General features: G+C 43.7%; 2 protein-coding genes across 4 annotated transcripts in view; both read left to right on the top strand.

The window, feature by feature from the left end:
- The first annotated feature begins 17441 nt into the window (after positions 1 to 17441).
- Positions 17442 to 52273, top strand: SLAMF1 (signaling lymphocytic activation molecule family member 1). 2 transcript variants are annotated; one of them, XM_072814490.1, is made up of 7 exons: positions 17442 to 17967; positions 25506 to 25844; positions 27869 to 28153; positions 35831 to 35929; positions 40347 to 40420; positions 47712 to 47816; positions 49187 to 52273. In XM_072814490.1, exons 1-7 carry the CDS (start codon positions 17892 to 17894, stop codon positions 49235 to 49237), a joined length of 1029 nt encoding a protein of 342 aa, XP_072670591.1. In that variant the 5' UTR covers positions 17442 to 17891; the 3' UTR covers positions 49238 to 52273. The 2 variants fall into 2 exon arrangements, with proteins under 2 accessions (XP_072670591.1, XP_072670590.1); XM_072814489.1 differs by having other exon boundaries at positions 17451 to 17967; positions 35831 to 35970; positions 49187 to 52271.
- A 14453-nt stretch (positions 52274 to 66726) lies between these two features.
- Positions 66727 to 72089, top strand: part of CD84 (CD84 molecule) — a 23918-nt gene continuing 18555 nt past the window's right edge. For both annotated transcript variants that reach the window (XM_072814943.1, XM_072814944.1), the window contains exon 1: positions 66727 to 66874. In XM_072814943.1, the coding sequence (XP_072671044.1) occupies positions 66829 to 66874 (46 nt within the window). In that variant the 5' untranslated portion in view covers positions 66727 to 66828. The remainder of the gene's footprint in view (positions 66875 to 72089) is intronic.

Here is a 72089-nt window from a genome sequence, read left to right as displayed (position 1 = left end):
TTCATTTTCCTGATAGGACTGAGTCTGTTTATTTCCTAAGAAGACTAGCGAGAAAATTAGCTGCATAATTTCACTGGTGTGGAGGCTTGAAATGGAGAGGATCTATTCTCTTCCTCATCCTTTAGACTACAGTTTACCTTTCCCCACTCCAAAACCAACTCTGATTGAGCAAAAAGGGGGATTTCAATCGCATCAGGCCAAAGCCAGAACATTTGTACTCACAAAAGACAACAAAGGGTTGCAAAGGCAGAAACTGCGCCTCCTCTATCAGCTGGTTGTATGCCAGATACTCAAACAAAAGAGGTGGGGGAGTTTTCCTGAAGGGTTTGGGGGTAAGTAAGAGAACCAAGGGAAAGCTAAACTCTGATGTTGAGGTAGCAAGATTGAATGGGCAAGTTTTTAGGGTTCCCCATCAAGATGAATCAGTCCTAATTATTTTCCAGACTTGTGACACTGCTTTGCGGGCAAATTCCTGTAAGTAACCACTGTTTCTTCTAAAGTTCCCTGGGCTTTTGAGATCCATTGGGCAATTTAATACAGAACTTTATTTTCATCCATGGTACGGTGGGGTGTTATTTTTCTGAGAAAAACAGGAAATATAGGAGTCACTCTGGAAAAGGCCAGTAATCCCTTTCCGTTTCTTGTGAGGGAACTTAGGGAGGTAAGTTTGGAGGAGAATCAGCTCCGCCCTCTTGTGACTCTCCAAGTAGTCAACAAAGATTGTTATTGGTAGCATCGGGCAGATCCACGAACCTACAGAGATGCCCTAATTCTCTCCTCCAGCCTCTCCTGCTTTGCGCCAGCACCAAAGATACAAAACTGAATTCAGGAAAGCCTAACTCAGGAAAAGGAGGAAAGCTTTGCCATTCCCGAGATACAGGCTGAGATCAGTGGGTCTGGGAAGGCCGGAGAAAGCAAGGCAGGAGATGAGACTGCTGGGGTACAGGGCCCATTTCCTTTTTCCTTTTTTTTTTTTTTTAGGGCCCATTTCCTATAGGGTCTTGGGAATTTTGTCCTAAGAACATTGGCCAATGATAGGCTTTCAGCAGGGAGGGTGCATGGCCAGATTTGTGTTTTGAAGATGGCTTTCACTGATGCAGGGAATCTTTCAAGAATGTTACAGATTCTATTGATTCTTTAACCAATTCTAAGTGATTCTATATGAACTTTCTGCAAGATGAGGAGGTAAATCAGCAAATTTGAAATATCTCATTGAAAAACTCCAGATATCACTTTGGTTTTATGTGCTTATGTATTTATTTATTTATTTATTTATTTATTTATTTATTTATTTATTTTAGAGAGAGCACGCATGGGGTGGGGAGGGGCAGAGGAAGAGGGAGGGGGGAATCTGAAGCAGGCTCCATGCTGAGTGTGGACCCTCTTACATGATCAAACCATTCTCTGGGTGGCAGAGACTCCTAATTGCTCATTAAACAAATATTTATCTCCTCTTTTTTCTCAAATCAACAAACCTGATATCTAGTTGGACATGTTGCCATTCATCTAAAGATTCCATTTCTCAATTCTTTTACATGTAGATACATTTTAGCCATTACTCCATAAGCAAAAATTTTGTGGGATTTCTGGGAATGGATAGGTAGATATTTTCCATTTCTTCTTTCATCTTGCTATCCGGGACAAAAATGCACGGACCGAGTTTCAATAGCCATTTTGAACCATGAGGATAAAGCCATGATAGAACCACCTGGAGATCTCCCAGATATCCTAGAAATATCCAAAAAATCATTATGCCAAACTAAACTGCCGACCTCTTTTTTTTAGTTGAGAGAATAATAAACGTGTACCTTGTTTAAAGCACTCTTTTTTTCAGTTTTCTTAAACTCATCTCATCTTAATCCTAACTGATTTTTAGTATATGTGCTGCCGAAGCGAGCACCTAACTGATTTTTGTGTGTAGCTTCGAATAGATTTATCTAGTCCCCAATAGGAAACAACTAAAAGTTATAGCTAACTCTTGCACTTAGAAGTCATGCCATAGATACAGTCTTCTCTGAGTTCAGTCAACTAAATAATGGCTATTTTTCCTTTAGTCCTCTTTATTACAGGCCGCTCTTACTTGTGAATAGAAATTCTAAATAAAATATTACCAAATTGAATTCATCAACATAATAAGATATGCTGTAGGACTTATCCCAGGAAAGCTAAGATGGTTTAACTTCCAAAAACCTATTTATGTAATTAGGCACCTTGACTAACTGAAGGGAGGAAAGCATAAATCACTTCAAAAAAATGAAGAAAAATGCAAAATATTTCTGACAATTAAAAAAATCAACATAGTAGCTGAAAATTATATTAATCTGATAGATTTTTCAGACATGCACACATACACACACATGCGCACAAAGTACACGTTAGCAAAAATGGCAGAGTAAGGGCCTCCAAAAACTCATCTATAAAAGCAATGAGAAAATGGGAGGAAAAATCAGAATCAACTTCTTCATAATTCTAGAAATGAACCAAAGGCAAGTGAGAGGGTGTTTATTCAAGAAGAATGGCTGAATCCCAGTAAGAGTAGTGAGTTTCGTGGTATTTTTAACTTGCCCTAAACGCATCCTCCTCTGTCTAGCTTCTCTCTTGCCTTTAAAACCAACAGTCCACAATCATGGTGAAAGCCAACAATCTGGCAGCCACGGGCAGGACAGAAAAGTATTGGAACTCCTTTGAAAAACTTCACTCTCAAGAGGATTCTCATTATTTGATCTACTGGTGGTTCCTTCCCACTTGCAAGGCTGTCTATATTGGACCTGACTGGGAAATCACAGTGTGAAAGCCTTTATCCTGGGGGTATTTGTCAAAAACAGTTAAAGCCAATTGATTAACTTAGCAGCTCTCTGGGGTGTTAGGTAACAGTTCTCTTATTCTTACTTTCCTGTTGAATCCAAAAGAAGAGAAGAAAACTTCCATGAATGACAGATAGGTAGGGGTCATAGATTGGTGGTAGTTCAGCAGGGCTCTGCTTCACAAATGTCTTTTCATTTCATTTCCCAGGCAATGAGAGCAGCTACTTTCTCTGTTGGGCTGCTCACCGGCAGAGAGTATGAATACAGAGTAGAGGGTTTTTTTTTAAAACACAAGTTTGTGATATTTCCACGCTTAAAATCTTCAAGGATATGTGCTTTAGAGGGCCCAAAGGTGACTACTAATCCCTACATGACTTGGCTTCTGTGTATTTCTTCTGTCTAATTTCTAGCCTGACCCCTCCCTTGCATCAATGCTGCAACCTTCCCGAACTACTTGTAGTTCCCCAAATTCACCCAGCCTTTGCTCAAGCTTTTGTATTTCCTGGAATCTCTCCTCCCCTGGCCTTGCTTGCTCAAACACCCCTACTCATTTTTTCAAGATTCAAACCAATTGTTACTTCTCCAAAGCCTCAAAAGGATGAGACTTCTTAAGGATGAGACTCTCTCCCTCCCTTATACATTACTTGTTTATATTCCCTGTAAGATGGAGATGACAATTACAAAGAAGACTCAGAAATACAAAATTTGTATTTCCCCATGTTTTCTTCAGTCTTGGAAGACCAAGAGAGAGAAGTGGCATGCCCAAGGCCATGTAACACTTTACCAGCAGAGTTGAAGCTGGAAGCCAAGGATGCTTTCTCTTTCCTTTGGGATTTGCTGATGCCCACTGGGAGCTCTTTGGAACTTGATCTATTTTCTCTCCTATGTTCATAAAGGTCTCCTGGATTCTTTCAAACCCCAGACTACTGAATTTTGCAAGGCTTGCTAAGATGGCAGCATTGGAAGACTTGCTGGTACTTCAAGAAAGCCCTGGAATGAGTTCCACTTCTAGGCTTATACCTAACATCTAGAACCCACAATGGAAGCCTCAGGAAGGCTCCACGGTGTAAGCGAAAGAGGATAAACTCTGGAGTCAGACATCTTAGGTTTGAATTCCAACACCCACCAATTAACAGTTTTAGAACCCCAGGAAAAGTAAACTTTCTAGTCTCACTCTCTTCATGTGAAAAATTGGATGTTCTTTTCATCATGGTTAAACGAGTTAACCTTAGTAGATCATTCAGCACAAGGTCTGGCTTACAGTAACTACTCAGTAAGTATTAGTTGCCTTCTTTTGCCTCATACTGCTCTCTCCTCTTTCCCAGGTTCAGGACTTTAATTTTAATTTTTAATCAAGACAAGATCTCTTGGCCTAAATTTTTCCAAGTATAAAATAAGAAGGAATTGATTATGTTATCTCTGTAGTCAAAATTATACCTTCTTTCTACTTTTTTTTTTTCTACTTTTATCAATCTTCCATTCAGGTCTGTGGACCCAGCATAAAGACTGCACATGGGTGTGACTTGCACAACAGAGGTTTTGCTCACAGAGGAAGTAGAGGGGAGTTGGGAGGTACCTGGGGAAATGCAAATTTGTGGCTAAGTAGGACTTCCCTGGGTCTGATGATTTCCAAGATGCTGCTGAGATATAATTCCAGTGATGACGTGGAGAGGAGAGGCCAGTCCTACCTCAAAGAATGGTTGTAATTAACATGTCTATTCCACAAACATTTTTAACACCTACTGTATGTCAGGTATTGTTAGATTGGGGGAAATATGAATATAAATAGAGTAAGATGAAACTCAATGAGGGGGTGGGTACATTGACCTAGACTGAAGAGATCTGGATTCTGGTCATTGCTTTATAAAAAAACTGGCCATAATGCCTCTGGCAATTCCCTCAGAAGTAAGTGTTAATCTCTAAATCTTAGCTTTCTGTTGGTGAGATGAGGGACATAGAAAAGTAGCTTCTAAGGTTTTGTGTGTGTGTGTGTGTGTGTGTGTGTGTGTGTGTTTTCCCCGGATTTTTCTTTCCTCTGATATTGAGCTCTGTATATTCAAGTACTCTCTAGAAATCTCTCTGGATGAGCTATAAACACTTGAACTGAACGTATCCCAAGCCAACAAATTAATTTTATACCCCTGCTCCCAATTTTGATCCAAAGTTGTCTTCACCTCCTATTTTTCATATATCAGAGACTGGCATGCTATATGCCTGAAGACTACACCATAAATCTAAAGGCCATTGTATATGGGTTCTTCTCTATCACACCCCACATCTAATTAGTCACCAAAATCTACCAAATTCACCTATGACATGAATTTCCGATGGACCTCCTTCTCTCCTACCTCATTGCCATTTCCTTAGTGGAGACCATTATTTCTTTTAATCATCTCCTGGTCTCTAAATCTCTCTCATATTGTGCCTAAAGTCATCTTTCTGAAGCAGAAATACGGTCACTCACCTGCTTAAAACTTTTGGTGGTTCCTATCAAGAGGATGAACAACTTTTCAAGAATGTGTTTAATTATTTATGTGTAAAAGAGTTTTGATCAGGTGAAATGAGGGACATTGCCTCTTGTTGGAAGGCTTCAGATCACTAGGTAGAGTATCCTTAGGAATAAATGAAAGAGGAAGGAGGGGTACCTGGGTGGCTCAATGGCTGAGCATCTGCCTTTGGCTCAGGGTGTGACCCCAGGGTCCTGGGATTGAGTCCTGTATCGGCTCCCCAGAGGGAGCCTGCTTCTCCTTCTGCCTATGTCTCTGCCTCTTTCTGTGTGTCTCTCATGAATAAATAAGTAAAAAAATCTTTAAAAAAAGTAGCCATGAATGCACTGGAAACACAAAAAGTGAAAACACTAGAAAGTGTTGGCAAAAGAATAGAAGATATAAAGAACCAAAGGGAAGTTTAGAAATGAATAATACAATAACTGAAATTTAAAACTCACTTGATGGGCTTAATAGCAAAACAGAGATGATAAAAGAATCAGTGTACTTGAAGATAGAAAATAAAGGCCTGTCCCTCCCGCATCCTGATTTTCCGTAGACTTAGCTTCTAACATCCTTATGTTCGATGCCTGACAGAAGTTGTGTGAGAGGCAAGTGAAAGTTGCAGGCCCAGAAGTCTTATGTCTCCATGTTCAATACAGCGATTTTCTAGGAACATCCTCATTTGCCTTCACTCATTAGCTTCACTAGAATGAAGCTAGACACCAACTCGAACTAATGCCCGAACTATAATAGAGAGAAAATAGACTGAAAAAAAAAAAAAAAAAAAGAACAAAGGCTCAGAGCTCTATGGTGCAATAACAAAAAATCTAACACTCCCAGAAGGAGAGGAGAAAAAATAAGAATGTGGAGCTAAAAAATGGTATTTAGAGAAGTATTGAGATTTCCCCAAACTTGGCAAAAGGCATAAATCTACACATTCAAGAAACTGGCTGAGTTCCAAACAAGAGCAATTCAAAGAAATACACACCAAGACACATTGCAATCAATCAGCTGAAGACTAACCAAAAAATCTTGAAAACAGCTAGAGAAAAACAGAACACTACCTACAGGGGAAAACAATTGGAATTACTGCAGATTTCTCTTCAGAAACCATTGAGGACAGGAAGAGAGGTATAACATTTTTCAAGTGTTAGAGAAAAGAACTGCTAACCTAGAATTCAGCCAGGAAAGGAAGGTGAAATCAAGACATTCTCAGGTGAAGGAGAACTAACAGTATTTGTCACTGGCAGACCCATCCTAAAAGAATGATTAAAGAAGTATCTTGTAATAGAAAGAGATAATAAAAGATGGAAACTTGGAACATTAGGAATGAAGAAAGAAAATGTAAAGAGTAAAAATATGGATAAATATAATGGACTATCCTTCTCCTCTTGAGTTTTCTAAATTGTATTTGATAATTGAAGCATAAACTATAACATTACCTCACATGGGTCTCAATGTATATAGAAGATATATTTAAGATAAATTATTAAGAAAGGATAGTAAAGGAATCCAGTATAGGTAAGGTTTTATATTTCACTTGAACTGGTAAAATGTCAACACCAGTAGACCATAATTTATGTATACATAATATAATGCATAAAGCAACCACTTAAAAATCTGTTCAAAGAGGGGCACCTGGGTAGCTCAGTTGATTAAGCGTCCAACTCTTGATTTCAGCTCAGGTCATGATCCCAGGGTTGTGGGATCAAGCCCCATGTTGGGCTCCATACTGAGAGTGGAGCCTGCTTGGTTGGGATTCTCTCTCCCTCTCTCTTTGCCCTACTCCTGCCTACTCTCCCTTTCTTTCTCAAACAAACAAACAAACAAACAAACAAAAAACAACAACACATCTGTTCAAACAGATAGACTCAAGATACACTATAGATAAATCAAAATGGAATCATAAAAAATATTCAAGCAACCCACAGAGTGGCCAGAAAAATAAAACAGAAGAACAACACAACAATAACAAAGAAGAAGAAACAAAGAAATAATGAAAGGGCACACTTAAGCCCAAATATATGAGTAATTACATTATGTAAATGAATGGAACAGAATAGATAACTCCAGAATATACCCAGGCAAGTATAGCCAAATAATTTTTGGGGAAATTGCAAAATCAGTTAAATACAGGAAGGATAATCTTTTCAACAAATGGTGTTGGAGCAACTGGAAATCTGCAGGCAAAAAAATGAACCTCAACCTAAACTTCACACATCATACAAAAATTAACTCAATATAGATCAGATTTATTTATTTATTTATTTATTTATTTATTTATTTATTTATTTATTTATATCAGAGATTTAAACATAAAATATAAAACCATTAGGGGCACCTAATGGTTTAGGTGGCACCTAATGTGGCTCAGTGGTGCCTTTGGGTCCGGTCATGATCCCAGGTTCCTGGGATCGAGTCCCACATTGGGCACCCTGTAAGGAGCCTGCTTCTCCCTCTGCCTATGTCTCTGCCTCTCTCTTTGTCTCTCATGAATAAAGAAAAATCTTTTAAAAAAAAAAGGCAGAAAGAAGAAAAAATGTTCATCATTACCTTTTAGGAAAATGCAAATTAAAACCACAATAAGATATTACTACACATCTATTAAACCTGCTAAAATAAAATATAGTAATGGAGTACCTGGGTGGCTCAGTGCTTGAATATCTCCCTTTGGCTCAGGTCGTGATCCCAGGGTCCTGGGATCGAATCTCCTATCAGGGCTCCCCACAGGGAGCCTGCTTCTCCCTCTGCCTGTGTCTCTGCCTCTCTGTCTCTCATGAATAAATAAGTAAAATCTTTAAAAAAAAAAAAAAAGAGGAAGACAATGAGGAAGAGAAGGGAACTAGCACACATCAAGCTTCCGTACTATATCAAATACCATATTTTATATACACTATGCTGTTTTGCCACTTGGAAAATATGTGAGACATTTAAGTCAAGATCCCCCCCAGGGTAAACTCTGAGATGGAGGTACGTGAGCAGCAAGTGCACCGAGGAATACGTGTGAAGTCAACACCTGTGGGAAATGAAGGACAAAGGACCGAGCAGAGGGAGAAGTTGAACTCTGGAAGCACTTAGAACAAAGGCCTCAGCTGACTATCCGAGGAGCCTGGGAGCTGGGATGCCCCTAAGGGCTGCTCCAAACTGAGGCAAGGAGACTAGACCTTTATTCCCTTTCAGTGACCAGCTGAGCAGTTGTTGGATGTGGGTGGTTCTCGGGGAAGCAACTGGCTGAAGGCGGCTCCCAAGGTGAGACTGGACTGCAAGCTGTCAGGCACTGACGCTTCTAGTAACTGGGGAATGGTTGCTTTGGTCCGCAGGCCCGAGCAGTACATCATAGCACCCATTTCATGAGGAAACTTGCAGTGTGCTATTTTATAGATGAGGAAGCTGAGTTTCCCCAACAGTGTGATTTATCCCGGGCCCCGCTAGTGGTGAATGAAATCCCTGTAGTTACAATTCGTACTTTTCTGACTCCATGCTCCTTTGACTACAAATACTTCTGCAATTAGAAAAACATCCATTGGCGTTAGGTCAAACCTGAACCCTCAGGGACTTTGGGTGGCCCCACAAGCTATCACACTCATTAATCATTAGAGGAAAAATTATACCTAATCCATAGTGGGGCCGAGTAGGTCTTAGAGATTTTTGAGAACAGATAGTTAAGTTTGGAGATCTGTGGGACCTCCAGGTGAAAGCCAGGACAAGCAAAGCAGGACCATGTTTATGGCAGGCCCAGCATAAGTCTTTGTAGAAGACTGGTAGCTGGACAAGCCAGCAAGGCGGCAATCACAGACCTGGGGGCCAGTGGCCAGAAGTGGCTGGCGAGCTAGAGAGCTCAGTGGCTGATGGGAGTGGGACTGAGGGAAGGGGGAACGAGAGGGCCTTAGGGGCAAATGGAGGCAGTTCCTAAGAAAAGGACAGGAAATACAAAGAAGTCAAGGGTCATGGGTACTTACTGATAAAGACATTAGGATATGGTGTGCAGAACCCAGGATATGGTGTGTAGAACCCAGAAAGAATGATCAAGGCTTGGCCAGACAGCATGTCTTCCAGGCCTGGGTGGCAGGAAGTGGTGGACCTCATGTTCAAGTGCTGTCCCTGTTACTGGTTTACCGTGTGACCTAAAAGTTATCAGCTCTGTAAGACTCTGTTTCCTCATCTGTGGATTGGGGGTGGTAGTAGGAAGGTCTAGACCCGATGCAGAGCCCGTGGGAAGCGGAGCTGTTTCTGCTGTGGGATTCTCTTATATGTCTCCGCGCCCATGCCCGTGCCCTAGCATGCCTGTGTGAGCACATTTAGAACCCAGGCGGGTCCTTGTACCTTGAGCAGTCCAGTAAGCGACATAGAAAGCACCACGATTGCCCCTTTTTCTCAGCCTTCCAGCTCAGCGGGGAATGGTGGACACTGCGACGCGGGAACACGTCTCCAGAAGGCCCCGTGGAAGGTGTCAGTTGGGGGGAAAGCTGAGGAGGACAGCAGGGTCTCAGGGTGGCTTCTGAGCACGCAGGGTTTACTAGCTCAGCCACTTGGGGTCCAGGTAAGACCAGAGTGTAGCGGTTTAATAGCCTTTACCTCGGTCTAGCCTGAGAACAGGATGCTGGGAGGCATCTTCCCCAAAGGCCGCACGGCCCAGAGAGGAGCCTGCCCTTCCTGACGCGGGGACCCCCAGAGAAACCCCCCAGGACGGAGCTGCCGCGCATTGTGCTAACCCTGTTATCTTGCTTAACGAAGCAAACAGTTAAAATAAGGAAGGAATCTTCTGAGTATGGGCTATACCTTGACCCCATGGAATATCTTCTACAGCTTAGCATTTTAAACAATCTTGTGATCTTCTTTTGGTTTTATTGGTTTTATGGCAAGATAACTAATAATTAATACAACATTCTTTAAGAAATCCCGTTCATAGAGCTAAGCAGCAGCATATAATAATACATCTTTATACGTGACGTTAAATAAAAAAAAAAAACCACAAAAGTGTGTGCAGAGCCATCATTTTAGTCACAAATGTGCTCATGGAAGCAGTAGCCCTACTGAGGCAAGAAGAAACTTCGTGCTGGGCCCCAGTGTCTTGACTGCATTTGTCATTTAGAATTAGCCCAACTATCAAGTGTTTATTGATGATGACACCCAGAGACATTTTTTTTTCACTTGAAACGTCATAATAATACAGTAAAAGAATAAATTGAGGTGACCAGACTCATCTTACGGAGCGGGGACTCTACAAGTATTTTTACAGTCAGTTAAATTAATTAAAGAATAACTAATTACTATGCTGTGTGATCTCGATCTCAGCTTCAAATCCCTCCACAGGTGGATTTTGCGAAACTGAATCGAGTGAGGCTAAGGGCTCATTTCACATTTTCATTCTGTTTCACATTTTCTGTTCTGATTTATATCTAATTGTATGGCTCTTCCTATGTTTTATACGCTGATGGTCTTTATGAAATGTGATTTTCTACCCTGAGATGTTCGATTACTTTATAACAGAGCTTTTAAATACTTGTTGCAGAAAATTCGCCTCGCTGTCTTAAATTGCTGAAAGTTCTGAATGGCCCATAACATGCTTCATCTCTAATTTATGCTGCAGAGTTCCTGTTGCCTGTCATGGGGAAACCCAGGAACGACATTCATTGCCAGAGCGCCGACAGCGTTCTAGGCCAGATCCCTGATGGTCGTCCCTGATCTTGACCACAAGGTAGTACTTTCTGAGCATCAACCACTGCATGTGGTTCATCATCTAATCACTCATGCCCACGTTCAGGAAACAGTGAAACCAAGAGATAGCAAGTGCAACATGGTTGCCACATGCCAGGCTCTTGCCCGAGCACCTTACGTGAATTGACATCGTTTAGTCCCCTACAACCCCGTGAGGTGTTTCCTTATCTCTGTGTTACTGATGAGGAAAGAAGGGTTCAGAGAGATGATGCAACTTGCCCGAAGCCACATGATTTATAACTAACAGACTGGGGACTTAAACCCAAGCCCCTCTGGGTCACAGAGCCAGAGCTCTGAGCCAGTCTACTCTAGTGCCAGATACTCTAGTGCCTCCTAAACAAAGAGCTGGAGATCTGCAAACCTGAGAGCAGTTGTGACAACGTTAGAAGACTATGGAAGATTTTATGGTGGTGGTTCTTCTTCTTCTTCTTCTTCTTCTTCTTCTTCTTCTTCTTCTTCTTCTTCTTCTTCTTCTTCTCCTCCTCCTCCTCCTCCTCCTCCTCCTCCTCCTCCTCCTCCTCCACCTCCTCCTCCTTCTTCTTCTTCTTCCTCTTAAGATTTATTTATTTGTTTTAGATAAGTAGAGAGAGAGAAGAGGGGGCAGAGAGAGTGAGAGAGAGAGAGAGAATCTCCAGCAGACTCTTCATTGAGCACAGAGCCCAACCTGGGGCTGCATCCCAGGACCCTGAGATTGTGACCTGAGCTGAAATCAAGAGTCAGACTCTTAGCTGACTGAGCCACCCAGGTGTACCTCTTTCTTCACTTAAAATGTTCTTCAATACTGTATGACATTTGACATTTGAAAAAGAGGAGAACAGAACCCTAATATTTTAAAATCCCGTGTCCTACATATCCTGCTCTTAACTAGAAATGTTATTTGATAAAGTCATTCAAGTGGTTGATAATTAAATATGCAAGTCCTTGCATGATTATATCGTTAAGGGATGTTGAGAGTCATTATATTTAAATCTGATAGAATGTTTTCCTCATGGTGAGCGTGGGAGCAGGCAAGTGTGTGGAGAAGAGGAAGCTACTGGACCTCCCTGCTGTGCTCCATGTGAGGGTATCCCCACGCTTTGTCACTCTCTCCAGCGATCCCAGCTAGAGTTCTTCACTGAAGTCCCCTAGTCCATAGCTCCATTTTTTAAAAATTTTTATTTATTTATGATAGTCACAGAGAGAGAGAGAGAGAGAGGCACAGAGACATAGGCAGAGGGAGAAGCAGGCTCCATGCACCGGGAGCCTGATGTGGGATTTGATCCCGGGTCTCCAGGATCGCGCCCTGGGCCAAAGGCAGGCGCCAAACCGCTGCGCCACCCAGGGATCCCTCCATAGCTCCATTTTTAAGCTGCTCAGGTGTCCTAGATTTTCCTTCTTTCCTGGACTCATGTCAGGTCAGTCCACATCACTGGCATGTCAGTGCAGGAATCCCACCACATACGTGGCCTGTGAGCACTTCAGAAGGTCATTCAGTGGCCTCACGGAGCATGCAGTTCCCTCCTCCCCAGCTGTCTCTATCTCCCAGGAAAGTGATCACTGCTTAGGGACTGGGACTATTCAGAAAGGAATAAATCCTGCTTCTTGCCAAGCTTTGCAGGAAGAGTGCTTGGTGGACTTGCCAAAGAGCCTTCTAGAACTGCTGAAGAGGAGGCCTTAGTTTGAGCTTTGTATGTAGAGAAGAACAAGGCTGACCACGGTCATCCAGGGTTTGTAGCGTACTTTGCAAATATCGTTATGTTTATCACTCTATCTAAGAAGGTAGATCGGAGCTCTGGGAGCAGCTTTTGTGCACAGAAAAAGTCTGAGGTTGGTGACTCAACAGCAGTGTCATTGGTTCCTAAACTCGGTTCCTTCCTAGAAGGAGTGGAATGGCGTGGGCATTTCCCTCTTTCTAGCAGTTTATTCCAGTAGAAAGCAAGCCGGCAAACTACATGGCTGCCACGTAGGGTAATTTGGGGGATGCTAGGAAGCACCCTCAGCCCTACCAAGAATACTTCTCAAAGAGCTGTAGAGACCACAGGGTGAAGAGAAATTTAGAGTCAGTCCAAGGAAGGCTCAGAATGGACAGATCCCCACATACTGGCTCTAGGGTCTGGAAAGAGGGCAGGAGCGTCAGTGTAAGGGACAAGAGTTTGGGGAGATAATGCTCGGATTACAGATGCCCATGGATATCTCTCCTCAACCTCAGGATTTTAGTGTTCTGACCCAGACCTGAGCCCTGGAGAAGGCGCTGATTGGGGAAACCTGCGGAAGACCTTGGTGTGAGCAATCTCAGCATCACAGGCCAGGTAAAGGCCAGAAATCACTGCCAGGGGCATCTTCACAGGCCACACTGGGCCACATCCTCAGCTCCCCTTTCTGAACCTGGGTCACTCAGCACATCTATTTGCTCAGGAGGTGGCTACCGGTGTGAACCCCGAAGCTAAAGATGGTGGGTAACACCTCGGCTTCGGTCTGGGCCTCGGTCTGGGACAGAGACACCTCATGGCCTGGTTTCTTCCCCCTTGCCCCGCAGCTCCTACAGCCCCAACCCACTGAAGGGCTGTCTGCTCGACTGGTCTGCTCAGTCTCTGTATCAGACACCTGTCCTGTGTGTGGGTTCCTCATCTCACCCAGCACGGCTGAGCCAGGGTGTTTTTTCCAGTGATTTCCCCGGGCTGATTTTAGACTCTGCAATGAGGTCTCCTAGGAGATGTTTCAGACTTTGGGGAAATTTTGTATTTTCATTCTGTTTTTGTGGGGTTTTTGTTGTTTTTTTTTGTTTGTTTGTTTGTTTTGTTGTTGTTGTTGTTGTCTTGTTTTGTTATTTTACTTATTCCCATGGATGTGCTTATTGGGTTCCAAGCAGCCACGTCATCTGGTCTGTCCCTAAGTGATCCTTCCCTGTGGTGCTGGCTCATTTTATACAGACCTCTCTTGTTCGAGGCCGTGATGAGCCACAGTCTTCAGCTGGGAAGCCAGGATGCTCAGGGCACCGAGCCGCAGGCACCTTCAGGCAGATCATTTTGCCACGGTAGCCATAAAGTGTCAGGAGAGAGAGTAGGGGGATGTTACAACCCCCTGTTTAGGAGTAGGAGACAACCTCATTGTGCAGCCCATCTGAGACTGTTTGGGGAGGCCTCCTTTCCATAGACATTCGGTCCTCCCCAATCTCAGAGTGGGTTCCATGCAGCCAAAGGGAAGGAAGTGCTACTTTGTCACAAATGAGGGAAGTAAGGGGCAGGAAATGCTGCTCGCTCAGGATTCTCCTGTTGCCCATACCTTCACCTGTGCCGGAGGGAATGTCCCATGGATGACAGGCAATTGACCAATGATTGGTTAAGTTTCTCGCCCAGGGTAATGGAAGTGGTATGGTGAGTGGATAGAGCCCAGACCCGGGAGTTGGGTATTACAGGACTTGAATCCAATTCTTCCATTTTGGAGACTCCGAGCCATTAGACAAGTTATTTAGCAGCTCTGTACCCCAAGCTGTAAAATAGTGATAATTATACTTGCTTTCTCCTGTTAACAAAAAATTAATGAAATGATCCATGTGGAAGCCCCAGGTATCCAGGGAGTTCAATCAGCAGGATTTCCTTCATCCTTACCTTCTTGCGTGTTCATGGGGATAATGAGTACACTCCAGGGAAAGAGAAAGAGGTTTTGACTAGGAGTCAGGGTTTCCAAGTTTGGTCTAGTTCCTGTCTTCCATCACCACCAGCTCTGCCTCCTTCATAACGCGTGTGTTTTGTTTTTTCTTTTTCTTTTTCTTTTTTTTTTTTTTTTACAAGTGTATTGTTTAATTTCCACATGTTTTTGGGATTTTCTTGTTGTTGTTTTTTTTGTCTTTGTTGTTATGGATTTCTAGTTTAAGCCCTCTGTGGTCTGAGAGCAGACAACGTATGATTTCTATTCTTCTAAATTTGTTAAGGTGTGTGTTATGGCCCAGAAGGTGGGTTATCTTGGTGAACATTCCATGTGAGCTTGAGAAGAAAGTGTATTCCGCTGTTACTGGGTGATGTAGTCTGTAGGTGTCAGTTATATCTGATTATTTGGTGGTGGTGTTGAATTCAATGGTGTTCTTACTGATTTTTTGCCTAATGGGTCTATTTCTGATGAGGGGTTTTGAAGTCTCCAGTTATGATAGTGGATTCATCTATTTGTCCTGCTGTCCACCAGAAGCCAATCTGGTCTCACTTTTTTTGAGCCACTCTGACAATCTCTTTTAATGGGTTCATTGAGACCATTGACATTCAAAATGATTCTTGATATTGTTGGAATAATATTTGCCATATTTGTTACTGTTTTCTATTTGTTGCCCTTGTTCTTTGTTCCTATTATTGCCTTTCACTCATTTTCTGCCTTTTGTGGTTAATTGAGCATTTTATTTTCTTTCTTATTGTGTACATTATATATTTTTAGTGGTTGCTCTAGGTTTCGCAATATACATTTATAACTAATCCAAGCACATTTTCAAATAACACTATACTGCTTCGTGGGTAGTGTGAGTACCTCGTATAACAAAATAATCCTAAGTCCTCTCTCTTATCCCTTGTATCATTGTCTATTCATTTCACTTATATGTAAGCATTCAGCAACATGTATATACATATATACACATAAGCATCTATATATATATGAACTATACATAAGCACACATAATTGAATACGTTGTTGCTATTATTATTTTGAACAATGCGTTATTTGGTAAATCAATTAAGAATTTAAAAAAGTTAAGTTTTCATTTTATCTTTGCTTATTCCTTTTCTGATTCTTTTCCTTTCCTTACGTAGATCTGAGTTTCTGACCTATATTATTATTATTTTTTTACTAAAGACCTTTTTGAACATTTCTTGGAAGCCAGAACTACTGGCAACACATTCCCTCAACTTTTGTTTGTCCAAGAAAGTTTTTATATCCCTTTCACTTTTGAAAGATAATTTCTCAATTTCTCAGGATTCAGAATTCTAGGTTAGTGGAGTGTTTCCTTTTTCCTTTCTCTCAACTCCTTACATATTTCACTCTATTCTTATTTATAGCCAGTGTTTTTTTTTTTTTTAAGTTAAAGAAGTGTACAATGTCAAAGAATCATATTGCAACCTCATTTGCTCATCAGTGACAATGACTTTTCACTGAATACTGGAATACTACTTCCTCATATTTTGTATGCTATTCATATCAAGGTTACAGTCATGACTGTAACTGTACACTTTTAAGTTTAATCATTCCCTTTTCTTTATCACTTTGTTACATTCAGAAAATCCACAAAACATTAAGCCAAAGCTCTGATTCCATCACTTACCAATTTCCAAGGTATATATGTTCCCACCCTGGCTGAGTTCAAGCTACCAACGTGGTGTCATTGAATGCAGGGTTGGAAGAGCAGTGCCGCAGCCCATATGATATCTAGTATATCATTTCCACCACAGAGATACAATAGATGGAAATGTCCTCAAGAGCATAGATAATAGTAAAATGTTGTGAACTAATTAGGAAGTAATGAATTTCGAGTTTTTATTCCCTTAGTTTTAATATAATTTAATTGTAAGTTCATATAATTTAAATTTTTAATAAAGGTAATGTTTATCAACCGTCAAGCTTGCAAGATTCCTGAAAACTTTTAACACTTGGTTCTCACAAGTTGGTACACACTGGCTCCCGCACACTTACCAGGTAGTATTGTGGGGAAGATGCTTGGGTGTCACATGAGGGAGGGAGAAAAACAGTGAGGATAAAGAACAAATTCACACCAATCATGAGCTCTTGTTACGCTAATTTTCTCAGGGCGGCCCATTGGAGAATGCCTCTGATCTGTTAAAATGGCACTGAGGGGGGCACTCGACAAGGGATGAGCACTGGGTGTTATGCTATATGTTGGCAAATTGAACTCCAATAAAAAAATTAAATTAAAAAAATAAAATAAAATGGACTTTAAAAACAAGAGATGAGGGATGCCTGGGTGGCTCAGTGGCTGAGCGTCGCCTTCAGCTCAGGGCATGATCCTGGGTCCTGGGATCGAGTGTCGCATTGGGCTCCCTGATTAGGATCTTTGAAAAATCTTAAAAAAATAAAAGTAAAAACAAGAGACTGGCCTTTCAAAGTCTCTTCCTGAACACAGGTAAGAGCATCTTTCCAGTGTTTTGTGTTTTGTTTAGTTTTTAAATTTTATTTGCCATGAGAGCACAGGGAGAGAGGCAGAGACACAGGCAGAGGGAGAAGCAGACTCCCTGCGGGGAGCCCAATGCGGGACTCGATCCGGGGACCGCGGGGTCACGCCCTGGGCCCAAGGCAGACGCTCCACCGCTGAGCCCCCCCTGGGCACCCCTCCAGTGTTTCATTTTGTCAGCTTAACTCATGGAAAAGTGCAGGTTTTTCTTCCCAGTTCTAGCCCCTTCCTCCCACAAATAGAGGCGCCCTCTTGGTGCACAGCTCAGAGCTCACGGAATCCTAGGGTGAGGGGCCCAGCTGGGAAACTGGGCTTCTGCCCCCCCCCTCTTGTTTCTGTGGCTTGGGCATCAGGGCCCAACCGCATGTGGAGGTGTCTCCCGAGTTACGGGACAGATCAGACACGAGACAGAAGAAGTCTTTAGAGCTCGGTCATCCAAGTCGGCCCGAGTGGGGGGAGTGGGGGAAGCGGGGGGGGGGGCCCCCCCAGCCTGCGAGGAGGCGCCTGCTGCTCACTCCTTTCCTGGCCTTAGCAGGCTGAACATTTGACTCGGACTTCTCGGGAACAGCCAAGCGATTTAAAGGCTGAGAGCCGATGAGCAATCCGTGAGACTCAGGCAGAAAAAGTCCCAGCGACACAGGAAGCCATCTGGTTCCTGCTGCACAGCAGGCGACAAGCGCCCTTGCGCGACCCGGGTCTCGCCCTCCGCTGGCCCCTTCCCTGTCTCCCTGGCCGATGGATTCCAGGGGCTTCCTCTCCCTGCGCTGCCTGCTGGTCCTCGCCCTGGCGTCCAAGCTGAGCTGTGGGACAGGTAGGTGCTCATCTGCTTGAGGAGGCGGGCACTGCCGTCCGGCCAGGAGCCAGGGGCGCCCACGGGTGCAGACAAGCTGCAGGGCTGGGGTGCGCTGCCTCGCCTCGGGGCTTGGCGCTGCCTTCCTCCTGGCTCTTTCAGAGACGAGGGATCAGAGCCGGGTCCTGAGCTCCAGGGCTCAGCCCCACCAGCCCTGGTTTCCGAGGAACCCGGGCACCTCAAGTCACAGGGACCGTCACATCCCAGACCAGCCTCCAGGCAGGAGGTCCTGGCCAAGGCTCCGGGTGATCGGTGGGGTTTGCATCTGCAAAGACCCGGCTAAGGTGCTGGAGCCTGGGCCGGAGCCTGGGGAGAAGGTGATTCCCCCATCCCTGCCCTTGACGGGGATGCTCTCATGCGCGGACAAAGCAGAGCCACCGTCCAATGCAAGGAAGGACTGTAGTGGGAAGAGAGCGTAGAAGTGAAAACCTTAGGCATCAGCTGAGAACAGCCGGCGGCCACTATGTGGTCAACTGGTGGCTGCTTTCCTGGAAGAGAACCTCTCCAGGCAGCAAGAGGGGGAGGGCCGGGGTTTCGGGTGTCCAGGGCTGGTTACAGTAAGTGGGAAATGCAAATTGGGAACTGTCAGTGGTCAAGGCAGCTCCAGTGGGGCACCAGACACACCACACAGCATTTGGGGCTGCGCTCGGCTCTTGTCCTTCTGGCTTGTGCTCCTCCAAAGATGAGCTGCAGTTCTCCGTGAATAGTATCAGGGCTGTGGGAAAAGGTGTTCAAGACAGAAAAAGCCGTGCAAGAGGTGAATGGCTTCTCCATCCACTCAAGTGGGCTCGCTGAGGAGTGTTGCAGTGCCCGGAGGCTGCGTAGACTAGGGGAGGCAGCCTGGGGTGGAAGCGGCCTTAGGGAAGGGGGGAAATCCTGAGGCTCTGGGTGTTTTGCACTTGGGGTTTTCAAGACCGCAGATCCATTAAAGACTTTTCCAGGAAAAGCCCAGAGACGCACTAGGGATGCTGGAGAGGCTGCACACAGGATCTATCTTCTGCTAGACTCCCAGATAAAGACGCCCTTCCTTGACTGGCGTTTCCCTCGGAACCAGGCAGACCCATAGCTCTTGTTTTCTGAGGTCTCCGGGAAGGGATGATTGAGCTCGGGGCTCAGAAAGCCGAATGGGGGCAGCCCTGGGGGCCCAGTGGTTTAGCGCCGCCTGCAGCCCAGGACGTGACCCTGGAGACCCTGGATCGAGTCCCGCGTCAGGCTCCCTGCATGGAGCCTGCTTCTCCCTCTGCCTGTGTCTCTGCCTCTCTCTCTTTCTCTCTCTCTTTCTCTCTCTCTCTCTGTGTCTCTCATGAATATATAAAATCTTAAAAAAAAAAAAAAAAGAAAGCCAAATAGAACCTCTTGAAGCCACCCCAGAGAGAGCCAAGCCTTGCCAGGTGCACCCCACTTGTGACTTTACCATTTGGGCATAGTTCTTAGTGACTATCGGGAGTGATGGGGTTGGACAGTGGGCTGGACGTTTTAAATCTGTGTGCTTGCTTGTCCGCTGGGCAGCCTGGCCCAGGGTGTCTCCATGGCCCCGGTAGGGGCAACCGCTCCATGTAGGCTTGGGGTCCCCAATTAGTGAAAAGCAGCCCAGCCCCGTGGGCGTGTCTATCCAACCATCAGTGGCCGGCTTCCTTGCCTTCTGTTTTCTTTGAAACATGTGCAAAATTTTTAGTGTTTTTATTTTTAAATATACACCCATTTGTGAAATTCCGATTAAACACAGAGGGAAATGCTTTGCTAGGGGGACAGGTCAACCATGACAGTTACTCAGCCAAGAAGCTCTATTCATGTCAAATCAGGACCCACTCTCCTTCCCATCTGTATCAGCTTGCCTTCCAATTAATTCTGTCAGAATTGTAAGATCAAAAGTCCACATGTCCCTCTCCCCAATAAGGTGAATTTTCCATTCCCTCAATGGTATTTATTTTTAAAAATAATCTTTATTTTGGGGGCAATTTTGGGTTCACAACAAGAGTGAGCAGAAGGTACCAAGATTTCCCCCTACTCCCACACTTGCATAGCATCCTCCACGAGGGGGGACGCATCTGTTAAAACTGGTGATTTGCCCCAAGGGGATTTTGTTTTCCTTCTGCTGGTCCACCTCACCTCCTTGACACACAAGAAGGACAAGTGTGTGGGTTCCAGACTTGGCCCCTTTGTTCATTGGCCCATTCTACCTCAAGACATAGGTCTAAGCATTTCTATTGCTCAAAAGCTTTAAGACTGGGTTGTAATGCCATCACCATCACATCTCCAGTTCCAGACTGGAAATCAGAACATCAGGGCTGGTTGATTTTATCCATAGATTGACTTTGGACAACCCCACTGAGCAACTCTCTATTAAAGACACGTGATGTGACAGGCATTGTGCAAGGTGTGGGGGAAGCAAAATTAACAACCACAGCCCCTGCCCAGCACCTGGCACAGTATCTGGTACCTGAGAGCCCCTCCACAAATGATTATTGAGTGAATAAGAACAGTATGTACAGCCTGCTTGCTATGCAGCAGGAGCTGCTCTAAGTGCTGTGTGTATTATTCATTTAATTCTCACACCAACTCTATGAGCTACGTATTATTATTATTACCATGTGATGAGAGGAGGAATGAGAAGCACAGAGTAGTTTTTCTCTGTAGTCACACAGCCTGACTTCAGAGGCCCCAATAAATGAAACTGGATAAACTTATGTTTGGTGGGGGTGGAGGTATGTTAAAATTTGTATTCAGGTCCCATGGTAAAAATTAGACTATGCTATCTGTAATTGGAGCATGTAAGTTTATTTTAATCGAATTGAAATGAAGTATAGGGATATCCAAAAGGGGAAATAAGTTGATAAAATTATAGAAGGAAGCAGAGGGTATATGGAAGTATTCGATCTGGAATTTGGAAAGTGGGTAGGAAGTTTCATTCCATGAGTTTTCATTTAATTTTTTTGTTAACTATTTTTTTCAAAGAATATCATACATATGTCTATAAAACTCCAACAGTACAAAAGGGCATACGCAATGGAGACAAATCCCCCTATTGTCCCTCCTGCTGGAGGCAACTGCTACCATCAGTTCCTTGTGTGTCTTCCCAAATATATACATTAGATTTTTATAGGGCCTGAAGGGAGTATTCCAGATGAAGGCATCAACGCAGAGGTGAGCTGTTGCGAGTGTTCAGGGGGTTGGCAAGTGGCCTGCTGAAGCTTGAAGCCTAGGGTCCATAGCCAACCCTTTTCCATCTCCTCACCTGGCAAGCGGGGAGCAGGATCCCCATCATTTTCCCCCACACTGTACTTCTTAGGGAAGTTATAAAGATGAAACAGAGTACATTCTGATTTTGGAGAGAAGGGATCTTAGACTCTGTGCTGTCCATTGCTCACTCATTCTATTTTTCATTCTCTCAAGCAGCAAGGGTCTACTGAGTTTCTACTATGTCCCAGGTAGGTGTTAGGACTATACGTGGGCAAAAGAGAGCCACTACTCTCAGAAGCTTATTCTTGAGTGAGGATGACAGGCATAGAATCAGAGGTAAAAGCGTGATGAGTGATATGAAGGGGACATATAAAGGCGCTAGAGGCACTGGCAGGGAGGCCCAGACAAAGCTAGGGGTCAGAGGCAGAGATCCAACGGAGAGGAGTCAGGGAAACAGGGCGGTAACAGGCGTTCAGAACATGGAAATGCAAGTATTCTGAGTCAGAAAGACCCAACAGCATCAAGGAATGGGAGGAAAGAGGATGGTTCATGGGACTGCAGGTTAAAAAGCAAATTTTCTTCCTGGGCCTAGATATTCTGAAAGAAGTGTGAGGCCTATTGAGTCTTGTCCCCGCCCCACTCCCTGAAAGCAATGCTGTGACAAGATGCCACAAGCACAACAAGGGGGGGTGGAGGTTATTGTTATGTAGAATCCCATCTTGTGAAGGGTTGGCCAAATGCGGTCAAGTTCAGGAAAATATCCATGGGTCCATGTGAATCACTCTACTTTCTAAGTAGAATTACCCTTGAAGAAAGTGAGTTGGTGTGAATAGCTGCAAATGTTTCCTCCAGACTTTTGAGTAAACAGGGGGGACTGAATCACAGGCTCACTGGAAAACTCGCATCAGGCAGTAGGATGTTTCAGGAGTGGGGATTCCACTTGAAGTCTTCTGTGAACCACTTTAAAGTCCCCACTTGTTTTTCCATTTGCGCTTAGGTGGAGCTGGTTTCTAGTACCCCCGCCTCAGACCCAGCTACTCACACACACTCAGTTGTGAGATCACCATTCTTCACATGGGTTGCAGGGCGTGAGGGTCTCTTCCTGACCGAGTTTTGATTCCACTCCCTGTGTGGCCACTCCACTCAGCCTGCCCTCTCATCTGCTCCTTCTTTTTCTAGTTTCTTTCCCTTCCTATTTTCTTTCTTTGATTTCTTTGGTTTGGGGGTAGGGAGGGCTTCTCCCTATCCCATCTTATATACTTCCTTCCCCTCACTTTTCCTTTATCATTTTGAGTCTCCACCAATCTCACCCTAATTTCAGCCCAGGTGGACTGCCTATTGTTTTCTCCCAATCTCTGGATGTCTAGCCTGAAACTACCTGGCCACTTTAAGGGACAGTGTTGGGATTTCAGGGCATTTTGTTACCAAGAACATCTGGACCAGTTTGTCCAATTCTCTATCAACCCGTCTGAGCCACAAGTCAATTGTGTCCTAATTAGATGGCTGCTTTACCTAAGCAGGCAGTTTTGTTTTACTTCTCTGGCTTCCTTATCAACTAAGCCAATCTATGCTCTCTGAGTCATGGGCTCCTTCTTTTATGAGAACTAGCTTAAGGTTAAGTTCAATTACATATTGGGCAAAGCTGAATAAAAGAGGTTTTAGTCAGGTGATGTAGCTTTCAGCACTCATATTTTGAACAGATATTTATTAAAAGCCTACCGTATACCAACTATTGTCATAGGACTTAGAGACAAAACAATGAACAAAATGAAATTCTTCCTCTTGAAGAGTTTGCATGCCAGCCAGGGACACATAAATAAAATAAAATAAAAGCATGTATCACAGACAGTGGTAAGTGTTCAATCAGAAGGGGCGCTATTCTATATAGGATGGTCAGGGTAGGTTTCTCAGAAGAGATGATTTTTTTTGAGCAGAAACCTAAAATAAAGTGAGGGAGTAAGCTATCCAGATATACAAGGAAAGATATATCCAGAGAACAGCAAAAGTAAAATCTTTGAGGTGGGAATGTTCTTGACGAGGTGTGTGAGCCAGTGCCACCACCATAGTGCAGTGAGTGGAGAGAGGGCAGGAGAGGGGTCAGAGTCTTTGAAGCCATAACAAAGCCTATGGATATTTTTTCTATGGGTGCTAGAAAGCCCTGGAAGTTTCAAAGCAGGAGACAGACAAAATCTGACATGGGTTTAAAACATGACTCTGTCTACTGTATGGATGCTGGGAGATTAGTTGGAAGCCAATGGCCGTGCCAGGCTGTGACAATGGTGGCAGAAATGAGGGAGGTTGAAATGCTAGGATTGCAGACATATTATTCTGAAGGTAGAGCCAACAAGATTTGCTGATAGACTCCTTATGGAGGATGAGAGAAGGAAAGGAGTCAAGGATAATTCCAAATGTTTTGGTCTTAGAATCTGGGGGAGTTGTGATGCTTGTTGGTGGAAGGCATTATGGAACCAAGAGTTCATTTGCCAAGTTTGCAATGCCCCTCAAACCTCCAAATGCTGATCCATGTAGGCAGTTTGGGTGGGAGACGTATCTCTGCAAGCAGTCCAGAAGTATGGCAACCCATGCAACTGGATGAGCGTGGCTGGGAGAGAGATCTGAGCGCTGCGTCCTGGGATGCTCCAAAATTTAGAGGTCTTTAAGAACAGCAGGTTCCAGTCAAGGAGACTGAGAAGGAGCAGCCAAATAAATAGGAAGGAAACAAGGAGAGTGTGGTATTCCAGGGGTTGAATGAAGGCAGCGTTTCAAAGAGGGACTGATAAACCATGCCAAGTGCTCCTGAGAAAGCAAGATGAGGATGGAGAATGGACTTGGCAACATGGCGTATACAGTGACCTTGATAAGAGTGGTTCCAGGGCATAGTAAGGAAGAGTGTCTGCTAAGAGTGAGTACAGGAAAACGAGTCATAAAATGTAAACAGGAAATATAAACACACATTAAAGGACTTTGCAATAAAGGAAAAGAGAGAAATGAGGCAGGGTCTAGGGGTGAAGGGGGTCAGGGAAGGGGTTTGTAAGATAAAGGAAGTCACAAGTTGGTACGTTGTATGTTGATGGAAATAACCCACAGCATTCTATACCAGTAATAAAGCTGCTGGTGCAAGGGATGGGGGCAACTGCAAGAGCGAAGGCTTGAGGTGGGTGAGTTTTCCGTGATGGAAGATGTTAACCTTAACGCAAGCAGAGATCATCCATCCAGGTAGATAGGTTTCTCGGAGGTAGTTTCAAATGGAAGTTCTCTTCTTGTTTCTTCTACTTTTTCAGTGTGATGAGAAGCAGAGTCACCAGCAGAGGTCACGGGTTTGAAAAAAGAGGAGGTGTTAAATAGTCAGCAGTAGGATCCTCTACAGTGATACAGTGATTTGAAAAGTTTGGTTTTGGGTTTCTTTCTTTCTTTCTTTCTTTCTTTCTTTCTTTTTTTTTTTTTTTTTTGGTTGTTGTTGTTGGCTCAGCTCTTTTGAAAAAGAGACATAAAATAATTTCTCATCCTCAATACTAGGAACTATCTTATGGTATTTTTTTTAAATATTTTTTTTGTTTATTTGACAGAGAGAGATCATGCACAAGCAGAGGGAGCCGCAGGCAGAGGGAGAGGGAGAAGCAGGCTCTGAGCAGGAAGCCTGATGTGGGGCTCAATCCCAGGACCCTGAGATCATGACCTGAGCTGAGGGCAGATGCTGAACCGATGGAGCCGCCCAGGGGCCCCCCTTATGGTCCTCTTGAGAGCAAGAATTCCACAGTTTGAGCACTGGGCTCCCGACCTCCCTAGCTCCACATCCCTCAGACTTTTCTCTTTCTTCATTATCTGAAATGATGCTCTCTGGCCTCGGTTTCCTGGGCTCACAAGCTCAGAGTCAGCTTCAGTTGCTCTCTGCCCCTCATACTGCGTACCCGGTGGTGGTGAGAAGTCTGGCAAAGGAATGAGCAGACCTGGCTTCTAGTCCAGTTACTAGTTACATGACTTTCGGGATGTCACGTAACTTCTCCATGTCTTAACTTCTCTGTGCCTTAACTATAAATCTGAGTTGATGCAATTCTCTCCCAGATCAAAGAAACTCGGTGTCCTAATTAGTCTGTACATCTCTGTTGTAAGCAATTTTAAGATTTCCATTGGGATTTTTAAAATTTTGAGAATATGGTGGGACAGTCATGACCGTTCTTATAGGCTGCTAAGGATCTGGCAACTCCAGGGATAGCCCAAGAGGAGGAGGGAGCACCTCAATCTGTCATTCCTGATCCACAGACAGGATGTGATTCTCAAAGGCCTCTACAGTAAGGGGCTTCTTCTGGTTCCTCCCACAGGTGAGAGCTTGATGAATTGCCCAGAAGTCCCTGGGAAGTTGGGAAGCAGTTTGCAGCTGTCCTTGGCATCCGAAGGGATAAGCAAGAGGATGAACAAGAGCATCCACATCCTTGTCACAAGGGCGGAATCACCGGGAAACAGTATCAAGAAGAAAATAGTGTCTCTGGATCTGCCAGAAGGGGGGTCTCCACGCTACCTGGAAAATGGCTATAAATTTCATCTGGAAAACCTGACCCTGAGGATCCTGGAAAGCAGGAGGGAAAATGAAGGCTGGTACTTCATGACCCTGGAGGAGAACTTTTCAGTTCAACACTTTTGTCTGCAGCTGAAGCTCTATGGTAATAATGGGGCTTCCCCAGTCTGCACTGGGGGGCTGAGATCGTCCCTTACCTAAGGATTTAGCTGAGTCTCAGAAGCAAGGGTATTTAGGATTGGGACTGGCTCGAAAGAGCATCTAGTCCAGGGTGTTTGTGCTTCGGGAAGAAGTTTTAGAGAGTCACAAATCTTTTGTGTCCAAATTGCTCTTCGACGGTAGCTGACTAACACTAGTTACCCTTACCCCCATTTCCCAAAGAGAAGGAGCCCAGCTGCCTATGGACTACAGGGCCTGGAGCCCCAAGAGTCTCAATTTGCAAATAAGACTTGGTTTGAAAAAAGGGCTTTCCTCTCTCTATTTTTAAAATGTTTGAATACCATCGATGGAGCTCAACCTCTTTTCCATAGACCAGGATCCTGAAATCCAGGGCGTGGTTGGCTGTGCTTACACACATCCTCATGGGTGGTTCCCTGCACTCGGGGGGCCCAGGAGAAAGAGAGCAGAAGCTCGGCCCGTCCGCCACTTGCACGCCCTGTGCTCTGGCGTAGGACCTCATCTACCTGGTGGAAGAGCGCTTGTTTCTCATTGAAACAGAGGCTCTGGTTATGAAGTCACTTAGCTGCAGAACCTAATCTAGGCCCTTGGTCCATCTGAATCCAAGGCCAGTGCTTTCTTGAGCGACTTGAGCCCCTCTTGAACGCACCCAGAGTTTGTGTCTCTTAGGCCTAAACGGTCCTTTGAATTTCCAGGAATCCTGACAACAGCTACGTGGGTTGTCCTGCTTTCTCATAGAGAGACTTCCTTATCTCTGAGATGGGACAGACAGCTCCACCTCCCCAGCATTTCTTTGAAATCCTCAGGTGTCTACAGGAAGATGGCAACACCTTCCCCGCCCTTCCCGTAGCTCCAGCATCCCCCCTTCTTCCACATAGTGTATGCAGGCTCCTCTCAGCCCTCTGCCGGGTACCCGAGAGCTCTGACTGCTCCAATAGTGGCCCTATGGCACATCATGCATTTTCTAGAGCAGTCCACTGCCTTTGTCACATCTTGTCACATAAACTCTTGAAAAATACAGTCTCTGCAACCATGATACTCTCTCAAGTCCAAGAAAGAGGCTAGATTTCAGAGTCAGACAGACTTAGATTCTGATCTCAACTTGAGTAATGTATGAGACACTCCACCCCCCTGGGTTTCAGTTTCCTCATCTGTAAAATGGGAATACTTATACTTAAGGTTATAATTGTTGGAAAAGTTGTTGAGAAGATTAAAGAATATGATAAATGTAAGATTCCAGAATCGTGCCCATCCTACAGTAGTCGCTAAATAAATACAACTTACCCCCTTTCCTTAGCTATTTCATAGCATTAGAGTGAGATTCCCCCCTCACAAACACACACAAATACAGACGTAGAGACACACTCTACCACTGTGTCCCACCACTATGTCATTCTTTCAGATCCAAAGATAATACTTTAGCCAATGACAATTAAACCATGTAGGATTAAGTTGGCAGAAAATGTCACAGGTAGAAAACAGAAGAGCAACTCAGATTGGGACCATTAGCAAGGGCAAGTGGATTCTTTTTTTTTTTTTTTTTAAGATTTTATTTATTTATTCATAGGAGACAGAGAGAGAGAGAGAGAGAGAGACAGAGACACAGGCAGAGGGAGAAGCAGGCTCCCCAGAGGGAGCCTGATGCAGGACTCGATCCCAGGACCCCAGGATCACAGCCTGAGCCAAAGGCAGACACTTAAACCCCTGGGCCACCCAGGTGCCTAAGCAAGTGGATTCTTAACAGTAGTGGTAGGAGGAGACTAAAAGACAAACACTTTTCCCTTATTTTGTCCTGAAATCATACTGGAAAGGAATATATTGGAGAGAGAGGGATTTGGGGAACTAGTAGGTCCCCACCAGCAATAAAACACACTGCAGACTCACAGGGAGGGAAAAATACCATGAGGCTCCATTTTCTTTTAACAAAAACATCAAGTTAGAATACCAGGGGGTTCACTTGAGTGATGGCTTCCTTCCTCCCCCTCCTGACAGAGCAGGTCTCCACTCCAGAAATTAAGGTGTTGAACTGGACCCAGGAGAATGGGAACTGCAGCATGATGCTGGCCTGCGAAGTGGAAAAGGGGGACAATGTGGTTTACAGCTGGAGTGAGAAACTGGGGATTGACCCACTGATCCCAGCCAACAGTTCTCACCTCTTGCACCTCAGCCTCGGCCCTCAGCATGTCAACAACGTCTATGTCTGCACCGTGAGCAACCCCGTCAGCAACCGCTCATGGTCCTTCAACCCATGGTCCAAGTGCAGGCCAGAGTCTTCGGGTGAGTGCCCTGATGGGGGCTAGTGTGGTACATTGATGATATGGGCTCAGTCCCCACTGTACTAAATGCTCTGTTTCCATAGCCATGGCCTCCACCCTGGTCATAATACTTTTCATTTTCCCTATAGTTGAGAAAAGCCTCCTCGTGTGTGTTCAGTGAATGCCCTCTGCTCATAATCACCAGGTTGGCATATGCTCAGTTCACACTTGTCAATGATAAGAAATGATGGAGCCAGACTCAGAGTGCAGGCCTTCCAGTGGTGATTCTTCCTCTCCCCTCCTGTCTTGGCTCCAAGCTGCAAGGGTAGCTGGGTGAGAGAGTGCAGGTGGCAGGCCCTGACTCCCCAGTCCATACTCCACTAATGGTGGGACTGGTCTGTACCATCAATAAGTACTTGTTGACCACTTATGCACAGAAAATTGGGCATGAATACGATACACGATCTCTGCTCTCCAGCAACATGTTGTAAAGATAGAGACATGGAAGGTTTGCTCAATAATGAGATGCAGGATATAATGGAGGGCCATATTGTATGGAATGGACTGTAAATCTCATAGCAAGTCAGAAGGCCAGGGAAGTCAGCAATCTGACTGAGACCTAGAATGTGAGGTTTAGGAATAATAATAAATCATATAGTACTTTGTTATTGGAAGGGTACTTTCAATGATGTAATCTCTCTTGAGCCTCACAACAAACTTACCAGATCCGTGTTAGTATCATCCTCATTGTACAGATGAGGAACTTGAAGGTCATAGCATTTAAGTACCCTCCCGAAGTTTCTTCAAATTATAAACAGTAAAATTAGTACCTGAACCTAGACCTTCTGACTGCTCATTCTCCAGGAACAAAAGCATCATTATTCTGGTAAAAAAGGAAGGGAGGGCTGATTAAGTAACCATCTGAGGTTGGAATATTGTGCTTAGTTTGACGAAACTTTTTTGAGGTTCTACTAGGTTCCAGAATTGTGGTGTCTGTTGAATATACAAAGATAAAATAAGACATGATCCTTGCTCTCAAGGAAGGAAGGAAGGAGAATGTTCTGTAAATAACTGATCCTACATTGTGTAGTGTGATGGGCAGAACAGAAATAACAGAGAGGGAACAATGATTAACAGTATCTGAGGGAATCAGAGAGAGCATCACAGAAGGTGTGACATAAACTGGATTTTGAAGAATAAACAAATTATCTAAGCAGATAAAAGAAAGACATTCCAGGCAGGGGGAAATGTAGAGGCATCTAGGTCTTGTCCTAGATCATCCTATAGGGGATGGGAAGTAATAAAGCACTTTGGGTAGAGGAGTAACATGATCAGTTTTGCATTTTGGGGAGAAAATTCAGTGGTATGGGGAATAGGTGGGAGCAGGGAAGAGGCAGCAGAAAGAGAAACCAGCTGTGGGGAAGAGCCCCTGTTGCAGTGATCCATCAAGAGATGACAGGCCTAGGCCAAAGCAGGGACCATTAGTTTAATGAAGACTTCGTACAAGGGACATTTCAGCCTTGGGACGAAGTGGTGGGGTCTGAGGGTTTATTAGGGATCTCTTCGTCATGCCATTTTTCTAATGACATTTGTCCAGGATCTCAGTCATATATTCATCCTTCTTCCGATGGCCACTTCATTATTTTCCAGTAAGAAACATCTAAATGTCTCTTGCTAAGAAGCATCTTTATCGCAAAGTCCAAGTCTTAGGGTGCTACAGAGTACTCTGGGGAGGTCATGCAGAGCATGTTGATGGGTCAGCAGTGTGTGACTTGCTGCTGTCCTTCGCGAACACCTTCTGAAATAGTTATATCTACGCTAGAATGAATATTAGAACATCTTAAGTAATTCAACTAAAAGGGAATGCCCCTGGAAGCTCATCTTGAAAAGAGGACCCTTTTCAGTAGATTAGCAGAAAGTTGGCTCAGCAAGTCTGGGTTTGCTCAGAGGAAGAGACAAGTGACACTACCAGTGAGCCCTGGGGGCTCCCCCTTTCTAACAAGGCCATTTCTTCAAACGGGAGCACCCATTGCTACAGAGTCATCTAGATGTTCCACGCACAGAGGCAGGTCCCTCTTTCACGTACTCCCAGTCCAGTCAGCCTGACAATAGCGGTGGGAGGATGGAACCTGGTACGTCCCACGGGCCTTGTCAAATGGCCACAAGGGCAGGGGAAGCCGAGGTGTGTAGTGCTTAGCTGGACAGCCATGTGACTGGGCAAGATGCGTGCTGCCACGGAAGAAGGTGGACAACCGTGGGCGCAACCAGTAGCCTCTGCCTCGCATTGCTGTGACCTCTGTAGAAATGTTTACTTGGACGGTCTTGGATCTTAAATTAGTGCTTGGTTTGTGAACATCCTTCCCCCACCCCCAATTCTGAGTGGAAGCCACCAAACACCGAGGTATTTTTTGAAGATGGCTGGCTGCTTCAAGTCGCTGTGTGCCTTGCAGACTGCCTTGCTGAGAGAACCACATGAAAGGCAGGAAAGAGGTCTGGCATTCTCAGACCGTTATGGCAGAAGCATCTCAGATCTCCTGGGGGCAAGCTATATTTGTGTCTCAGAGTCTTTTTCGTTTTCTTCTGTGTCTCCTTAAAGAATAAGTTTTGGGGACTTGAGGAGAGAGAGAAGCTTTGTGTTTCTGTGGCAGCAGACTTTCAGAGATAAGAAAAAGAAAAGGCCTCTAGCATTGTCCTTGGAGGCAGGGCTACTTGCCAAGAAGGTTTTATATTTAAACCACAGCCAATAGGGTAGAGGACCAAAGGGTGGGGACTCTTCATAAATGGTGTCGGAGTCCTCAGTCAGTCTCCTCGGCTGCTTCTCAGAGGCTCCAGGGGGGGAAGGGCCCCAACCTCCTCATTAGGAATTTTCATATTGGATTTCCTCATGAATGAACAGTAGGGCCTATGGGCCCCAGAACAACATTGCTCTCCCTGACTGCTGAGTGCCATTCTGAGAGGCCTCACTACATGACCGAGGAAGAAGAGGGAGAGCTGGAGTTTTCTGTCACAGGAAACAGTGGTTTGAAAATGGGAACACAGGTGGTGCTGTGGGCGCAGAACACCCTCTCTTCCTGGTTCCATTTCATTTTATGAAGCATACACTAAGTAGGTCATCGCTCATTCCCTTCGAATCCTGCTTTGAGTCACTCAAATGTGACCCTGCATTCCTTCTGAAACCTTCTTATATTCAGCACCCTGATCATTCTTAACCAAAGGATACATGACAGTCCTCCTCCCAGCTTTGTTCTATGGCTTCCGATTTAATTTATCTCCCTTCATCATGTACTTATTATTGCCCGTAACCCTACATTGTATCAGGTAGGGCGTGGTGCAAATAAAGCATAAGGAACAAGGTCTACCTTCAAGAATTTATGATCTAGGTGGGATTTCTATACCTTACTAGGTAGAAAAATATTATCATCTTAAGAAACCTCTACTAGAATTCTTCTTTGGAAAGGAACAGGATATACACTTAATTTAAATGTTAGAGAGCAGAAGGGGAGACCCTCCCCCAAGGAATCCAGCTGTGGTTTAGATGTTTCTGTATGAGAAAGAGGACAGATCTGGCTTGGATAGATATAGGGAGGGAAAAAGAGGGTCTGAGCCCATCAGATAGTGGAAAGCCACCAGGTTCACAATGGAATCTGTTCCCTGCAACGTTTCAACCGTTCAGTCGCAGATTTACACCCACAGAATTCTTGGTGTAGGTTTTTACCTTTTTTGTGTGTGGAAAACTGATCAAGGCACTGCACCTTGCACCGAGGATAGCCCAGACTACAGCAAGCAGAGCCACACGAGCAAAGACTTGGAGGACCATGAGGAAGTCATTACCAGAAATTGCAGGAGTCATGGGCAGTCTGATCCCAACAAGCCATTAAAGTAGCATTTTGTCCATATTTACCCAAATTGTCAAGGGCACAGAGTTCCTGACATTTAGTTTCCATATAAACATCTATATCATTAGATAATAGTACCAAATAGATGAGCACCAAGTGCAAGACCTCTTGGACCTGCTAGTTAGGGAAACTGAGTCATAAGCAAACAAGATGGGGCTGGAGTGTTTCTGAACACCAGCAAAAGGTCTTCTCTGGATGTGAGATCAAATCTATCTTCTCTCCTTCCAGTCAATCAACAGGAATTTACCAAGGACTTATTGTATACCAAGTCCCAAGATAGCCACAGAAGAGGTAAAGAAGTGGCCTCTGGCCTCTGAGAGGCTAGCAGCTATGTGGGGCAGTTGAGGCTAGTGGAAAGAGATGGCATTTACGTACCACATTTATGCCCCAGGCATCTCTCTGGACACTTTCCATAATTATTTCCTTGACTCTTGAGAAAGACTCTGTGAACTGAATATTGTTGTGCTCAATTTTCAGTCAAGGAGACCAAGGACCCAGAAGTTAGGAGCAGTCTATCTGAGGTTGCAGATCTATCAAGTAGTAAGTCCAGAATCTGAATCCGCTTATCTGATTCCAAATGACCTCCCTGAAAATGGTCCTTACAGCAACAGTAATACCGCAGCTCAGGTTCTAAGATGCATGGCATAAACCAAGGTGCGGCAAAGTCCCAGGGAGAAGAAAAAAGAATGGGAGCTAGAATGGTCAGGGAAACTGATACAGAGGTAGTAAGATTGGTCAAAGGGTCAACACTGGGCGGGCCTGGTGGGTAGCTGAAGGTGAAGCAGGAGGAAAGGGGCGCACAGCAAGAATGGGCAGATGTGGGAGAGAGGGCACTGGGGGCACGGGCACCTCTCAGGGCTTTCCCTGTGGGAATCCCATCATCATAGGCCAAAACACAAAATGTGTCTATAGTTCCCATCCCGCCCAGCTCTGCCATCCACTTCTCTGTGACTCTGGGTACACCTCCAAATAAAATTAGCGGGTTGGATAAGACAGCGCCATAGCTCCTTTAGCAATTGAAAACCTCCCTCTATGGACCTATCACTTAAATCCTCCAAGAGATCCATATTGCTTTGTATCCAAAGAGTAGGAGAAAAATTAGGGATTTTGAAATATCTCTCAGGACAAAGGCCAGCTTGACTCTCAGGTCTGACCAGAGTAGCAGAAGCTGGACATTTATGTTATAGGACAAAGGTAGCAGATGGCTTTCATCCTCCTGACAACCTGGAAAAGAAGGAGACAGCTGGGGCATTGGTCTGAGCTCTGGCTCAGTCATCCTCAGTTCATGTGAGTAGGTGGGCAGCAGAGCTGTTGGCAGCAGGAGCCAGGAAATAGGACAAAGGCTCACTTTGGGGTTGATACCAGTCCAGTTTTGTCATCTCCTACTCTGTAGTTTAGAGGCATCCCCTTGTGTGTTGGTTTTTTACTTTATTTGTATCTCCAGTGACATTTGAGAGAACTATTACCTTTTAAAACGGTTTAAATGGTTGGAGCATTTGTCCTTAAATTAACTGTTGTTTTTGAAGATCCCAATGTAGGTTAGGGAAGAAGAAAGAGGAAATAATCTCAAAATAGTCAGAGCGACTATAACAATTTGCTGGGTCAGTTCCATGAGCTGATGGAACATGGTGGTGTTTGGCTACCGTCTCTGCTTCTTATCTTCAGATTTGGGATTTTTCTCCATGGATCCCTGGCGTTGGCAGCATAAGCCCTGAGTGAGTCTCTAAACACAGATCTTACTCTTGTGCTGTCCCAGACACACGTGCACGCACACACACATGCCCCAGCTGCGAGGAGGATTCTCAGGGGCCGCGAGCTGCTCAGAGGAGGACGGCATGGAGGACAGCTCCAGAGCAGTGGTGTCTCCATGCTGGAAATCTTAGACTTGATATAAATTCAGGAGTCTTACTAAAACTCTCTGCTGGCCCCTTGGCTTTTTGATCGGGTCATATGGCATGACAGTCTGCCGACGTTGGTCTCTGGCAGGGTTAAAGCATGTTTATTTGGGGCAGGAAGTCTATAATCAAGATGTTCACAGGCTGGTTCACTGAGATTCCCTGGGATGACTTGATGTATTAAGAGGCCGAAAAAGAAAAAGGAAGAAGCTTTTCAAATCCCGGAGGCAAGCTCTGGTTAGCTATGAGGGCTGAAGGTCCACTTGGAATTTGGTGGGATGCCTTTGATCAATTCACTGACTTTAGTCTGTAGCTTTGTTCAACTATGTGAACATCTGAATTGTGTCTGCAAGGACTCTGTTCCTCTGTAGCCTGCCTATTCCTTTCAGTTTCTCCCAAAAAAATCCACCCCAGGTTCATCAACAAGCAGACTAATTCCACAATCATCCTAATAAACTATCCTGACACATTAATGTTAACACCTGCTGTTATACTACAGCTGACCCTTGAACACATGGGTTTGAACTGGGCAGGTCCATTTATATGTAGGTTTTTTCTTTTTTCTTTTCTTTCTTTCTTTTTACAAACACAGTACAGTAAAGGAAATGTATTTCCTCTTTCTGTGGCTTTCTTAACATTTTCTTTTCTCTAGCTTACTTTATTGTCAGAATACTGTACGTAAAACATATAACATGGAAATATGTGTTAATCACCTGTTTATGTTATCAGGAAGGTTTCGGCTAACAGTAGGTTATCAGAAGCTAAGTTCTGGGAGAATCAAAAATTATACATGGATTTTCAACTGTGTTGGGGGGGTCAGTACTCCCAACTCCCACGTTGTTCAAGGGTCAACTGTATTTAGAGCCTTAATGTTATGATTTTACTTAGAATCCTGGTGCTTCAGATTGATCCCACTGTTCATTACCTTGGGGTAACTCACCCCAAGCCCATAAGTCTCTCTGACTCTCCAAGAAGTCCGTCTTTAGCAATCAGCCACTTTTCTACCCCAAGACCAAGCTCTAGTATTTGAAGGTCTCCATGCCTGCTTCCTTATGCACAAAAATGGGATTAATGAGAATAACTACCTTGTAGGATTAATTCCATTCACACATACAATGCACTAAAAATGGCCCATCGACGATCCTCCTTAATTGTCTATTAGTATCTTAGTAAGCCAAATGTGTTGTTTGCTGGGTCATTAGGTCTCACTGACTGTTTTCCAAGGTACTACTCCCAGCTTAGAAGGATTTGGCGAAGTGGGTAAAGGAGAGAAAGAAAAAAAAAAAAGGTGGCTCCGCCACTTTGCTACTTCTCTAGCACTCGTATTAAGCATTGGAATCCCTGAGAGGAAAACATACATGCTTTTCTTTCAGTTCAGGTCCAGTGGGTTCCATATAGTTATTTGCATGGAGGACAATAATAGCACTATTATGTTTATTTTTAAACAACAAAAGTCGGCCATTCTTCCTCCCAGTGTCACATGAGACTGGTGTGGGAGTGTGGGGACAGCAGGTGGAACCAGAACGTTCTTTGTACCAAAATGGATACAGGACTCATCGGCGATTTAAAACTAGGGAAACGGGCAAGAGACATTGACTTGGGACAAATAAAGATGAGTCTGATTTTAGATATGTGATCATTGAGGTACAAATTAAGCATTTGGATAGAAAAATCTTTATGGAACTTGGGAAATTTCCATAGGAAATGAGGAAAGTCAAGTATGGTGAGAGAAATTAGGATAAGAGAACAGGTAGGAAATCTTCAGTTGTCTGAAGCTGCTGTCTGAAACCATCAGAATGGATGTGTCCCCTGAGAGAGAACACGAGACTTGGTCTCCCCGCTTCCGTGAAGGATGTTTTTAAACTCACAGTACTGTTGAGATCGCCCTTTAATTTTTTTTTTTTTCAGTGCCAAGACAATGGAGACTGTATGCTGGGCTCTTCTTAGGGGGTATCGTTGGTGTCATCTTGATTTTCGAAGTGGTATTACTGCTGTTGAGAAGAAGAGGTAGGTGTCTGACAATAAAGAGATTCATATCAGACTTTGTGGTAAGTAGGGAACCTCTCCGCACAAGCAAAGACTTGCTTGCACAGCTTTGGCTTTCTGCATGAAGCACTTTTGCAATAACACTAAGTACACATACCCTGGGACCTTCCACAATTCAGTCTAATTCAATATGTCTTGATCCCTACTAGGCCATGGGGGTGGAAAGAGGGCTGAGCCATAGGTGTTGAATGTGGGAGACACTACACAGATCATTCACGCTCTATATAACTAGCCCTGTGGGAGGGGTGGGTGGGGGATGCTGCAGGGGGCCAGACAAGAGGCTTGACTATGCTCCTAGATGCCCAATCCAGGGGGCTCTTGGATCTCATTCAAGAAAAGTTACAATTACAGATGAATAAAAGGGCGTTATAATAAGATATTGTCATCCAAAGGTTGATACCTTTCTACAATTTCTTTTTATTCTTGCGATATCCCTCTGAGAACAGTGAGTGAGTTGTTTCTTCGTGACTTAGCAGCGGGGTAATGGAGGCATAGAGAAGCCATGTGACTCGTGCAAGGTCACCCAGCCAGCTAATGAGAGAACCAGAACTGTAACTATGTCTCCCAACAACCAGGCCACGTGCCACTGGGAAGGCCCACGTGTCGTTGGGAAGACCCACAGGGAATGCTCTTTACTAAGATTTTTGTACAAATTCTGACTCATCTTAGGAAACTGTGCAATTTATGAGGTTGCTTAAGGCCAAACTAAACAGTGTGGAAGATCACCCAGGGTACCTGGTAAGGCCCAGTTACCCCTTTGCAGTTTAAGTGCCTAGAGGATGTGTCTCCTGACCACCCCTCCAAGGGGTCCCCTGAGTCCACATCACAGGGCAGGGCGCCTGGCCACACTTTTGTCACCTACCCACACCAAAGTCAGAAGGTCCTGCCCCCAGACCAGGACAGGTCCCTGGGCTGGCCTTCCCACGGTGGGACAGGATTTGATCCTCACACACCAAGGTGATAGCTGATCTTATTCTCAAGTAGATCAGCATTCTCACGTGTAACCTTCTTGAAAAAGCCCTTACCACAGCACTCTGTGCTGGCTTTGCTGGTATCAGAAAGTCTAGATCACAGCACAGCCACCTACTTTTATCTCATTTCCTCCAACTGAGAGTTAGTTGGGGAGGGTGGGGGTAGGGTGATTCAGACAGAAACTGTGATGAGAGCCTAAGGGGATGGGTAAGGCACCCACATTTGGCTTAGATAATAGGGAAAGAGTGAGATACCAGGGTTAAGAAAATGGAGATTAACGCAGCCATGCTAACCTAGCCAGAGGGGGTGCCAGGATCCTAACTCACATGCTTTCCTCAACTACATTTTGCTCATCGCGTGGTTGTGCTCTGAAGGGAATAATGCCCCTCATCTCCCTCTGAAGGGAACAAGTCCCTGTCACCCCCCCAGCCGATATCCATCCTCATCTCCAGCCACCCTGTATTACTTGTAAGCCAAGAACTTGAAAGCCTTGCCTCAAATCTGTGGGAAAACCTATATTAATTGTTACACCCTCTGCAAGACTTTGCTCAAGAGATTCTTTTGGCACCTTGTGATGCTGTCACCTCCAAGAAGCTGCCTGGCTCTGAAGGTTTTCAAATGGTTTCTCTGGCAATTTCATATTCAGAAAACACTGGTTAAAAATATGGGATTTGGCCTCAGACACACTTACATTCAAATGCAGACTTTGCCACTGACAAGCTCTGTGACTAAGTGAGCTAGCTCTCCTCTGCAAAACCGGATGATATTATGTACTGCACGGTATTGTTGTGGGGATCCGTGAGTCATACACAGCGACTACCAAGTCCAGTGGCGCCCATGGATAGACGATGGATCATGGACCGATGCATGATGGATGGATGGATGGATGGATCGATGGATGGATACATATGTACACACATAGACAAACCTTTTTTTAAATTTTTTTTTATTTATTCATGAGAGACAGAGAGAGGCAGAGACACAGGCAGAGGGAGGAGGCTCCATGCAGGGATCCCGATGTGGGACTCAATCTCGAGACCCTAGGCCGAAGGCAGGTGCTAAACCACTGAGCCACCCAGGGACTCCCATAGACAAATCTTTTAATGGAGTAAATTAAAACCTCAATGTTTAAGTCCTATGGCCAACAGGGGAAGGCACTAGAAGCATCTGGGAATAGTCCTCAGAGCAGATTTAAGTACATGAAGTCCTGATAACAAAGGACAACTTTGTGCTTCAGGAAACAGTTGGAAAGGATGTTACACAGTCCACAACTTCATTTTACAGCTACGGTAAAAGAGGCCCATTTGGATGACAGGTTTTGTCCAACACCACTGAGGGCAGGATACAGACCCCCTACTGCGAAGGCCACGACCTTTCTCATTCAGCCCTAGGTCCTCACGACTTTGAGCCGATTTGAGCTAACTCCTGAAACCTGCTCTGGCACCGGGAAGGAAAATACATGACTGGACAACCTTGATCCAGTGGTTTTCTAGGCAGCAACATTCAGCCTCACTCCTCCTGTCTGAGCATTTACGACTGTCCAGCCTGAGCTGACCTGAAAGTCGCAGTCCCTGAGGACTGCTCTGTTCTCCACTCATTTCCTTACGGCCTGAGGACAGTGCAGGGCGGGCATGACTAACTTTGCAAACACCCTTGGATTTGAACTGAGAGGCTATATTTCACAGACCTAAGCTGCACCCTCCCTGTTATTTCCCCCGTCACCCTGACCTCTATCCTCTGTTCTACACGTGCACGTATACGCACACACGCACACATGCACACTTTGTAGCCAGTGTCAATCCTGGCCAAAAAAAAAAAAAAAAAAAGTAAATCCTGGGCCCACCAGGCCCTCCATGCCCACCCCCACACAGGAACATCTTACATGGACATTCTTTAATTCTTTGAGTTTCCCCAATGGCTGCCTATCATTTCCCCCTCCAAGGATCATACCCTCATGCAGAACATCCTAGCATCTTCACCACACATATACATAGTTGGTCTTTCTCTTCCAAATAAAAACATATTTCTCCTAGGTGCTTTTCCCTCAGAAACATGCTCCTAGTTTTTTTTAAGAGGATAAATTTATTGGTGTTAAAATAAGTCCACCCTGAAGACTTATGTGTGGTTTCCTCTGGGCCAAGCATCCACTGCCTCTACCTGGACTTTGCAGTAGTCCCCAAATTAGCTCCATGTTTTAGTCAGGCACTCTCACTCCATCCTTCTCACTGTTGCGTGATGCGTGTAAAGAATAGCAGGAAACATTAGAAAGAGTGAGATAGGTCTACTGCACCAGCGTGGAATATGTGCTCAACACACATAAGTGAAAAGATGAAGTTACGCAGAAGGGTGTATAGAATAGAATGAATGAATAGAATGGCCCTATTGCATTAAAAAAAAAAAAAAAACTGTATAGCAAATGTCCCGAACTGCACTGTCTCATGTGATAGTCACTCATCATGTGTGGCTGCTTCAGCTTAAATTAGTTGGAATTAAATACAATTTAAAATTCAGTTCCTCAGTTGCATTAGCCATAGTTCAAGTAAGTGCTCAAGAGCCCCCCGCGGCTTGTGGCTAACACATCAGACTGCAGAGAGAACTGCACAGAGCTGGTCTGGATGGATATTCATCAAACTTAAAAGTGATTGCTTCTGGGAATGAAATTGCGTTGGTTAATGGGGGAGGAGGGACACACTTTTTTTTTTTTTTTACCTTATATAATTTTGATTTTTGTAACGAGAATGGATTAGTTCTATAATTCAAAAAGAAAAAGATTAAAAACTGGTTACACATTAAAAAGTTCTGCAACATGTTAAATTCCAGAGACCCTGGGCTCTGAGCAAAGTTTCCGGATGGTGGGTGTCAGAATGACACTGTTACTTTATTTTCCAATCAGTCCCCGGGGGGCCTTCCATCTTACATCTCTTCCCCTATGCACACGTAAAGTGCCCCAGAAACACAGTGAAGCACCGTGCAACAAGCGGGAGAGTACAAAAGGGTAATGAGCCCTGTCCTCGGAGAACGTACAATCCTATTAGGAGACCAGATATGCACATTAAACAATAGAGATTAAAATAATTGAACGGCATTCCAGTTACATGTAACACATCCTGGGAATTTAGGCTGCCAGGCATTGTTCTAAACATTTTACAAATAGTATCTCATATGATCATCACAACGGCCCTATGAGGCAGATACTTCAGTCCCATTTCACAGAGAAATAGAGAGATCAAGTAACCAACCTAAGGCCATGTGACACATGTGCGGGGTGGGGGTTGGGACTTGGTGTTTGTTCCTTTGGGACCCCTGGGGAAGATGGCTATGCAGTGGGGGGTAAAGACCCGACAAATCCTAGCAGAGTTTGTGCATGGGCCGGAGAGAGATAACCACTGTGATTTCTTTTCCCCAGGTAAAACAAATCATTACAAGCCAACAAAGGAAGAAAAAAGCCTTACCATCTATGCCCAAGTCCAGAAATCAGGTGTAAGTTCTATACTTTCTTTGTCTAGGGTGGACCTGTCATGTTTCCTGAGGGATTCCTGGCCAGTCCACCTTGTGTGTCTGACACTCATGGTTCTACATGGGTTCTGGAGCAGAGGAAATTAGGGAGGCGGAAGTCAAGAACAACTTCAGTGTCAGATGGGACTATTTATTATTTGAAATAATGGAAAACATGGGAAGCCTGGGTGGCTCAGCGGTTGAGCATCTGCCTTCGGCTCAGGTCATGATCCCCGGGTCCTGGGATCGAGTCCCACATTGGGCTCCCTGCATGGAGCCTGCTTCTCCCTCTGTCTGTGTCTTTGCCTTCTTTCTGTGTCTCTCATGAATAGATGAATGAAATCTTTTAAAAATCTTAAAAAAAAAAAAGAAAAGAAAGAATGGAAAACACTGGATGATCTTCTGGTCATCTGTGTCTTCATAAGGGAAAAATGAGGAAGTGAGAAACACAAGACCCATGACTCCTCCAGCCCTGGCATTCCAGGTGTCTATGGTTCCATTACCAAACTCTCCCCTCTCTGGGGACAAGGGCACAGGCTTGCAGACAGAGGGAGGGTTCAGAAGGGCTGTTGTATGGCGTGTTGAGCTGATCCAAGTGTAGGAGTGTGCAAAGTGCCGTGGAGACAGGGAAGGGGGATCTTGAGGATTTTGGTTGGAGAGATGGGAGGTGATATGGAGGCTGGAGATGAAAGAAAGTGAAACTTGATGGAGGGAGGGTGGTTGGACTGAGCCAGAAGAGAGGAATGAAGAACTAGTCATGACGAAGTCGAGGAGCAGATATGTTAGGAGTAAGAGGGAGGCTAAAGGAATACGGTTAGATGGGAAGATAGTCTAGTTCTGCGGACTTGAAGGCAGCTCTAGGTGATGCACAGGCCAGAATCTGGCTGGCCAGAGGAAGCAAACTCTAGAGTAAAGAACATGAGGGTAAAGGTAGCTTTGATTAGCACCTTGGAAAATTGCATCAGATGACAATAAAGGCCTTTCTGGTCACCAGAGATGAACTCTAGGACAAAGCTCATCTTTCTGCTGCCGCCTACTGGCCTGGGGCCTTTAATACACAGACCATCAGCACGGCTGAGGACCACCCTTCATTTATTTAAATGTAGGAGAGTCCCAAGACTAACGTCCACCCCTGCATTTACACATTTAGTAACCAGTTTCAACTTTAGCAGAGTGCCTTCCCTATCTGGTGCTGCTAGCATCCCTCTTTTTTACTGTAAAGTATGACATATATACCAGAAGGGCACAGAGTATAAATGTCAGCTCAGTGAGTTACCCCATCGTGTTATCTAGTAAAGCAAATCTTCCCGCCTTGTTTTTCTCCAACGGGTTTCCCTATTCTTGTCCCTCTGTACTTTTGTATACATTTCAGAATCAGTTTCTCAAGTACCAGAAAAGGGGAAAAGTCCTATTAGGATTGCATTGAATCTACAGACCTGTTTGAGGAGAAATTACATCTTTCAGTATCGAATGCTCTAATACAGCATAACCACCACCCAGATCAAGGAACAGAATATTGCCAGCAACCCCCACAAGCCCGTCTTGTGCCCGCCCCTTCATCTCTATTCTCTCTCTCCTCACCAAAGATATCACCACCCTAACATCTAAAAATATACTTTAGCTCTCTCTTTCTTTATCTTTATAAAAATGGAATTTTACAGTATTTTCCCCCTTGGGTCTGTTTTTTTCCTCAATATTACTTTCATGAGATTCATATGTCTTTGATGATATGATATGATATGCTTGATATAATGCATTCGCTTTCATTGCTTTATAGAATATCAGTGTATGAATGTACTAGAGTTTTTTAAAAGATTTTATTTTATTTTTTTTTAAAAGATTTTATTTATTTATTCATGAGAGATATATAGAGAGAGGCAGAGGCATAGGCAGAGAGAGAAGCAGGCCCCATGCCAAGAGCCTGATGCAGGACTTGATCCCAGGACCCCGGGATCACGCCCTGGGCTGAAGGCAGACGCTCAACTGCTGAGCCACCCAGGCGTCCCTGAATATACTGGAGTTTATCTGGTTGACTATTGAGGGACATTTGGGTTATTTCCAGTTTGAGACTCTTATAAAAATTCCAACTGTGAACATTCACATGTGTGTCTCTTGGTAGATACATGCACACATTTTTGTTGGGTATGTACCTAGAAGTAGAATTGCTGAATCATACGGTATGCATATCCTCAAATTGGCTAGATGAAGCAAACTGCTTTTCGAAGTAAGCGCACCAATTAACTTTCAGGCCAGCTACAAATTCTAATCCACACTAGGTGTTAACAGCCTTTTTAATTTTAGTTATTCTATTGGATGTTTCTTTTTATAGTTTTATTTTGTATTCCCTTAATTATTAAGGAGGTTGGACAATGCTAATATTTATTGGTGATAGTAATACCCTTTCTTAAAGTGCCTGTTCCATCTCTTGCCCATTTTCCTTTGAATTTCAGGATTTTTAAAATGATTAGTACAAGTTCTTTAAATATTTTGAGCTTTTTTTACAGTTACATTTTATTTTATTGTTTAATTAAAACTTTTTAAAATTATTATTTGGCAGTTACATTTTAGCAAATACGCTCACCCATTCTGTGGTTTGTCTTCGCAATTTCTCGGTGACACCTTCTGCTAAAGAAAGGTCCTTAACTGCAGTGTAGAGCAATTCAACAATCTCTTCCTTTATAGATAATGCTTTTTGTGTCCTGTTTGAGAAATCTTTCTTTACTCCTGGGCAATGATGATATTCTATCATTTTCTAAAAGCTGTGTGGTTCATCTTTCACATTTATATCTGTTATGTATCTGAAAATGATTTTTGGAGCATGGTATGAGACGGAACAGGTTTTGTTTTTCTCCAGAGTGGGTTCTATCGACCACATACTGGAAAGATGGCCCTTGTCCCTGGTAGTTCCACCTTCACAAGCCAAGGGTCCATGTGCGTCAGGACCCATTTTTTGGTTCTCTATTCTGCTCCCTTTGCCTGTTTGTTTATGCTTGTGCCAGCACCATAGTCTTTACGAATTCATTATAGATTACAGATTCATAATAAATTTGATATCTGGTAAAATGTCTTCTCACTTGTTCTCATTCTTCAAGAGGTCTTGGCCATTTTTAGTCATTTGCATTTTCACATATATTTTAGATTTAGTTTGTCAAGTTCTACCTAAAAATCCTGCTGGGATTTTAATCAGAACTGCACAGACCACTTTGAGAAGACCATACGTACTAATAGTATTGGGTCTTTCCATTCACAAAATAATACATCCTTTCCTTCATGTGGGTCTTCTTTGGTTTTTCTAAATGATGTTTTACAGTTTTTCGCATAAAAGGACTTGCCCGTCATAATTTATGACTTGGCATTTGAGCATTTGAGGTTTTGGAATACTATCATCAACATTATCTTTTAAAAATTTTTTTGGTTTCTAATATACTATTGATACATAGAAATATAATTATAATATAATTACTTTTGTATTTGCAACATTGCTAAACTCAGTTATAAATTTTAGTCATTTATCTATATATGACTTGGAATTTCTCTGCCCATAATTGTATTATCTGTAAAAAATTGCAGTATATTTCTTCATTTTCAAATCACATCATTTCTCTTCCCTGTTTTACTGGCTGAGACACTCTTTCCAGTGTTGAATGGAAGTGTTAGAAGAGGCATCCTTGGATGGTTCCAAACTCAAAAGGGAAACTGTCAACATCTGACCATTAAATATGATTTTTGTTGAAGGTTTTTGGAGCTGCCTTTTCATCTGATTGAGAACATTCTCTTCTATTCCTGATTTGCTAAGGAATTGACATTGAATTTTATCAACACTCTCTCTGCATCTATTGATATGATCTTATGGATTTTTTATATTATTTTTTAAATTCTTATTTATCTGCTGAACCACACTGATCTGCAAAAACTACATTGCATTTGCATTCCTGGAATAGAAGCAATGAAGTCTGGCCCTTTTTAAATATTGCCTGGTTTTATTTTATTAATATTTTATTGAGAGGACGCTGTTCTGTTTAGGTTTTCGAGTGGAATTAGCCTACAATTTTCCTTTCTTGTAATGTTTGGGTGAGGTTTTGATACCAAGATTATGCTAACCTCACAAAATCAGTAGGAGTGCAAATTTGTTTCCTGGGGCCACCATAACAAATGTCTGCCGACCTGGAGATTTAAAACTTCAAAGTTATTCTCTAGCAGTTGTGGAGGCCAGAAGTCCAAGATGAAGGTATAGGTAGGGCCATGATCCCTTTGAAAATATTGCTTTACCTCTTCCAGCTTCTGGTGGCTCTGGACACTCTTTGGCATTAATTGGCTTGTAGCTACAGAAGTCCAATTTCTGCCTCCACCTCCACGTACATTTCTTCTCTCTGCGTCTCTGGGCCTCCTTTCCCATCTCTTAAAAGGACACTCATCACTGGATTTAATCCAGCTTGACCCGAGTTTGAAATCCTTACCTTAATTATATCTGCAAAGACCCTCTTCCAAAGAAGGTCACGTTTAGAGATTCTGGATGGATCTATCTTTTGGGGATCACAGTTCAATCCACTATAGGGTATATTTCCTTTGGGCAGTATTAATGTTATTTCTCCCTTAAATATTTGGTAGGATTCATGGGTGAAGCTACCTGAGTCAGGGGTTCCTCTGAGGAAGGAGTCTTTTAAATTATATATTTATTATCCCATTCTCCTCCCTTTTCATAATTAAGCAACCTTTACCCCCTTTTTTTAGTTGCTAACCTCGAAATTATAAAATGCCTCCTTGACTCACCAAAGTCTAATATTTATTCTCTTCCTACACAATACTTCAACTTCCCTTTAACTTCACCTTCTGATTTACGTGTCTTTTTTGGCCTTTATTGTAATTTCATGTACGTTTAAACATAGGAGACATAATTATTTTTGTTTTACACATCAATACACATTTGCACTTACATTTTTATAATTTTCTTTGTTCATATTTGCAATGTTATATGAGATCATATAAAGGCTAACAATGTGGACAATGATTAAATGTTAACATTTCCTTTATTCTTATTTGTAACAGTCATATGATAGTGTTATAAAGATTAGAGTAACAGGGAAAATTATGCAACACACACTTGCTATCTGCGAGGGAATCCTTGTAGGTCTTATCAGGAGTGCTCCCTTGTATAACTCTGGGGAACACCACTCCCAAAGAATATGTGAGAATAATACCCCTGGAGTTTCTTGTAAATCATGTTCCCTGGACTCATGCCCTAGCTGAAGACACCAAGATACAATAATGCACTAAGTTATTACAACTATATTTAAAAGAATTATCTAAATCCAGGCTAAAGTCCTGATGGGAAATCTAACAACACGCTAACTATGTTATGCTGAAGTGGTAAGACTACAGGTGGTTTCCTTTATCTCTTCTTCTCCTTTCCAAAACTTATCTAAACATTAAAAGCATGAGTTACTGACTTCTCTCCTGTACTTCTAAGTCAGGGCCTATCAAAGTCCTCTCAGATGGGAAGACAGGCAGGGGTGGATAAAGGTCTCTTAATTAAATTATTTCACAATCTCTTCATCTATCTCATTACTGCAAGTAATCCTTCCTTAAAGTCATTTTTTCTCCAACATATAGTATCTATGAGTTGTATGGGATCTTGAAAGTCATTTCTTTGAATCACCCAATTACTGCTTGAGTCATCTTCCCAGTATTACTTCCATAGTGTTGGCTGGCTCCTTTTTACTAAAATATAGTCTGTGAACAAGCAACATTAGCAGCACCCGGGATCTTATTAGAAATGCAGAACCTCAGGTCCTACCCCGGATTTTCTGAAACAGAACTGGCCTTCTAACAAGATGCCCAGGTAATGCGTATGCACATTCAAGTATGAGAAGCCCAGATCTAACGCAGCCACTTCTGGAAATGAGGAATCCCTTGTCTCCTAAGGCAATCCACTCCACATTTGAGCATCTCTTAGTGTCAGAAAGATCTTCACTATATTTAACCAAAATGTTTTCCCCAAATTCCAATCTTGGTTTATACCTGAAGGACTCTACAGAACAAGTTTAATTCCTTTTCTACATGACAATCCATCAAGTATATAAAGAGAAAGATCATGTTCCACCTGGAGTCTTCTTTCCTCCTGTAAGCCTTTTCAACTCCTTACCTTCTCCATCAGAGGACAGGATTCAGAGTTTCCTCACATGAAAACATGTTTCAAGTCTTGCTCTACATCCAGGAGAAATGGAGAGTAGCAATATCCTACCCCAGTGCCCCCAAAGTGTGTTGAAAGGATGATTTCCCTGGCATAAGTCTTGTTACCTCCATTTCACAGGGATGTGGTCTCAATTCACCCCTACACTGACTTTGTCCTAGTCTTATAGATTGTAGGCCATTTATTTAAAGTAACATCAGCTGAATTAAAAAAAAATGCCCAGGGCTATATTTGTGGGGAATGCGAAGAAATATAGGAAAAATTAGTCTGTTTGAAAAAAACAACATGTAAATATATCAGAGGGTTTTAAATATCATACAGTTAAGTGCAATCACGTATGAATTAGACTAATCTGGGGAATTTAAGTAGAGGAGAGGTCATTATAAGTTGGGGTAAGCAAAGAAAAAAAGCATGATGGGAAGAGCATGCACTTTAAGCCAAGAGGCCTCCGTGGGACTCCTGGCTTTGACGCTTCTTGGGTGTACATAGGAATATTAAGTCTTTCTGAGCCTTAGCTTCTCCATCTGTGAAACGTAACAATGGGATTTAGTGTACAGTCGATGTGAGACAAATGTGGCACCTGTGGAAGCATTGTAAACTGGCACACCTAATATGCTTATTAGTAAGTTCAGCACTCCGGCAGGGAAGAGAAGTCACGGGAAACCATGTCCTAGTAGGAAATAGCAGGAACAGCTGTGTGGGGTGGGGTGAACTCAGTGTGTTGGAGGTGACCGGACTGAGACAAATATTATGAAGATCCAGTTCCCTTCAGCTGCCCTGGTGACAGCCACACCAGTCCTGATGCACCACGAGGAAGACTCAAAACATCTGGAAATGCTCACGGTGAAGTGGGCGGCCTCACGAGGCTGTGAACTCCGTGATGCCACTTGGGGACTCCAAGCAGAGTCGTGAAAATTGAACTCGGGGGAATTTGCAGGAGCATTTCCACCTGGGAAGGAGGCTGGACCAGCTGACTCTGAGGGGTTTTCTAGCTCAAAGCCTCTGGATCTTGTGGTTCTCCGTGGGGGGAATTGGATGGAAACAACTCTGCTCGGCTGATTTCCGCTTTCTTTGCTTGCCTTGTAGTCTACTCAGAAGAAACCTGATCCCTTGCCAGCTGAGGACCCCTGCACCACCATTTATGTTGCTGCCACAGAACCTGTCCCAGAACCTGCCCCAGAACCTGTCCAGGTGAGGCATCTCTCTGAGCCTCCTCCCTGAAGGGAGGGTAGAGGTGGAAGAGGGGAACAGTGAGACATGACTAGAGCCAAAATAAAGCAGTCCTGAAGTGGGGGAGGCAGGCCTTAGCAAGTGGGTCACCAGGATCCTCCACGGCCTTGGCTGTGGGACTTCTGGGAGACCCTTCCTGGCTGCTCACATGGGGACACAGCTCTTTCTCTCTCACTAGTGTTTCTCTGAGAGCTGTCCAAAAACCACATCAGAATCAGCTGGCATATTTGCTAAAAATAAAGATTCCTGGAGCTTTCTACTAGGATTCTGTTCAATCAGAACGTCCATGGTGAGCAACCAGGCATCTATACGTTAAAAAACAACCTCCCCAAGGGATCCTAGACCAAGTGTATATTTGGGATTTGCATCTTGAGTCCAAGGTGTATAACAGAATCACAGGGAAGCTTTGTGAGAAGGCTCATGCCTGTGCTCCATCCACCCCGATTTCATCAGACTGTCTAGGCGGGGAGTGTGCCTGGCATGAGCGGGGAAGGGACTATGGTGTGCAGCCCAGATGGAGCCTCGCCAGCTACCCCCACTGCAAGATCAGCATGGATTAAGTTTACTCGACAGGAATTATTCCTTTTCCTAAATGGGCAGAAATAAATTCTGGGCTGAAATCTTGGGTCCAGTGGGGTTCTATTACATGAGATAGTTGAGGATCAAAAGGTCCCAGAAATGCCTGCATTTATCCCTCTGCCGCAAAGTTCCTACCAGACAGACAGACACCTGGAGGACGCCCTGTCTGCACCTGGAGCTCTAGTCTCAGAACAGTGTCCCAGCCAATGGGGGAATTAAACACACGAATCTGGCTTTAAAAAGCTTTAAGCAATAATGCAGATTTTTAGGGATGTTTTCTTCATCAAAAATAGTCTATTTCACATTTCAGCCAAACTTCCTGAATTCCTCCATTCCTGTCTTTCTCTGCCTCTTGAATCCCTCTACCTCGAAGATGTCTTTGCCCACAGCCCCATCGTACCCCCACCCCACCCCCGCAATCCATCCTTCTCTCTTTGGGTCTCACCATCCCTTTCTAAAGCTCATACGTTAGCATTCTCTTGGCTTCCCCTCTCCATGCTCAGCACCAAAGCAAACAGCAAGGGGAGGCTGGGAGCCAGGAGACACAGCTCCCGGTCTCCCCGATGGTGGGGCTTGCGTGAGCTGGGGCCTTGGAGGCCCGGGGGTGGGGGGTTGCTGGCAGTGTGGGGACCTGAGGGCGGGCCCTGCCCAGGCCACCGCGCCACCTGGAGACTCCTCTTCCTAAGCAGCGCGGTGTCCATTTGTAGCCTGTGCTGGTGCCTCTCCTCAGACGTCCTGTCTCTTGCCCCCAGGAACCACATTCTATCACGGTCTATGCCAGCGTGACGTTCCCAGAGAGCTGACACCACAGGCTCAGTGAAGGGACTTTCTGAAGAACTATGGAGGGGGCACCGTGGACCCCGAACTTAGCTCCAGGTCCCAAGCCCCCCGTGACACTCTGCACATCTGTACTCCTCTCGGATCAACTCCCTGGTGATGCTCCCTGCACAGCCACCTGTGGGACAAAGACTGGGGACTTCGAGCCACGCAGCCTGCTCCTGGGGCCCAGCCCGGGGACAGGACCATTGGTGTAGCTTTCCAGCTCTGTGGTGTAGCTGGAAATGAGTGATGTGGGTCCCGGGAGCCCAGGCCTCCAGGTGGTGCTCCTTGCTGGGCCTGGACCGTGAGAGCCGAAGGACAAAGCTGGGACACCTAGTGCCTCGCTCCCACGCTGGCCGCCAGCCCCAGGATCTGGGACCTCTTACCTCGTGCCTTCCGTGAGCTGCCTCGGCCCTGCGAGCTGACCCCGCACCACGCGGACCTGATCCGCACAGACCAATCAAGGCTGTGCGCCTCACTTTCTCTCTCTGGATGGACACTGAAGGGTGATGAACTCCTTACTCTATGTAGAACACTCTGAGATTATTCTATGAAAGAAGCTAATAGAGTCAGTATATTATTTGCGAAACCCAGAAGCAGAAAGGTCAATAAACTGACAAGACTGTGAGGTCTCTGAGCTTTGAATCGTGGAAAGAAAATCACCTAGGATGCTTAAAAAACTTACAGAATAGTTAAGTTTAGTATTATATAACATACATGTACTTATATGTATAATATTTAAGTATTTAAGGATACTTAAAACTATTCGGTGCAGATGGCATTAGGTTTAAAGGAAGGTGACAAGTGTTCGATGACGCTGTTACAGAGGAACTCGGATAATCAGAACTTGTTCCAGGCTGATTGTTCACTTCTCAAAACGGTCTTTGTTTTTTATTTATTTTGTTTTAAGATTTTATGTATTTATTCCTGAGAGACACACAGAGAGAGGCAGAGACACAGGCGGAGGGAGAAGCAGGCTCCCTGCAGGGATCCCGATGTGGAACTCGATCCCGGGACCCCGGGGTCATGACCTGAGCCGAAGGCGATGCTCCACCGCCGAGCCCCCCCAGCGTGCCTCAAAATGATCTTTAAATCCCTACTTCTCTGGTTCCTCTGTTGAACAGCACCGGGGAGTCTCAGCTGAGACCCTGTCACCGTGTTCTGAGCCCGTTTACACCAAGGCCTCAAGTCCTCTGGGTCTTTACCCGGCACCAGGCACTCCCCTTCTCGCACTAAATTTATCCTCGAGTAGAAAATGAACCTACTGTACCCAACTGCTCCAAATAATTGAATTTAATTACTTAAATTGCAGACTGCAGACAGAATGACTTTTTTTTTTTTTTTTTTTTTTTTTTTTTTTTATAAGTAAAGCCCTATATTCTTATTTTCTGCTCTCAGGCCCACTCGATTCTGTTTAAGCACTTTGATTGGTTGAATGGGGTCCGGTGCGATTTTAGTGCCGCGGCTTCAGAAGCCACTGGCAGGCTCCCAGCCTTGCGACCAGGGCACCCATCTCGCGCCCCAGGATGTGGGCGCCAGCGGCCCTCCTGGGCCCGCCGGACCTCCCCGCCTCCGCGGGCTTCGGGGCCTCGAGGCTGCTGCTGCACCGCCGGCATCCGAGTGACCTCTCCAGCGATCCCTCTGCCTGCCTTTGTGGTTTCCAATTCAGAGTCTGGGGCTGAGGGGCCGGGTGCGGGTCAAGTGACCCCGTTCTGCTCCGGAGGGGGCTGGGCTGGGAGCTGGGAGCTGACCCGTCCCACTCGTCCCACTCACACGGTTCCCCTAGGACCTGGGGAACTCCGCGAACAAAAGCAGGTGGGATTTGAGGCTCGATGCTGAGCAGATTAAAGTTTTAAAAAAGGTTGACCCTGCCACCCCCGTAGGACCGCAGGCTCATTAGCAATCTGTTCTCAAAATCTGAGGCAGCTGCCCGAAGGATTTGTGAGCCTGTAGTTAGGAGCACTCGTCCCCTACGTCCCCGAGGCCACCCGGATTGTTCCAGCAGGTCGGTTCCGGCCCCCGGGGTTCTCCTGCGGCCCAGTTCTCCCCAGCGAAGCGATGGAGACAACAAAGGAAAGAAGATGCCCCCGCTCAGCGCTCCCTGGCCTGGGCTCCAGACTCCACCGAGGAGGGTGGCTGCGACTGGAGGACTCTCGGGCACCCCTCGAGTGACACCTGACGTCGTGTTCACCCCGGCAGGTTGGGGGCCCTGGGCTCCCTCCCTTCCCCGAGGGCGCGGCCCGTGGCCTGCAGCCTTCCCCTCCTCGGGCCTAGAAAGGGAAATCTAGACTTTAGAGCCCCGTTTCCCCGTGTTTCTTTTCTAATATTTTCTTCTGACTGACATGTGTGAATTCAGGAGAGCCCAAGAGGAACAGGCCATTCTTGGATTTAAGGGGCTGGTGCTCGGGGAGCACAGCGCGGTGTCGTCCCAAGCCTCTTTAGGACGCTTGGCGGTGGCCGGACAGACGGGCTGAGGAACCGCTCATCTCAGTAAGTTCCGTCTCTTCCTGAGTTTTTGCTTCTACCTCCTGGAAATGAATAAACTTTGGAGAATCCATCCAGGAATCTGGCCTTTGGCTTGTGTTACCTGGAGGGTTCCTAACATAGCAGCCGGCAGGACACGTTGGGCAGCCTCGGGGCTCCGCAGCCGTCGAACACTGAGTGGCCGACTGGGCTGGGTGAGCTGTGGCGCGGTCCCTTTCCTAGGGTGTGAGCCAGGTTCGCTCTGCGGCCTCCAGTCACCAAAGTGGGGAGCCAGCCTCCCCCAGGGAAGAGAGCAGCGCCGGCCCGCACCTGCCAATATTCCCAAGGTGACATAAATATTAGAGTTGCCTGGGGAGCCCTGAAAACCGTACCGATGCAGGGTCCCTGGGGGCTCAGTAGTCGAGCGGCTGCCTTCGGCTCAAGGCGTGACCCCGGGGTCCCAGGATCGAGTCCCACATCAGGCTCCCTGCATGGAGCCTGCTTCTCCCTCTGCCTGTGTCTCTGTCTCTCTCTCTGTGTCTCTCATGAATAAATAAATAAAACATTTTTTAAAAAATTAAAAAGTTCTGATGTCCAAAGCCTACCTCTGACCCAAACAAAATCTGGGTTGACACGTTCAGAACCACCAACCTACAGCGTGTGTAACTAGAAAGGCTTTGGGGACGCGTTCCAAGCAGCAGCCACAAGAGGGAGATGTAGCCATACGGTCCACCCCACACCAGCATCACCAGCACCTCTCCTTGGTCCAACGGAGGACTTAGTCACAGGCTGACGGAAGCTGCGGGGGTTGACAGGTTGACAACCCTGACGGGCTGGCGGAGAGTTGGCCCCTGCCCTGGAGACAAGGAAGCCCGTTGAGGGTTGATGGCCGGTTCTAGTCCAGGTTCCCTGCAGGAAGGAAGACTCCTGATCTTACTCTACACTTCATCCACTCAACGAAGTCATGAACTTCCTGCTGAGTGTCAGAGCTCGTCCTCCAGTGGGAGGTACGACTAGCACAGGCGGTTGCAGCACGACCCCACGTAGACAGCGTGTGATCCAGGGGCCCAGGTGGAAAGCGGGCGATGCCATCAGTGATTCCGGAGGGCCGGGGCTGGGCAAGCCCGCACGGGCAGTCACCTCAACGGGCAGAAGGGGGTGCGCGGTGAGCACAGAGGAGGTGCACCAAACTCGACTTCAGGGGTGGGGAGGGTAAGCCTATTTTACCTATGGAAGTTGAAGTAATAATGGGAATGAAGTAGAACGTTTCCAGCCCAAGACAAGACACTGCAGCTTAGGATTAGAAAGAGAGAAAGACAAGAACCCAGAGAGGGCCCAGGATGGCAGCGGGGTAGGAGCCGGAGCTCTGCGCGCTCCCAGAGGCTCGGTAGGTAACCTCGAAATCATTCCAGACACCTGCCAGCTCAACTGGAGATCCAAGGGAAGAATGGCTACAACTCTGCACACAGAAAACCACCACTTTCTGCAAGGTAGGAGGCGTGTGAAGTGAACCCCAGAAAGGCCATGCGGGGGAGCCCCGGCTGCGGCCCAGGGCTTGGGGAGCCCCGGAGCGCCACGTCCCAGCTTTCAGAAGCGCTCAGGTGAGGGACCTCTCTGCCTGAAAGGGGCTCAGGTGGCCAAGCGGGGGCAGAGTCCTGGGGGGACAGGTGGTGTCAGGATCCCTGGGGTCACAGGAGACGGGTGCCCGAGTGCGGCAGGGTTCCCGGCCTCGGAGCAGGGAAGCTGGCGCCGTGAGCGGGCCCAGGCCTGGGCTCTGGATCGGGGTCTCCAAGAACCACCGACGGGCACAGTCGGCGTCACTGTGGGCCCAGCAAGCCGCAGGACCTCAGGCCTCCCCCCCGTCCCCCCCCAGGGGGAGCAACCCAGGGGCGGGTACCACAGGAGTCTGCAGGGCTTGGGGACCTAAGGCAGGGTGGTGAGCCTGAGATAGAAATGCTGGGTCACAGGCTGGGGGGACCAGGGAGACGGGAGAGATGGACTGCTTTCCCCTGAGGGCGTCTGAGGAGGGGGATCCGAGCTTCGGGACAAAAGCCACATGGAGCAGTGGGAGCAGACAGGTTAGCCTGGCCCCTGGGGGGGCAGCGATGCCAGCCGGGCAAAGACACCTGAGAATCCGGGCAGCTGGGCCCTCCCCGGCTTAGCAGGGCCACGCAGCCAAAACCACGTTGGCCTATCATGGAAACTGCAAAACTCCAGCGCTAGGGGGATACAGCATGTGGAATTCGTGGGGTTTTTCACCACAATTCTTTAATCTTTCATTTTTAATTTTTGTCTCTTTCCTATTTCAACCAATTTATTTTATCAACTTTTTAAAAAATCTTTGTAAATTTTCATTTTTACAATTACATTTACCTTTTCATCGTATTTAATTTTATCTTGTATAAGTTTTTCTCTCTTGGTAACTCTGGGAAGCAGTTTCTTCTAAGGGACCAAAACATACCCAGGATCTAATGTATGGCTCTATTCTCTTCACCTGTCTGATCATATTTGCTTCTTTGTTTGTTTGTTTCTTCTCTCTTTTTTTTTTTGTTTTGTTAAAATCTTTTTAAATTTTTGTCTTTACAATTACATTCTATCTTTCCAATGTATTTAATTTTATCCTCATAAATATATGTTTTTCTTTCCTTACAATTTTGAGATGTAGTTTCTTCTAATAAACTGACCCAACTACACTCAGGATATAATGTATTGCTCTGTTCTGGTTACCTGTCTGTTTATGTTCCTTCTCTCTGTCTCTTTGTTTTGTCTTTTAATTTTCATTTTTAAGGTTACATTCTATCCTTTCATTGTACGTAATTTTTGTTTGTACATATAATTTTTTCTTTTGTTACAATTTTGGGATCTAGTTTTCAAACAAATGGACCAAAATACACATAGGATCTAGTGTATTGTCTATTCTGTTCACTGTCTGATTATAGTCTGTCTGTCTGTCTCTCTTTCAGTTTCAGGTTTCTTCTGATTTGTTTAGTGTATATTTCTCTTTGGTTGTTATTGCCATTTTAGCGCTTTGTTCTCTCGTTCATCTATTCTTCTCTGTGTAGAATGACAAGATGGAAAAACTCATCTCAAAAAAGAGAACAAGAGGCAGTACTGACTGCCAGGGACCTAATCAGTATGGACATAAGTTAGATGTTGGAACTAGAGCTCAGAATAGCAATTATAAAGCTACTAGTTGACCATGAAAAAAAGTATAGAAGACACTAGACAATCCCTTTCTGGAGAAATAAAAGAACTAAAATCTAATTAAGTTGAAATAAAAAAGGCTATCAATAAGATGCGATAAAAGATGGAAGCTTTAGGGGATCCCTGGGTGGTGCAGCGGTTTGGCGCCTGCCTTTGGAGACCGGGGATCGAGTCCCACGTCGGGCTCCCGGTGCATGGAGCCTGCTTCTCCCTCTGCCTGTGTCTCTGCCTCTCTCTCTCTCTCTCTCTGTGTGTGACTATCATAAATAAATAAAAATTTAAAAAGATGGAAGCTTTAGCTGCTAGCACAAATGAGAAGAGAGAATTAGTGATCTAGGAGACAAGATGATGGAGAATAAAGAAGCTGAGAAAAAGGGATAAATAACTACTGGATCACCAGGGGAGAAGTAGAGAGATAAGTGACACCATAAAGCAAAATAATATCGGAATAATTGGGATCCCAGAAGAAGAGGAAAGAGAGAGGGGCAGAAGGCATATTGAAGCAAATTACAGCAGAGAACTTCCCTAATCTGGGTAAGGAAACAGGCATCCATGTCCAAGAGGTAGAGAACCCCCTCAAAATCAACAAAAATAGGTCAACCTTCCAACATACAATAGTGAAAGTTACACATCTCAGAGACAAAGAGAAAAACCTGAAAGCAGCCCAGGATAAGAGGTCTGTGACCTACAGGGTAGAAACATTAGAGTGGCAGTAAACTGCCATGATATATTCTGGGTGCTAAGTGAGAAAAACATGCAGCCAAGAATATTCCATCCAGCTAGGATCTTGTTCAAAACAGAAGGAGACAGGACACTGGCAAGCTGGCGGAGAAGTAGGGTCCTCAACTCATCTGGTCCCACCAACTTACCTAGATAACTTTCAAAACATCCTGAACACCTACGAATTCGACCTGAGATGTAAAGAGAGAACAGCTGGGACGCTACAGAGAGAAAAGTTTTCGCTTCTAACAAGGTGGGAAGGTGAAAAAAATTAAAAAGAAAGAACGCGGGAGAGAGGAACCAAGACTAGCAGGGTAAAGCAGAGCGGTGAAAGCCCATCCCTGGACAAAAGCGAACTTTAAAAATCTGTGTCCAAATTTTCCCAGATGGAAAAGTGTTTAGCAAGGAAATTGGGCAGAATCACAGGAGGAGCAGGGAAGCCTCAGGATTCCCTCACAGGGCCCTGGGGGTGGCTCAGTCCTCGAGCATCTGCCTTCCGCTCCAGGCGTGACGCTGGGGTCATGATCCCTGGGTCCTGGGATCGAGTCCCGCATCAGGCTCCCTGCATGGAGCCTGCTTCTCCCTCTGCCTGTGTCTCTGCCTCTCTCTGTGTGTCTCTAATGAATAAATAAATAAAATCTTAAAAAAAAAAAAAAGATTCTTGGAGTCACTATAAGAGGAGGGGCGCCTGGGAGCAAGCTCACTGCAACCACTGTCCTATCTCGGTAAAGGCTGGAGCGCCGCAGCCCTCCGGGCATTTGGGAGAAGCGGGTGGCTTAGGCCTAGAGCCTGGCAACAGCTGGAAGGGGAGTGCAAGGGGGAGGCTGTCCTCTTCCCTTTGGGGAGGCGTCCCGGGAGCACGGGGCCAGAGGCGCAGGGCCCCAGGTCTAGGGCGCCAAAGTGGACAGAGCCAGCGATCCTGAGCTCCCCCAGAGAAAGGCAGAAACAGGAGGGCACAGGACAGCAAGGACTCTCCTGCGGGGCGGGGGTGGCCAGCTTCGCGGATCAGCACCCCGCGCCCCCCGGGAGTCTAGGCCCGTGCTGCCGGGAGACTGCGGTTGGTTACTCTTGGGGAGCTCGACTCCAGGGCTGGAGGCCTGGCCGCCGCCAAGTTTTTTCTCTTCATTTCACCTTGCACCTGGGAGAGGTAGGGCCTCTGGGGAACAAAGGCCTCACGGGGTGAACAGCCCACACTGAACCCAGCACCTGGCAGGGGGGGTGGGGGTGGGGGAATCTCCGCCCAGGCACACACACCTGACAGTCCACACAGCAGGCTCCTCCCCCAGAAGAACTGCTGAAAGAACAAGGGAAAAACAAGTTTACTGAACAAGCAGCACCGGAAAGGTCCAGGACTGAGGGAAAAGTAGTACATAGAACTAGAAGGTCTCTTCCCCCCACTCCACCCCCCTTATGACTCATTTTGATATCAGGCTACAGATTTCCAATATTTTTTCTTTTTCACACCTCAACTACAATATTTTACCAACTCTTCGTTTTTAAGTTTTTTCCTTTTTATTTATTTATTCATAGACAGAGACAGAGAGAGAGGCAGAGGGAGAAGCAAGCTCCACGCAGGGAGCCTGACGTGGGACTCGATCCTGGGTCCCCAGGATCACACCCTGGGCTGCAGGTGGTGCCAAACCGTTGCACCACTGGGGCTGCCCAAGTTTTTTCCTTTTTGACCTTCTACAATTAGATGTCTTAAGATTTTTCACTTCTGGATTCCCTTCAATGTATTCAATTTAATTTTGGTAGATATATGAGATAAGGGTATTTGTTTTTTCTTTCTCATTTGTTTTACAATAGTGGAAGTTAGTACCTTCTAACACATGACAGAAATACATGCAGAACCAAGTGGAACACCGTGGTGGTTCATTCTGTGAGATTATATTCTCTCTTCCTTCCCATTCTGCCCCCTTCTTTTATCTAGTTTATGTTTTTGTGGTCAGTTTTGGTCTTTTATATAAGTATTGCTGGTTTATATAAATTTGGGACTGAGCATCTTCTAACATACAGAACAAAATACACACAGAACCAAGAGGATCACCTTCCAGGTCCCCTCAGGGAGACTACATTCTCTCTCCACTACCACTTCCTCACCACCACCATCACCCCTCTCCTTCTTTTCTTTTCTCTCTTTCTTTTTCTTACTCTTCTTCTTTGTTTTTGGTTTTTTATCTTTACTACTTTGTTTTAAAATTTGTTTTTCACATTAGTGATCCCTTTGTTTTATTTTGTTCTGTTCTTCTTTTGCTTTTATTTTCTGGTCTCTGACCTCTTTGGAATCATCTAGGTGCATTCTACTTAGGTCATGGTTGATATTTTTGACTCAGCTCACTCATATAGCCACTCTGCACTGGACAAAATGACTAAAAGGAAGAATTCACCACAAAAAAAAAGAACCAGAAGCAATATTCTCTGCCACAGAGTTACAGAATGTGGATTTAAATATGATATCAGAAATTCAATTCAGAAGCACAATTATAAAATTATTGGTGGCTCTGGAAAAAAAAGCATAAAGGACTCCAGAGACTTTGTTACTGCAGAATTGAAATCTAATCAAACTGAAATTAAAAATAGGTTAACTGAGATGCAATTCAAATTGGACTGAACCACTGGGACTTCATCAAGATAAAAACCTTTGCACACCAAAGGAAACAGTCACAAAACCAAGAGGCAACCTACAGAATGGGAGAAGATATTTCTAAATGACACATCAGATAAAGGGCTAGTATCCAAAATCTATAAAGGACTTATAAAACTCGAAACCCAAAGAGCAAATAATCCAAATGAGAAATGGTCAGAAGACATGAACAGACATTTCTCCAAAGAAGACATACAAATGGCCAACAGACACATGAAAAAATGCTCAAAATCACTCAGTATCAGGGAAGTACAAATCAAAACCATGAGATACCATCTCACACCAGTCAGAGTGGCTAAAATTAACAAATCAGGAAATGACAGATGTTGATGAGGATGCAGAGAAAGGGGAGCCCTCTTACACTGTTGGTAGGAATGCAAAAGCTGGTGCAGCCACTCTGGGAAACAGTTTGGAGACTCCTCAAAAAGTAAAAATAGACCTGCCCTACAACCCAGCAATTGTATTACTGGGTATTTACCCCCTAGACATAAATGTAATGATCCGAAGAGGCACCTGCACCCCAGTGTTTATGCAGCAATGACCACAACAACCAACCTGTGGAAAGAGCCCAGATGTCCACTGACAGATGAATGGATAAAGAGGTTGTGGTGTATATACAATGAACTACTACTTAGCCATCGAAAAACAATGAAATCTTCCCAATTGCAATGATGTGGATGGGACTAGAGGGTATTATGCTAATCAAAATAAGTCAATCGGAGAAAAACAATTATCATATGATCTCACTCATATGTGGGATTTAAGAAACAAAACAGAGTATCATAGGGGAAGAGAGGAAAAAATAAAACAAGATGAAATCTGAGAAAGAGACAAACCATAAGAGACTCTTTTTTTTTTTTTTTTTTTTTTTGAGACTCTTAATCATAGGAAAGAAACTGAGGGTTGCTGGAGGGGATGGGGGTGGGAGGATGGGGTAACTAGGTGATGGACATTAAAGAAGACACATGATGGAATGAGCACTGGGTGTTATATAAGACTGATGCATCACTGACATCTACCTCTGAAACCAATAATACATTATATGTGAATTAATTGAATTTAAATACAAATTAAAAAAAATTTTGTCAAATACCTATTTTAAAATGATGCAAGTGTAAAACATTTTGCTACATAAATATTAGGTGGCAAAACATACAATGATATATTTCTAAGAAGTTCTGAGTTCTGTTTTGAATAGTCCTCTGGTTAGAATTTATGCTGTTAATCTGTTGTTATTTTTTTTTATTTGTTTATTTATGTCATAGGATATTTAAAAAGTAATTCTCGTGCTCCAACAAACTTTAAGATAAATTTAGGAAAGGTAATAAATGTTTATTAAGAGATTCCACAAAGCTTGACAAGGAAAATTAAGGGGAAAACACCAAACATATATACTACTTGTCAAAACAAGTTTTGAATACAATTTATTGGTTGTTAAGGAAAAACAAATCTTTCAAATCAAAACAAAATCAGTCAAATTTGTTATTTTTTTGTCTACTTAAAAAGCAAAGTGGGGAAACAAGCAAGCCAAAAAATTGTCTCAATGTGTGTACACAAAAAATGTCAAAATTAAATTTCAGGTCTGCACCTCTAAAAAAAATAATAAAAAAAATAATAAATAAAAGACAACATGAAGAAAACAATCCTACATTGTGTCTGTGTGCTGAGATGACATCACATGCCATGCAGGGCATGCATGTTGTGTATAATGTAATGTCATATGCACTGTTTTGTTATCTGCTTTTTTCACTCAAAAATACCATGTAGAGTTTTTCCTATCATGAAATACTCATTACAAATAAATTTTAAATGGCTAAAAATTAAAATAACATAAATAAAAAGAAATACAAAGTAAGCTTCCAGGTTGTTCAAACAATAGCATAACAATATATCTTGAATTCCAAAAGAAAAAAAAGGAACCAAGATATCAGATTTACTTTTACTGTAGTCACACTTTGGACCTGAGAATAGGAAGGGGAGGAGGCATAATTTATGCAAGCATCTATGCAAATATTTATGCAAATATTCAACTGTAGATGTAATTAGTTGTTATGCAAAATTTATACTCTCTGCTGACAGTACATTAGAGCTCTTCCTTTCCCCATTCCTCAGTAGCACTTGATATTAGCTGATTTTCTTGGCCAATCAAGTATGTGATATAGCACAGTTGTTTCAATTTTCATTAAAATTGTCTCTAATTTTTTGAAAATATTTTTATGAAACTATTTTTCCATTTCACCATTATAATAAAAATCAATCCATCCTCCAACATATTAATATTTCAAAAAATCAAATAGTATTAATTAGCTAAGTGCATTTTTAAATCTCAAACATCCTTTGGTTTAGATGATAAATTATGGTATTATTCTAGAGAGAGGACAACAAGGAATTGACCAATAGAGTTCACAATGTGGAGATCATTCCACATTCCTTACTGAGAGAAATAAATGCTAATATTTCACTTTGTTAGGAGGTAGGTATATCAATAGTAATTAATTCTTATTACTGATAGAAAAATATAGATTTGTATGTTTCTTAAATGTAATGTGTAATCATTAATAGAACTGATTGGTTTCCACATGTAGGCAAGTTGGAGGCTTGATGACATCAGGTGTATTGACTACTTGATAAAAGTTCAAGGACTTGGGGGACGCCTGGGTGGCTCAGTGGTTGAACCTCTGCCTTTGGCTCAGGGTGTGATCCCGGGGTCCTGGGATCGAGTCCCACAATCGGGTTCCCCGGAGGGAGCCTGCTTTTCCTTCTGCCTATGTCTCTATCTCTCTCTCTCTGTCTCTCATGAATAAATAAATAAAATCTTAAAAAAAAAGAAAATGTCTAACACTAATATTAAGAGTATGACATTTGGGGATATTTATTCAATCAGCATACTTGCAACAAAAATTGAACACAATGCAAATTAAGTTTTAGATTCCCAAAGTGCTTGCTACTCAAGAAAATAGGTGTAAGAGACTCCAAAATATGCTTAAATAGTTTAAATATGTGTGTATACATATATATATTTACATATATATACACCACAAAACAATTACTGTACTCAGTGAGCACATCCATCATTGTTAAGTTATTTTGTGCCTTTCGTGGTCCTACCCACCTGTCCCACCCATCCCCCAAACAAGTCACTAATGATGGGCTTTCTGTCCCTATAGATAAGTTTGCATTTTCCAAATTTTTTTTGTAACTAGAACTTAGAGTATACTTTGAATCTGGCTTCTTTCACTTGGCATGATTACACTGTGATTCACCCATGTTGGCATGTTGGCATATGTTCACCCATATTAATAGGCCACTCTTTTTTACTACTGAGTAATATTCTCTTGTATTAATATAACACAGTTTGTCCATTGGGTTGTTTCCAGTTTTTGGATATTACAGATAAAGTTGCAACGAGCATTCATGTGCAAGTCTTTGTATGGACATAACCTGTCATTTCTTTTTAGTAAATGCCTGGAAATAGAAGAACTGAATTATGTGGTAGGTGAAGTTAAACTTGTTAAGAAATTGCCATTGTTTTCTAAAGTGCTTGTAATCTTAGTCCATTCAGGCTGCTGTGTCAAAATACTGTAAACCAAGTGGCTTACAAACAACAGAAATTTATTTCTCATTGTTCTGGAGGTTAGATAGTGCAAGGTCATGGTGCCCACAGATTCGGTGTCAGGAGGACCCTGTTCCTGGTTTGTAGATGGCTGTCTTTGCGCTGTCCTCACATGGTGGAAGGAGGAGGATACTCTCTGCAGCCTTCTTTTTTTTTTTTTTTTTTTTTAATAAGGGCACTAATCCCACTCACGAAGGCTCCATTCTCAAGATCAAATCACTTTCCAAAGCCCCCACAACCTGATACCATACCACTGAGGGTTAGGTTTCAACATACAAATTTTAGGAGGACATAAATGTTCAGTTTACAGCAACCATTTTAGGTACCTATATACCAGCAGTGTGTAAGAGTTCCAGTTCTTTCACATCCTTGCCAACACTGGGGACCATGAGTCAGGTTTCTCCAGAGAAACAGAACCAACTGTATATATACATGGATAGCTAGAATGAACTTTATTATATAGAACTGGCTCATGGGACTTCGGAAGGCTGAAAAGTCCTACAGACTGCTGTCTGCAAGCTGGAGAACCCAGAAGGCTGGTGATGTGACTTCCAGTCTGAGTCCGAAGGCCTGAGAACCCAGAGCACTGATGGTGTGATCCCCAGGTGAGGGGCTGTAGACCCATGTCTCAGCCGGGGCAGTGAGGCACAGAGAGCCAATTTAACCTTCCTCTGCTCTACTCAGTGCACCAGTTCAAATGCTAACCTCTTCTAGAAACACTCTCACAACACACTCAGAAGTAATATTTTACCAGCCGCCTGAGTATCCTATGGCCCGGTCAAGTTGATGCATAAAATTCATCAGCCCAGTGAGTCTTCTTAATTTTACCCATTTTAAAGGATGTGTAGAAATACCTCACTGTGGTTCTAATTTGATTTCCCTAGTGACTACTGATGTTGACCTACCATCTGTAGGTCTTCTTTAGAAAAATATCTATTCAGATCTCCCGCCAATTTTTAAATTGGATTTATTTCTTTATTTTGCTATGGAGTTGTAGGAGTTCTTTGCATATTTTGGATAGAAGCATCTTATCAGATGTACAATTTGCAAATATTTTCTCCTACTCGGGGGGTTGCTTTTGCATTTTGGTTTCCTTTGCTGCACAGAAGTTTTTTAGTTTAATGTAGTCCCATTTGTTTTTGCTTTGATTGTTTTTGATTTTGGTGCCAGATTAAAAAAATCATCACCAAGACTTTGTCAGGAAGCTTCCTGCCCATGTTTTCTTCTGGGGTCTTGTGGTTTCAGGTCTTATATTCAAGTCTTTAATCTATTTTGAGGTAATGTTTGTCTGTGATGTAAGATCATGATCTGTTTCACTTTTTGCATGTAAATATCCAGTTTCCTCGGCACCATTATTGAGGAGGCTGTCCTTTTCCCATTATTGATTCTTGGCTCCTTTGTATAAATTATGTGACCAAATAAGTGTAGGTTTATTTCTGATTTTGTTTATTTGACCTCTCTCTCTCTCTTTTCTTTTTCTATTGGTGAGAGTCTTTTCAATTCCATTCATCTTTTCAAAGAACCAACTCTTAGTTTTATTGATCTTCTTCTCTATTTTCTTTTCCATCCCTCTATCATTTATTTCTGCTCTAACCTTTATTATTTCCTTCCTTCCACTAACTTTGGGCATCACTTGTTCTCTTTTTCTAGTTCCCTTAGGTGGAAAGTTATTTATTTGCTTTTTTAAGATAGGCATTTATTGCTATGAACTTCCCTCTTAGAACTGCTTTTGCTGATTCCCACAAACTTTGATGTTATGTTTTCATTTTATTTCAAGGTATTTAAAAATTTTTTATTTCTTCTTTGACCCATTAATTATTTAGCACATGTTGTTTAATTTCCACATATTTGAGAATTTTCCAGTTTTCTTTGCATAATTTCTAGTTTCGTATCATTGTGGTCAGAAAAGATCCTTGATATGAATTCAATTCTCTTTGTTAAGACTTGCATTGTCTAACATATGATCTATTCTGGAAAATGTTCCATGTGTACTTGGGAAGAATGTATATTCTATTGTTTTGGGTTGGAAAGTTCTATGTATATATTTGTTAAGTCCATTTGGTCTAATGGGTCATTTTTTTTAAAACATTTTATTTATTCATGAGAGACACAGAGAGAGAGAGAGAGAGAGAGAGAGAGACAAGACAGAGACACAGGCAGAGGGAGAAGCAGGCTCCATGCAGGGAGCCTGACATGGGACTCGATCCCGGGTCTCCAGGATCAGGCCCTGGGCTGAAGGCAGCACTAAACTACTGAGCCACCCGGGCTGCCCTAATGGGTCATTTAAGGCTGATGTCCCCTTATCATTTTTGTCTAGATGATCTATGCATTGATGTAAATGGGATATTAGAGTCTCCTACTATTATTGCCTTGCTGTCAGTTTCTCCCTTTAGGTCTATTCATATTTGCTTTATATGCTCCTATGTTGGGTGCATAAATATTTACAAATGTTACATCCTCTTGTCAGATTGACCCCTTTATCATTATGTGATTGGATGTATATAACTTTAGCTGTTATATACACACACAGATTGTGTGTATAAGGACACACAGATTGAAGGTGAAGGGACAGAAAAAGATATTCCATACAAGTGGAAACCAAAAGAAAGCTGAAGTAGCTATAGTTATATCAGACAAAATAGAATTTGAAACAGAGGATAGTATATGTTCAAATACAATATTTTTCATTCTGCTTAGCTTTGTTTATTTTCTTGAGACTGTAACCCCTTCCCTCCTCATGGCCATGTGAGAAGCTGATCATTAATATTTCCCTTAGAATCAAATTGAGCTGGAAAGGGGCCATAGCTTTAGATTGAATGCATCTGCAATTAACTTAACCCTTCACCACGAGTGCCTTTTAGATCTTGCTAATATTTGAGGTGGGACAGGGATGGGCTGTAGTTTCAGTATTTTTTATCTACTTTTATATTAAAACTCTAGAATCTAGCTATTACAAAATATGTGGCATCTTACAATGTATCTCTGATTTCCAGGCCCTCCTCAGTACCACTTTCTCAGCAAAATTCTGGAGAGGATGGGAATTGTTGGGCAAAATAATTTGGTTTTGCATTGGAGGCTTCCAAATTCTATCCTGTCTTGCCAGCGCACACTGTCACCTAAGTTTCATCTAAATTTGTCCTTCTTCTCAAAGTCTCTGTTATTTCAGGCTCTCTCTTCTTGTCTGGACCCCAGGCCAGCCTCCTGCCCCAAGTCTTGAGCTATTTGGGCTCTGTGCTCAACTACAAAGAGCACATTTTCCACTGGAATTCAGTCCATCAAAGGTTGTTTGCACACACCATTGATCGTGTGTCCCATAGAAAAGTATGATTTTTATTTTGTCTTTGTTGTTGTCATTATGGAATGGGAGGACTTTTGTATCTTTCTGCATCATATCAAGAGAAGAAGTCCCCAAAGTTAGGATCTTCTTGATAAAAATATACTAGTATTGTTTGGTAATCTAAGGCTGAAAGATAAGAGATACGACACTGGTCCAGGCTCAACAGGAGACATTCTTGAATAAGATACTAATGTAGAATTTCTAAAGACATAGACATGTGACCAAGCAAGATTTGTAAATGGCAAGGGAGGACTGAACATTTCTACAGAGAAGGAGAAAGGGAGAAAGACAATACAAAGTTCATCCAAAGGCAACTTCAACTCTTTCTTCTTTCTTCCTTCTCTGTACAATGAATAGATGATAGATTTGCACCCATAGCAATTACATATTTCAGGAAGACATCCTGCAAAAATATGAAAGGAATATGGTTCAATCTTGTGAAATGAATAAATTGAGAAATTGCATTTTTATTTTCAATGTTCCTTTGGTCCCAAACAGCTGCTTATTTTACCATATCCTACCTTTTTGTAGATAAAGGTATTCAACTACTCAATTTATATAAGGAGAATGATGAGTAGGAATGAATATGAGCAGTTTAATGAATGACTCTGGAGGCCCAGGAGTTGGCCAAAGACACCTTTCAGTGAGAAAGTCTTTACTTGGTCTTACAGCCAATTTAGGTCTCAGGGGCCATGTCCTCAGCTTCCCCCAAGTACTCCCCAAAACAGCTGGGTTCAAATTTAAACTGCCTAGCTCATGGACCCAAATATTTATTCCCATCACCTCTCCCTGATACTCCACACGCATACAAGGCCCCTGATATTCTTCTAACAGGGACTGGGAGGCCTCTACTAGAGAACAGTCCTGTATTACATGTAGTTTAATCATAATATATTATATTCATTATATTATACAGTAAACACATATACATAAAATATAATTTATATAATCAATATAATTATATAATACAATTACGTATAGTAGAATTACATGCAATATAATTCTATAACTATAATTACATAATATGAGTTGCTACCATTTATTAGGCTCCTGTTGTGTCAACACATTCTTCCAATTCCCTCTCCCCCTACCACCTTTCACCTAGTAATGCTAACTTGCTCTTCAAGTCCACCTCAGGAGGACTGCCAGTTCCTTTGAAAAGCCTTCCCCACACTCTCCTTGCCCAAGTTAGAGACCTCAGCTGCTCTCCCAGTTCCCTGTATTTTCTCTATCATAAGACTTATCATACTATATGGGAACTGCCTATGTGGTTGTTGATCTCCCCAACAAGAACATGAGCTCCATGAAAGGAGAGGGATCAGTCGCTTTTTTGCTCTTTATGTTGCCAGTTTCCAGAAGAGTGCCTGACATCCAGTAAGCATTCCATAAATATTTGCTGAATAAATAATTAATTAATGCCAGGCATCTTGTATTATATAATAGGAAAAAATTATCACCATAAGCAGAAGCCAGTGTTCCCCCAGTTGGCTAGCTCATACTTCCTTTCTTATATACTGTGCAAGGAAACTTACTCGCGACTGGCTTTTTGTTGGAGGAACGCCTTCTTGTCACAAAGATTACAGCCTAGAGGAACATGGCTCAGCGCGGCCTGTGGATCTTGCTCCTTTGCCTGCAAACCTGTGAGTTCTGACCCTTGTTGATGCCCTCCTGGTTTTCTATTAAGTTTTAGAAATTGCCCTTAAGGAAGACATTGAAATGCCCCCTCCATCCATCTACTTTAACAGGTACCCCCTGGGTCTGAAAAAGTATCTAATTGACTGGGGAGAGACTTAGGATCCAAACCTGTCTTTTGGCTTTAGAATCTGTGTTTCTGAATTTTATCTGTGCCCAGTCTTCAAAGGTTTGAAAACAAACCCTTCTGCTCAGGAGAGGCAGCACTTGGTAGGCGTACTCAGAAAGCCCAACAAAAGAATATATTATCTAAAACCCTGAATAACTTAAAAGCGTTTCTTTTTGGCTTTAGATTCTGGTGTATAATTTTTGACAGAGATATGTCCTTCCAAATTATATTTCATTACTCTATCAGGTTAGAGTAATTATATATTTATAATTACCATTGTAAGAACTTCATCTCTATAAGCCCCCTTTATTTTCAAAGCACATTCAGAGTTATTAACTCTGCTTCTATCCTCCAAAAACTCTCCAAAATAAATGAGGAAGAGATTGTTATTTCCATTTGACGAAAAAGTTAGGCCTCAAAAAAGAAATGGAGAACTTGAAACTTTGTTTCTTACTTACAGCTTAGAGATAAATTATAAGGACACTTGAATATTGGTGGTTGTTATTATAAAGAAAACTATTACATAAACACAGCTCTGGGAGTGTTTTGTCTTTGCAGTCTCTCATTAAATCCAGTTAGCTTCTGCGTATAAAAACTATGATTGGCATTTATTTTTTTGAGATTTTATTCATTTGTGTGTGAGAGAGAGAGAGCTAGAGAGAGAGAGGCGCGGGGAGTGGAGAAGCAGGCTCCCCACTGAGCAAGGAGCCCCAACGTGGGGCTCAGTCCCAGGACGGCAGGATCATGACTGAGCCAAAGGCAGACGCTTAACAACTGAGCCCTTATGCTTGATGTTTCTGAATCTACTTATAGCCTCTCCTACCCCCTCTGAAAAAAACACACTAGCAAATTCCTGGTATGTGTTAGAACACAGAGAATCTAGTGGGTTGGGATTTCCTGAAAAGGTAGAATCACTACACCTTGGTCTCTCTGGCTCCCTTGGTCATTTAAACTGTGGCTCCTTTAATTTGAACTTCATGGAGATTGCATGACTAGGCAGGGCAACTTTTGGGATCCTGTACTAACCACCCTGACACGGCAGACAGAAAATGCAAGTAGATAGGGAAGAGAGTTGGATAGAAGCTAAGTGGAAATCTAAGGATGTCCCCAGTCTTCCAGAGAAGAGCATTCTGCAAATTTGCAAAGCATTCTGCAATGTTTGTGCTTATATTCTTACATGATTCACTCTAAAACCATTGAGGTAAGCAAAAATAGATATTATTAATCCCATTACACACAGAAAAAGTATAAGCTAAGATTCAAGTTAAATGATTCCCCTGAAGTTTCACAAGCTGATATTTGTAAGGCTGGAAAGGGACATTGGTTCCCCTAATCCCAAGGCTAGAGATCTTTCTGCTCCACTCTTCCTGGCTTCCTCTCATTAAGTTTTCAATTTCTTGATGCTCTTTAAAGTGCTAGCACACGCAGATTTAATGTGATCCCTGTTAAAATACCAACAGCATTTTTCACAGAACTAGTACAAACAATCCTAAGATTTGCATGGAACCACAAAAGACCCCAAATAGACAAAGCAATCTTGAAAAAGAAAAAGAAAACTGGAAGTATCACAATCCCAGATTTCAAGATATATTACAAAGCTGTAGTAATCAAAACAGTATGATACTGGCACAAAAATAGACACATAGATCAGTGGCACAGGATACAGAGCCCACAAATAAACACATGATTATATGGTTAATTAATCTTCAACAAAGGAGGCAAGAATATGCAATGGAAAAGGGACAATTTCCTCAACAAATGGTGTTGGGAAAACTGGACAGCTACGTGCAAAAGAATGAAACTGGACCACTTTCTTACACCATACACAAAAATAAACTCAAAATAGATTAAAGACCTAAATGTGATACATGAAACCATAAAAATCTGGGCCCCTGAGTGGCTCAGTGGTTGAATGTCTACCTTTGGCTCAGGTCATGATCCCGGGGTCCTGGGATTGAGTCCCACATCAGGCTCCACGCAGGGAGCCTGCTTCTCCCTCTGCCTATGTCTCTGCCTCTTCTGTGTCTCTCATGAATAAATAAATAAAATATTTTTTAAAAAACAACAAAAATCCTAGAAGAGAGCACAGGCAATAATTTGTCTATAACATTGGCCCTAGCAACATTTTTTAGATATGTCTCCCTAGGCAACAACAATAAACTATTGGGACTACATCACAACAAAAGGCTTCAGCACAGTGAAGGAAACAGTCCATAAAACTAAAAGACTACCTACTAAATGGGAGAAGATACTTGCAAATGACATATCCAATAGAATTCCTCTGAAATCACTGAAATGAGAGAAGTCTGAATATGCAAACTCATGACTCTTCAACATTGGAAAAATTTTCTCAAAGAGCCAAGGCTCACAGTCACATGCTCCAAATTCCACTTTCTCATCATAACTTGTGACCATGATTCTGACTGCTTCTGCAAGGAGCTAGCCACTCACCCTCTAGGGTGGAAGACGGAAGAGTCCACCACTTTTGTTCCATGCCCATTGTCTGCTCTATATTCTTTCTTATACTCTTTAATTCTTCCTTTTCTCTACACTTTTTTGCTACAGTTTCTTCAATCTTCACCTGGTTCCTCTTACCCATCCCCCACCAATAATAGGAATAATTAACCATTTATGGAACAATCACTACATGTCAGGCATTACTCTAAGTAGTCACATTTATTATTTACCTTAATCCTTACAATATTGTTTGAGATGAGCACTATCAATACCCCAGTTTTAGAGAAGGAAACACAGAAAACTAGAGGCCATTTAGCCAAAAAATGGAGGAAATAGGATTTGAACTCCAATGTCCTTAGGCTTAACCACTGAACAAGGCTGCCTTTGCCTCTGATGCCTTTGATGCTGACATGGAATAAAATACTGACTTTGCTATTGATCATGATCTCATTTTGGGATTTTTCAGTGGAAAGTGGTGATTTATTCCCATAAAGACAGGAATATTCAGGCAGAGAATGGGGCTGGTGGACAGGTCTTCACCAATAATAGAAATTTAAGCAGGCCACCAAAGCAGACTGTATCCAAACATGGTTCAAGTACCAGTCATTTCAATATGATGTGAGGTGACTTGAATTATCTTCTTCAAAATAAACAAAGTTCCAATATCAATAAGGTTTTGAAATCCTGTTGAATGTATAGCACAGTAGAAGCATTCCAGAAGTCAATATTTAGAAGTCCAAGAGGTGAGTGAACCCACCTGGTTATCTGTCTATGGATAAGTAGGTCCTGACCTTCACCCTGGAAATTAGACACAGGATTTCAGGGCTGGAAGAGTCCTGGTGAGATCCAATTTGTAGGCTATTCAAGTGTTTCCTGAGTCAAATCTTTCTTGTCTTGAACCTTAGAGAGGAATGAACCTGAGTTTGGGTTTACTAGGTTCACCTGTGTGGAAGCTGGAAAAGAAAGAGGTATGAGCAACTGGTTGGGGCTGGTGTTGGTGGTGCTATGTACCCATGTTTTCTTCATTACACTCAACTTTTTATTATATACCAATAGAGGGAAGTAGTGATAGAACAATGATTGGCCAGGATCCCATCTTGGTTTTGAGAATTTGTGTGTGTGTGTTTGTTTTTGTTTGTTTGTTTTGAAGAAATGGGTTCAAGTCAACTCAGATCTCAAAAGAGATGATAGAAAGCTGGGGCACCTGGGTGGCTGAGTCAGTTAAATGGCCAACTCTTGATTTTGGCTCAGATCCCAATCTTGGGGTCCTAGGATGGAGCCCTGCATTGCACTCTGCACTCAATGGGGAGTCTGTTCAGATTCTCTCTCCCCCTGCCCCTCCCCAATCAAAGTAAATAAATAAATCTTTGGGGAAAAAAAAAGAAAGTAAAAAAAAAAAATCCAATAGGCAATAGTATACTGTTGTGTGGGGGTGGTAGGTTCCTTTTCTTAAAACCCCATAACCAAAGGACTTACCACCCTCATGGAGATTGACACAAAGCTGGCTGCTCAAACCTTTGCTTCCTTTTTGCCCTCTACTGCCCTTAACTCAATGTAACGTGCTACAACCCACTCTCTCCTGAGGGGGCAGGGTGCAGCCACCCCCAGCTTCCCTTCTGGGAAGGTTCTCCCTTCTGGGTTCTTCCCTTCTGGGAGGTTCTCCCCCTATTATTGATCTAGGAGACAGTGGGTGGGAGGAGAGGAGGGGATGGTTAACTAATGCCCCAAACGTACAAGAAATGATTGCTTGAAGGATCCTAAAGAAGCCCAGGGGCAAAGGTGTTCAGGTGGCTGTTGGCAACAACACTCTTCTTCATCTCTGCTCTCAGTAGGAGCTCTCTGCTCCAGACCTAGTGTTTTGACTCTCTTTTTTCCCTTCAGAGTTGACTGGGGTATTATTTTCATCTCTGTAACCACGGGGCTTTGTTTTATATAGTACACATGTAGGGGTGCCTAGTAGATGCCAAGCATCATTCTAAGGAATTTACAAATATTAACTCATCTAACTCTCATGACACTTCCATGAGGTAAGTGCCACTCACTATGAGCTTCATTTTTAAACTGATAAAACAGCCCAGAGAATTTAACTTTCCTAAGACCTCAAGCTCATGCAGTCTGGCTCTTCTTCACTAAGTGAACGTCCAAGCTCACACCCCAGGAGTCCAGCCTTTTCTTGCCTTTCTTCTCCTCTAGTATGTCCTTCTCACCCCTCCCTTCTGTGGTCTGGTATATGGAAGTAAGGAAATCACACTCACTGGGAGATAGATGTTGTGCATGTGGGTCACCTCTTCTTCACCTCTTCTTCACTGGCCTCCCAAGGCTGCTCCTCAACACTTCATCCCACGAATCAATGTCTTGTTGACTCTCTAGGATGTTCCTTAGAGTATCATTTCCTCAAATTTGTACATTCATCAAAATAATAATGGCAACTACCATTTATATGTGCCAGGAGTTGTGCTAAATGCACATCTTCATAACTGCATTTAGTAAATATTCACATTTTAGAGGTGAACAACCTGAGGATCAAAGAATTTCAATAGTTTTCTCAAAATAGCACAGCTAGGTTCAAATATACCTGGATTCAACACCTGTGCTCC

This window comes from Canis lupus, chromosome 38, assembly GCF_048164855.1.
Source record: "Canis lupus baileyi chromosome 38, mCanLup2.hap1, whole genome shotgun sequence".
NCBI lineage: Eukaryota > Metazoa > Chordata > Mammalia > Carnivora > Canidae > Canis > Canis lupus.
This window is presented reverse-complemented; position numbering and strand designations above follow the sequence as displayed.

Excerpts from the sequence above, each read along its gene's own strand:
- SLAMF1 (XM_072814489.1), top strand. The coding sequence starts at position 17,892 with ATGGATTCCAGGGGCTTCCTCTCCCTGCGCTGCCTGCTGGTCCTCGCC. Across the intron at positions 35,971-40,346 it reads GATTCATATCAGACTTTGTG|GTAAAACAAATCATTACAAG; the intron begins GTAAGTAGGGAA and ends TCTTTTCCCCAG. Across the intron at positions 47,817-49,186 it reads CTGCCCCAGAACCTGTCCAG|GAACCACATTCTATCACGGT; the intron begins GTGAGGCATCTC and ends TCTTGCCCCCAG.